Source organism: Ylistrum balloti, unplaced genomic scaffold (genome assembly GCF_031769215.1).
Source record: "Ylistrum balloti isolate Yb309-2 unplaced genomic scaffold, AGI_CSIRO_Ybal_v1 Utg371354, whole genome shotgun sequence".
Classification (NCBI taxonomy): domain Eukaryota; kingdom Metazoa; phylum Mollusca; class Bivalvia; order Pectinida; family Pectinidae; genus Ylistrum; species Ylistrum balloti.
Genome location: NW_026782718.1, coordinates 11,682 through 83,770, shown reverse-complemented (window position 1 = coordinate 83,770; position 72,089 = coordinate 11,682). Strand labels below are relative to the sequence as shown.

Genomic DNA, 72,089 nt, shown 5'->3' with positions numbered 1-72,089 from the left:
TCCCTACCAGCCTATACAAACTGTTACATGGTAACTATCTATAAAGATGCTGCTGTTTGGTGTTTACTTGGCAAGAACAAAAAGAAGTATACATTCAACTGGTTTGTAATTATCTTTAACGGAACAATGTAAAGATCAGTTTATATGTACATAGTCTTGTTTCACAACTGCTCATATTTAGAATGCAATTGTCTAACAGATAAGTCAAAAATATCATAACATTTAGCTGCATATACATTCCGTTACAGATTTGTTGACTGTTCTATCCCATCTAATGGCTCATATAACATTTCCTTCTGTAATCACTCTCAACTTTCTTGGGGTCAGTCTAAGTGACTGATGCTTCACTGTTCTTCCCTACATCTTTGTTGACAGTCTATTTGGAAATAGATCATCAAAATTTACGAACCCTTCGTACAAAATTGGCCTTAAGTACTTATCACATTCCTGTAATTTTGACAACATTTTTCTACTAATTAAATATTCATATCGAGACAGTTTTGTAAATTAATCTAGTTAGTGTTTTTGGAGCTGGTGTCTAGAAGTGGTATAATGTTATTGATGATTAGGTTGAACTTTATTTTTATATTCAATATATTATGAAATATCAGGTTTTATGATGGTGTTCGTGTATTTGTAAATTCTCTGATAATCTGCCATTTGTAAATACATGTCACAAATAAATAAAAAAAGGCATAGGAATTCATGTGCTGTGTTATTTTCATTTGTCATCTACAATGTATATCTCGACCCAGTCTTTTATAAATAACACTGATATCCTATTGCCAAAATTATCTTCTGGGGGCAAGATTGTTACACTTAAATCATCATTACATGATCCAGCATACAGTCAGATACCGAGTATTGCTGAAGCAATAGGTATTCCCTACCAGCCTATACAAACTGTTACATGGTAACTATCTATAAAGATGCTGCTGTTTGGTGTTTACTTGGCAAGAACAAAAAGAAGTATACATTCAACTGGTTTGTAATTATCTTTAACGGAACAATGTAAAGATCAGTTTATATGTACATAGTCTTGTTTCACAACTGCTCATATTTAGAATGCAATTGTCTAACAGATAAGTCAAAAATATCATAACATTTAGCTGCATATACATTCCGTTACAGATTTGTTGACTGTTCTATCCCATCTAATGGCTCATATAACATTTCCTTCTGTAATCACTCTCAACTTTCTTGGGGTCAGTCTAAGTGACTGATGCTTCACTGTTCTTCCCTACATCTTTGTTGACAGTCTATTTGGAAATAGATCATCAAAATTTACGAACCCTTCGTACAAAATTGGCCTTAAGTACTTATCACATTCCTGTAATTTTGACAACATTTTTCTACTAATTAAATATTCATATCGAGACAGTTTTGTAAATTAATCTAGTTAGTGTTTTTGGAGCTGGTGTCTAGAAGTGGTATAATGTTATTGATGATTAGGTTGAACTTTATTTTTATATTCAATATATTATGAAATATCAGGTTTTATGATGGTGTTCGTGTATTTGTAAATTCTCTGATAATCTGCCATTTGTAAATACATGTCACAAATAAATAAAAAAAGGCATAGGAATTCATGTGCTGTGTTATTTTCATTTGTCATCTACAATGTATATCTCGACCCAGTCTTTTATAAATAACACTGATATCCTATTGCCAAAATTATCTTCTGGGGGCAAGATTGTTACACTTAAATCATCATTACATGATCCAGCATACAGTCAGATACCGAGTATTGCTGAAGCAATAGGTATTCCCTACCAGCCTATACAAACTGTTACATGGTAACTATCTATAAAGATGCTGCTGTTTGGTGTTTACTTGGCAAGAACAAAAAGAAGTATACATTCAACTGGTTTGTAATTATCTTTAACGGAACAATGTAAAGATCAGTTTATATGTACATAGTCTTGTTTCACAACTGCTCATATTTAGAATGCAATTGTCTAACAGATAAGTCAAAATTATCATAACATTTAGCTGCATATACATTCCGTTACAGATTTGTTGACTGTTCTATCCCATCTAATGGCTCATATAACATTTCCTTCTGTAATCACTCTCAACTTTCTTGGGGTCAGTCTAAGTGACTGATGCTTCACTGTTCTTCCCTACATCTTTGTTGACAGTCTATTTGGAAATAGATCATCAAAATTTACGAACCCTTCGTACAAAATTGGCCTTAAGTACTTATCACATTCCTGTAATTTTGACAACATTTTTCTACTAATTAAATATTCATATCGAGACAGTTTTGTAAATTAATCTAGGTAGTGTTTTTGGAGCTGGTGTCTAGAAGTGGGATAATGTTATTGATGATTAGGTTGAACTTTATTTTTATATTCAATATATTATGAAATATCAGGTTTTATGATGGTGTTCGTGTATTTGTAAATTCTCTGATAATCTGCCATTTGTAAATACATGTCACAAATAAAAAAAAAAGGCATAGGAATTCATGTGCTGTGTTATTTTCATTTGTCATCTACAATGTATATCTCGACCCAGTCTTTTATAAATAACACTGATATCCTATTGCCAAAATTATCTTCTGGGGGCAAGATTGTTACACTTAAATCATCATTACATGATCCAGCATACAGTCAGATACCGAGTATTGCTGAAGCAATAGGTATTCCCTACCAGCCTACACAAACTGTTACATGGTAACTATCTATAAAGATGATGCTGTTTGGTGTTTACTTGGCAAGAACAAAAAGAAGTATACATTCAACTGGTTTGTAATTATCTTTAACGGAACAATGTAAAGATGTAGGTATGGCAACGTGACAATAGCCTTGTCATCAGTCTGTAATGATGTATCAGTAATTGTGTGAGGTCTGATCAAAATCCTATAAAGAATGGAGCCTTTTATAAATAGTAACAGTGACCTTGATCTTGACCCAATCACCCTGAAACACAAACTTGTCCAAGACATTTAGATGCTTAATAAGTGTATTTGATGAGAATTCCTCAAGGAATGCAGCAACTAGAACACCCAGACTAGTTTCAATGGCAGAGAGTCGCATAACTAGCCAATCTGCAGTCTCCTTGGGTGTCGAGCTGATTGTCATACCATCTAATAAAGTGAAATGAAGGGAAGTAAATCTGGTACGTCAGAATGATAAATAGCCTATTCAGTCATTTAATAAACCATGTCAGATATTTTGTGACATGCTTGTAATGATATCATTGTTATGTCATCATACCTAGTCTTGTTACTAAATTCTACAAGTCAAATATTTCCTCTCTCAAAGGAAAACTAATAGCAGGATTTCCATCTTGTTTCTTGCACCTGCAAGTTACATGATAAAATAGAATCTAAAACTTTAATAACCGCTGAAAGGATCTGATCATGCCAATAAAACCATAATCATGGTAAAGAATGTATTTTTTGTGATTCAGATTTTCAAGGCTTAATCAAAAGTTTGAAGAAAAGTGGGTGTGTTTTACACGGAAGTCATGAAATGATCTATCTTTTCTCTATTGACTTTCTCAAACTTGTATGTGCTTTGGCAGTAATCTAATAATGAGATATCACACCGTACCAGTAGATAAAAGACATGTTAACAGCATTGCAAATTTCAAATAATACCATGACAAACAGAAATTACTTCTCAGATTTATTTTATAATAATAAATATTTTCAAATCAGCTTTCACAATTAAAAAATATTTTACATGTATTTTCATACATCTTATTTGCTAAATCGTTGATGTCTTCATTTCTCGCAGCAGCCATCACCTCCAAAACTTGGCTGAAATGATAAAAAACAAGTGATCAGGTGTTTTATTGAAATTTCTGTAATACTTTAATCTAACAGTGTGACAAGTATCTTGTTGAGTTGGACTATAACACAAGCCTCCCCAGTTACTTCTGTAGTCATTTGATAATGCTGCTGAAGTCATGGGGTGAGGGGGTAATTTCACGACTTCTATAGGTAAACTACATACGTGGGTGTTGTTTTTGTAATCAATTTTCATTTTATTTCATCTACAGAATTTAAGCACATCAAAAATATTACGCACAAGGAAATTTTTGCAATCTAACAACCTTTGCATTATTAGCGTAAATTTCGCCCTCACTTCCCTGTTATAGTAAACAGAGCAAGGTACTACTTCATTTCTTAATTTTTCAACTGCATAACAAAAGAACACACAATCATCATTGAAACATGTCTGTCACATGATACCTAAGTTTTTTCACATCTATCTGACACAATGGCCACGCTTTTGAAATTAAGTAAGTCTGTTAGAATAGCCTTTCAATTTAGCAAGGACAGACTGAAGAAATGTATCAGTTCCATCAATGTTATCAATCTTGCATGCTACATAAGACAGCGTGATATCTTACATAATATGAACAGGCTCATTTCGACCTTTGATGCACACTCCTTTTTCCCACTTCTCTTTCTTTTTGGACGGAAAGGTTGTTTTGATAAACTTTGACCCTGCATGGGTAGGACGAATGTCGCACCAGGGAGCATCTGAAAAACAAATATTTATCAATGAGGTTTGAACAAAGTAGCTTAATTGATTCCTGTTATGTATCCAGGAGTGGTCTATAACTACCAGTTTACTGGGAGACCTCCTGTCTGTATCCAGGAGTGGTCTCTAACTACCAGTTTACTGAGAGAACTCCTGTCTGTATCCAGGAGTGGTCTCTAACTACCAGTTTACTGAGAGACCTCCTGTCTGTATCCAGGAGTTGTCTATAACTACAAGTTTACTGTGAGACCTCCCGTCTGTATCCAGGAATGGTCTATAACAATCAGTTTACTGGGAGACCTCCTGTCTGTATCCAGGAGTTGTCTATAACTACCAGTTTACTGTGAGACCTCCTGTCTGTATCCAGGAGTGGTCTCTAACTACCAGTTTACTGGGAGACCTCCTGTCTATATCCAAGAGTGGTCTATAACTACCAGTTTACTGGGAGACCTCCTCTCTGTATCCAGGAGTGGTCTATCAATACAAGTTAACTGGGAGACCTCCTGTCTGTATCCAGGAGTGGTCTCTAACTACCAGTTTACTGAGAGAACTCCTGTCTGTAACTACCAGTCTCTCTGTATCCAGGAGTGGTCTATAACTACCAGTTTACTGGGAGACCTCCTGTCTGTATCCAGGAGTGGTCTATAACTACCAGTTTACTGTGAGACCTCCTGTCTGTATCCAGGAGTTGTCTATAACTACCAGTTTACTGGGAGACCTCCTGTCTGTATCCAGGAGTTGTCTATAACTACCAGTTTACTGGGAGACCTCCTGTCTGTATCCAGGAGTGGTCTATAACTACCAGTTTACTGGGAGACCTCCTGTCTGTATCCAGGAGTGGTCTCTAACTACCAGTTTACTGAGAGAACTCCTGTCTGTATCCAGGGGTGGTCTATAAATAGTTTGCTTAGAGACCTCCTGTCTGTATCCAGGAGTTGTCTATAACTACAAGTTAATTTACAGAGAGACCTAATGTCTGTATCCAATAGTATCTGCATCTTCCTGTAGTTAAGTAACATATTTATTTTATCATACACAGTGATACTGACCTGTTTCAATCATTAATCGGTTGGCTGGTATGGAGCACATCACATCAATATTTTCTTGTGTTTTCAGAGAACTGTAAACAAAGATGGTCAAAAATTTCAATTACAACAATATTGAAATAAACTACACAATTATCTCTGTTTTACACAACCTTTTTTACACCTGATTTTTAACTTAACAGCCATCTAAAAAAAGAAATCCTCATTAAATAATCTTTAATGATAAATATTTGCCAGCAACAATTTCAATACTTTTTATATATGTGATTGTCTTGTTCTTCAGTGAATGTACCCATGTAACAATTTTGTGTGATATAGCGTACTGCTACACCAGGTTATGATAATGACATAGACAGCATTGTGAGATATACACAGATCTTGAAATTCCATTTGATATGTGATTGATGACATTCACCACAAATTTTCGTTTTAGCTCAACAAAGGGTTGCCAACATGAAAATTCTTCAACTAGATTTATAAATTTCAAATGAAAATGATGCTACATATCTATAGAGGACATTGCTTCTATCAGTAACTGTATAACAAAGAAAGACTGACCCCTATGACCCACAAAATATTACCCATAAATGTATGTGAAGTTCCCCGATCTCTCCCATTCAAACAACCCCTGACATCATGCACAACCTTCTCTTACCAGCCATTAATTCCTATACAACCCCTGACATCATACAGGACCTTCTCTTACCAGTCATTAATTCCTATACAACCCCTGACATCATACAGGACCTTCTCTTACCAGTCATTAATTCCTATACAACCCCTGACATCATACAGGACCTTCTCTTACCAGCCATTAATTCCTATACAACCCCTGACATCATACAGGACCTTCTCGTACCAGCCATTAATTCCTATACAACCCCTGACATCATACAGGACCTTCTCGTACCAGCCATTAATTCCTATACAACCCCTGACATCATACAGGACCTTCTCTTACCAGCCATTAATTCCTATACAGTCCTGACATCATACAGGACCTTCTCGTACCAGCCATTAATTCCTATACAACCCCTGACATCATACAGGACCTTCTCGTACCAGCCATTAATTCCTATACAGCCCCTGACATCATGCACAACCTTCCCTTACCAGTCATTAATTCCTATACAACCCCTGACATCATACACAACCTTCCCTTACCAGTCATTAATTCCTATACAACCCGACATCATACAGGACCTTCTCTTACCAGCCATTAATTCCTATATACAGATCTTGCTGTATTATTTCTGCAGCTTCCTCCTTTGTTCCAGTAAAGGAATGGACCTGGAAAACAGGACATGTAAGTCTTTAGTTGTTTAACTGCATTTCTATATTTAAAATTATTTAACCTAAAAATGCTATGAATTTATATACAACTTGCCAATATATCCTTTGATGCAAAGGTATTAAGGCTCAGAATTGGTAAAAGGGGAAATACGGTATTGAAAGATTTACCTTACTTTCACAGAATAAAAAAAAAATATTGTAATAATTATGTGCCAAAAGAGAACGTTAATTTATACACAAAGTGATACAGATTTGATTTAGAAAACACACCACTCCTCCCACAATGCGATCTCTGTTTCTCTTGATGATATCTATGAACTCTCTATGTGCATTCCGTGAGTGTAGAAATAAAGGCAACTTTGTCCTCTCAGCCAGATCCATCTGTTTCTCAAAATATCTACAATATATATGAAATAATGATAAAATCCACCAGTTTTATACAAAGAATATATGTGGTTTGTATTTCTGTACTGTTATATACATCCTCTGCCATCATTTAATGGGGAATAGCAAAGGCATTAAAAGGAATTAACATGTATACCATATTTTCCAATCTATAAACCCAAGTATAAGCCACAGGGCTGGTTTTCAACAATTTATTTTATTTGATCTACATATAAGACGCACCGGAATATAAGCCGCACTCTTTCTTATAATATGATGACCACTATATTGTTTGTGTTTGACAGAACAAAAAATGAAAGGCAGTTCTTATGAAGTGGTAACCATTATGTTTTTTTTTGTTTTTTTTTTAATTCATAATTTTTTCATTTTTTTGGTGCCTACGGGGTTATTAAGGAATTTATGTTGTTTAAGATTGATAAACAGGCATTATATCATATAGTGTATTCATACAATACGAAATGTATATACATGTATATTCTGTGATAAATCTACAAGCAAGTCGTGAGTCCTGTACTCATTGAATTGTGACGGAGCTTGTAGAATTTCTAAATACACTTTAATTTCATATTGTTGGACCCATTGTTTTAGAAATAAAGTTGAAAAAAAAATTCATTAAAATAAATGATAGATTCATCACTAAAGTATATGTGTTCCATGCATACTTTAAAGTATAGTATGCAACAACATGTTTTACTGTGATTCAAGTTAACAAAAAATTAAAAATAAATAAATATTTGTCTCAAGATATCTCAATAATTACAATTTTATAGATTAAAATCATTCACAATGAAATTGCCATCAAATTTCAATTTAACAAGTCAGAGCTACATCTTAAGTAAGTATGTTTTTATTGTTTATTACTTGCTAAATTAGTCTAAACAGTTTCTAGTAAATATATTTGATATGAAATATAAAGTAAATGAAAACTTACTTCATTTGCGTATCCTTAGGGCAAAAATGGAGTCTGTCAAAATCTTTGAATGAAAAAGATATTTTTATTAATGAAAATCAAACTGAAATTTTCTTTTGTGCTTGTTTAGTTTCATTACAAGGGCATTACACTAGCAGTTTGGATTTGATATTTGGATTGAAAGTCAATTAATTACATAGTGGTATGAAGATTCATCAGTTGTATCAATATTGTAAGCAGTTCACTAGATATTTCATGTTAAATTTCTAAACAATGGTATTATCTACTTCAGTTTCATGCGTATATATCTATCTATACATACTTCACTTCCTGAATTGGAAATAGATGTTATCATAACATAAAAATGTCATGACAACTTTCAGATCTCCTATTATAAAAGATCATCTTCAAAGCAAACAGTATTGAACACACTACCAATAAACACCTATAAGGCTTGTTTAATCTGCTATCTGCCCTACAGCACATCTTTGGTGTAGGAACTGTCACAGAACCCTTAATTGACCTTATCAGTGATATGCACAGTGGGATCTACCTGTGCAGTTTTACAGTAAGATATCAACACCCAATAGGTATATGATAAATACTGACTATGTCTGTAGGGCACACTCATCTCAGGCTATCAGATCTGATTGAAACATTGATGGAGTTATCATTTCATCTAAAACATAACCTGTTTATGATAATCTAGCTTACTGACTAGATGGTTATGGCAATGCCTTTGGTAATTTTTCCTGACAAGCAGTAACCATGACTACTGATGACATACAAACAGGACATGACAGGGATATATATAAGTAGTTCAGTAATGTACATACAGCTGAGAGACTGTAATCAGTAAATCTCATGTCCTCTGAAGTTAGATTGTTCATTAGAAAGTATTGTTCTCATCAGGTTTTTTAATACAGCCATGTTCTTGTAATTATACTATGCATACAATTAATGTCCAACATGTCATGTAAAATCATTCATTTTTGTTGTAGTTTTATATTCAAGAATTCATAGTTGCTCCTTATTCATGAATTTGTACACAAAATGATAAATAAAGAACTTAAATATAAACAAAAATGCACCTATTTATAAAACCATGAAAAGTTTGAGCCCCATGAAAAAATGTGGTTTTACAATCGAATGTGTCAACTGATGATAAAGGATTCAGATACATGTAATTCATATTCTAATTAGTTCTAATTAAGACACCTACATGTAAAATCCCAGAAATTTATAAATTATACATGTACCTTCTCTACAATGGCCACCACACCTGGGTTATCTAACTAACCTGTACAAAATCATGCAAAGTCATAAATTACATTCTTCATATGACTCTAACTGATATGGGGATGTTAAAACTCCATAAAAATGCATTAAGATATGATAAATCACATACATAAATCAATCTCTACTATAGCAACCACACCTGATTTCTACATACCTAATCCCATTTCTCCTACAGCCACAACACGTTCCTTGTTGTCCATCACCAAAGTGAAAAGGTCATCGAGGTACTTTTGAGGGTCACTACCTTTATCAAAATCTCCACATCTCGTAGGATGGCACCCCACAGTACAATAGAGAGCCCCTGTAAAACATTAATTTCGGGTATATATTCTTCTGGTATATAGTCAAATATGATGCAAACTTTCTGGAAGAAGCTTTCTGTAATATAAGTGATCTAGTACCAGCGTTCTGTAATATAAGTGATCTAGTACCAGCGTTCTGTAATACAAGTGACCTGATACCAGCTTTCTGTAATACAAGTGATCTGATACCAGCCTTCTGTAATACAAGTGACCTGATACCAGCCTTCTGTAATACAAGTGACCTGGTACCATCTTTCTGTAATACAAGTGACCTGATACCAGTCTTCTGTAATACATGTGACCTGATACCAGCCTTCTGTAATACAAGTGACCTGGTATCAGCTTTCTGTAATACAAGTGACCTGGTACCAGCGTTCTCTAATACAAGTGACCTGGTATCAGCTTTCTGTAATACAAGTGACCTGGTATCAACTTTCTGTAATACAAGTGACCTGATACCAGCTTTATGTAATACAAGTGACCTGATACCAGCGTTCTGTAATACAAGTGACCTGATACCAGCTTTATGTAATATAAGTGACCTGGTACCAGCTTTCTGTAATACAAGTGACCTGGTACCAGCTTTCTGTAATACAAGTGACCTGATACCACCTTTCTATAATACAAGTGACCTGATACCACCTTTCTGTAATACAAGTGACCTGATACCACCTTTCTGTAATACAAGTGACCTGGTACCAGCCTTCTGTAATACATGTGACCTGGTATCAGCTTTCTGGAATACAAGTAACCTGGTATCAGCTTTCTGTAATATAAGTGACCTGATACCAACTTTCTGTAATACAAGTGACCTGGTACCAGCATTCATTTTGTAAAATAAGCTTGTGTGAAAATGCTTATACCAGAAAAGGACATACCCTTAATAGAACTTTAAACATATGTCAAATAAATAAAAATTATTTTTACCATGTGATTTACATAACACCAAAGCTTCTTCTGAATCCTTTAAACTCCCTCCAGTGATCATCATCTGAAAAAGATATTAGATGCTTTTATACAAACACAATGATTCAAGTTCTTACAAATATATATAAATTTACAAAGAAAGAGATAATGTAGGTTTGAATGGTTACCAATCTTGTATAAAGCAAAGAGAAGATTAATCTTATCTGTAAATCAGTAATTAATACTTTTAAATCTCACAAAAAGGCAATTGATTAATAACAAAATGACCCAAGACTACTATAGAGATGTTTTAAAATAGGACTTTTCCGAATTTACTATAGAGATGTCTTAAAATATAGGACTTTTCTAAGACTGCTATAGAGATGACCCAAAAATTACTTTCGTTATGGAAAACCACTGCTGTAATATGTAGTGCTCTCTTTTCTATCACAATTAGAGATTCTGCTTCAGACTGAATCATGTGTTCATTTTACCGATGGTACTCTACTTCAATAATAGTTAAATTGGTAACACATATATTTCATACTCCCCATCCAAAAATACCAAACATGCCATCAATAACAATTCACTGAAATTTTCCCTTATATATGTTTATGCAGAAAGTGTATTAAGTTTTTCCTGATATGTTCCTAAAAAGAAAAAAAAAACTTAGGACACATGGATGTCTCATGCATCATTTTATGGAAATTGGCTGGAGGAGGATGGGGAGGGGGTGTTGCAAAAGAGAAAAAAAGAAGACTTTTGAATGATACAAATATATATCTGTAAGGTGTAGAAATATATATCTTCGGGGGGAAGGGTGGTGTTGCAAAAGAGAAAAAAGGAAGTCTTTTGAATTATACAAATATATATGTGAAAAGTGTGGAAATTTATATCTTCTGTGTAACACTATTGATCTGATACTGGTTTACATGTTGTTGCAGTACCTTTGTCATGCCATATTCAAATGCTCTGTTTAAGATATCAGCAAAGTCATCTGTAAAAGATAACAACATAATGCTTTCACATTCATCACTGCAAGTGGAAAACCAAATCAAAATGATATACTACTATTTAAATGAAAGTTTTCATTGTAAAGAACTAAAATTAATTAAAACTTTTCATAGAGGATTAAAAATTATGTACAGTGCAATACCTTCATGTTTTTTAGACCCATGATAAATTCCTCTAAAAACAGGATCTGTAATGGAAAGAAAAGCATGTGTCTTTATATGTGTCCACCATGAAAACATTTGAGAACTACCGTGTTGATCTATCTTTTAAATTATACATGTAAACAGTAAAAAGAGAAAAAACATGACATGAAAACAAGAACAGAACCTGTCACCTTCAATACGTGAAATGAACATTCATTCATATAATGCTAAATTATTTTTTACCAATACACTGATAACTAATGTAATTCCACTGAAAATAATTGCCTACTTACCAATTGTAAGGAATTTCAATGACGAAGATGGTGCTTTATAAATTAATATAAATAAATATAAAAAAAAAATCAAACATTAAGCCTCAAAAAGTGCATCTATTGATTTGCTTTTTGATTAATCTGTGCATGTACCAGGCCACAAACCAAATGTGATTAATTCCCTCTTTATATATTTTTGACGAATTGGGACAAACCGAGGATACACAAAATTATAATTACCTTCAAAATCAGTAGAAGTAGAAAATACCCTTCCTGGCTTTTTAATACATTATGGTTAAGCGCTGATTATAAGTATTCATAGATCTGAATATATACATAAGTCTCCGAGTCATTTCCATTAACCTGGTATTACTTTTTTTCTTTAATATTCCATTAATCTTCATTTCTTTTTAAATGTTTACTGTTCGGACAAAGTAAATAATTTATCTTACCTGTTAAATTCACACCAATATCTGAAGAAAAAAATAATAATGTTTAACTTTCTATAACAAAAAAAAAAAAACACACACATATACACACACAAACAAACACACAGAAATATACCGTGTAACACGTAGCAAAATGAATTACAGTATTATTTAATCAGACAGTTATGTGATCTCCAATAACCATATTTATTATGTGCAGATATAAACAATCGTTCTTACCAATAAATCTGATCGCAGTTTTAATCGCACTAGCCATATTCAGCTTCCTGATCAAACTTCACAGAAGTCGCTTCTCCACCACTCCAGAGTGTCAAGTCTTAGATTTTGTCGTCTTTGTAATGTGATTGTCAAATATGTCTACGGAACAGATATCCTGTATATGTCAACACTGGGCATAGCGTTGGTAATGAATGATACTTAGCATTTCTATAAACACAAAAATAATGCAATTGCTCAAGAGTCGATTAAAGTTACAGCAGAACGTGGATGTGCTTGTGATAAGGGAAGTTACTCTAATATCAAAACTTTTTTTTAGGTAAAACACTATCAAAATAATAATAATTGATATACGGTATGCTTATTAATTATTGATTTGATATTTCATTATACTAGCAACCGCAACTGTTGTTACACTTTCTCTCGTGTCAGATTAGAGTTTAAGCATACCACGGAGAGTGTTTTTCGCACCTTCACGGTCGCTGATCATGACTTCAGATAACCTTTTATAGCATTGTGATTTTACGCAACGCCTGTCATGCTCCAACAACTATTTCAACTCAAACAAAGTTACTCATACTAATGTTTATATTATATCCTAAATTAAATATAAGCATAGGTGGCCTAGATATGGACATCAATGAAGATTCTGCCTGTAGTATTTGTAAGATTACACGGACCTGTCCCTTTGACAGGAAATAGAGAAAATAAAGAACTGCTCCCTTCTGACGTCACAACTAGCGGGGAATTTGCAAACACGAATAATTGCAAGCAGGTGAGTGTTCGCTGGGATTTTTTAACATATATAAACAGTAAATGTATTTCTGTGGGAATTATCTTCAAAATATAGACAATGCACACATTTCGTAGTAATAATTGCTTCCGATCCCCTGCAAATTTTAGCATTTAGATATAATTCTATTTACAGGGCACTTTTCAAAACAAACAACAATGAAGAAAGATGGTTCATCACAAGTGAGAAGACAGCTCGATTTCCGTGAGAAAATATTGACAAAAACTATATTTTACATCGATATACGAGAGGACGATTTAAAGAAACGAATCACCCGAAGAGTGCGAGACCTGGGAGGTCAGGTTGAAGATTTTCTGTCCAAAGATGTTAATATCTTATTGACCGATTCTAATAGCACCGCCCAGAAAACATCTTCGCTTGCACCAAATGCCAGTACAGATACAAAGGTTGCCGTCCCACTCAGTAGAGGTCAGTATAATACCAGGAATATTTTCCCAATTCCATTATTCCTACAAGAAATAATAAAATATCCAATAAAACATCCATTATTAAAGCCGACCTCCTCCGTCTATTATCCAAACAACACAATGTAGCAAAATCGTTATGTTATCAAAGTTACAACATTGCAGCTCGACTTCAGACAACAAAGTATATTCTAAACTTATGATGTTACATGTATAGTACCAATTATTGACACAATGCAAGAATATAGTTCATAGATTGAATATTTCAGCTTAATTAACAATCAGATATGAAAATCTTCAGATCAGATTGGGTGATTGATTAACCTTTTTGAATAGGAAAGTATGTAATTTCATATGTAGTTTCAACTAAAAAATTAATAAAACCAGCCTTGGTTTAGGCTTTCCATTTTCATCCCTGAACAATAAAGGACATCGGATGTTTAAGATATCTTCTGCATGATGTCGAACCAATGCTAATTCGCTGCAATGATACTTATTTATGCAGTGCGTTATTGATATTAGAAGGACTCGCATACATGCACATTTGAAAATGAAACTGTTTACATGGAACTCTACTTCAATTTGTCTTGAAAAGTCTGAAGTGTTTGATATTAAGGCAGGTTTATAGAAAGCGACAAAAACACCCCATTATCTGATTTTGTCATTAACTTGAATCAGAGATTAACTAAAACAGGTAGAGCCAGTTCTAAGTGAGTTGGAGGATCCATTGACCAATTGATTAAAAAAATTGTGCCAAGAAATAGTTTTAAGCTTTTTTCGGTGCTTTTGAAAATAGAATGTAAGCATTGTTATTCTTTCAAAATTGAAATTATTTCTGTGCCATAAGTTTCATAATTGTATGTAAATAAAGGTAATTTTTTATTCAAATACCTCAACCAGAATTGGATCCTGGTACCTCTGGTTTACTAATCTTATGCTCCTCCAATCCAATCAAGTTAAAGAGAAGATCTCTCCAGCTAAGCAGTATATTACAGCTAGTGTTTACCAGGGTGACATGCTCCCCTTGTTTGAAATATCTTGTAAACATGAGTGATTATGTCTGGCATTTTCTACAACAGTAGGTTATTCAATTACCAAGCCATCAATTATTCATTCCAGCTGTTGTTTAAACATAATGTTATGCCTCATGTATATCAAATGTGGCATAATATTTTAGCCTGTTTTGTTTGGCTGACAGGATAAACTTTGTTCTAAAGGGCACTTCATGCACTCACAAAAATTAAAATGCTTTTTTTTCAATAGCTTAAATTTTTTATTTGGTTTTCTTTCTTATTTTTTGGGATAATTATCCAATTTAATTCTATTTATAACTTGTAATGCGTTACAATGTCTCGAGATATTTCTGAAATTATCAGCATTTCACTAAAGGTCATATCATTATGCCCCAACTGATAATGAAAACAAAACACATGGTTATAAAACATGTCAATTCAACTTCGGAATAGTTATTTTATTGTAGCAGAAATAGGTTGCACAAACTTGTGGTCATGGTATAGTCCATGTATATAATATTTCTTGCACTCTTGTCATTAATTTTCCAATAAGTTACGAAAGAAAATCGCTAAAACTTGTGTAGTTACCTTTGAAAAATAAACAATTCAAGTGAAAGATTAAATACCATGTACCACAACCACTTGATGTGTAATATTAATATAACTTTCTTGTAATGAAAAAGTATCATATGTTTCTGGTATTGCTTCAAATGCTGACATTAAAGAGACATTATACTCCTGGTCTGAATGGTTCTAACTACTGTCTTTTTCCACAATTTGAATATTTTTTCTTTGTGTTTTTGTATTGAATGTGACACAGGTACACCACAAAAAATAAGATCTTCATACCTGACAGTGTTTACTTGTTGGTTGACATGTATATGCCATGTACAAGTTACAACATGAATAATTTTACTTTGTTTTGACTTGAGAATAGTTTCGATAAAGTCAAGAATCCTTAATGTACCAATTGGTACATATATGTGTGTATATCAGACTAAATATGTTCAGGTAATAGAGCCAACGCCGTGTGTTTTCGTGGGGTGGTTAGTAGGTCTCTTCACTCCCCAGCTGGATACCCCCAGGTATGCAGGGTGATTGAGCAAAAGGGAAAATCAGACAATAAGAATCAATCACAACAGTCTGTGGAGTGGTGGTTATTAGTCCTGAAGAAGCCCGGGAGGGCGAAACCGGTAGACGGTATAAGAAACCCTATAAACCATCACTCCACAGACTGTTGTGATTGATTCTTATTGTCTGATTCAGACTAAATATGATTTGTCAAAAAGTGTAACCATTCAATTTCATACTATAATGAGGTACACTTTATAGAGATACTTTAAAATTAAACATGTTACACAGCTATTCCAGTATACATAGTACATATACAGTGCTTCCTGGCCATACAGTGGCGATTCAGCTAGTAACAACAGTATTTATATGACGTTACCTGGTAATAAAACCACTACTCATATAAATTACTGTAGACAAAGATTGCAAACCAATGCTGCTTCTTTGTTCTGTAGCATAAAGCCCAAGCACTGACATTGTTATCAATGTGTCACCCTCTGGGCTTATTGCATAATGAAAATGATATATCCTATCATTAATAAGCTAGTTTATCAAGGTAGAATGATGATAACATTGATATTGATTTTTCTTTCCTTTTTCCCCCCTTTTTTTATCTATTTTTTCTGTTTTTTTTAAATGATTTTTTCACTTTTTTTCAGGGAAAGCACTCTTGTTGAAAGCCACAAAGCAGTCATCATGTCAGCAGTCAGTAAAGGGAACAGACATAGTCCAGAATGCTCTGAATATGGGAGTAAAGGTAGAGAAAGCAAAAGATTTCCTGAAATCTACACACAAGTATGCTCAGAAACTGAAACAGGTCAAAGCCCTACAGTCGGATGGTATTGATGGAATCACACCGCTGCAGTGGAAGAACTCTGATAAAGAAAACTTCATTGTTTTGAAAGTTGAAGATGATAAACAAACATTTAGACCTTTTCTTAAACATTTTAAAGACAGTTTCCCAAAGATTCGATATGATGATGACCTAGCTTCCCCATTTGACAAGGGAGTGACTTTGTGTAGAACTGTGGAGAATAAGACAAAGAATCGGTATTCCACCAAAGGCAAGCCTACAGTGACCACAGGTAAAGGTGGCTTCTGTGAGGCGTGTGATTACTGGTACAGATGCTCTTTACGAGAACACCTTAGCAGCATGAAGCACCAGAAGTTTGTTCAGACAAACACAAACTTTAAACAACTTGATCAGATAATCAACAAAATGCCTAAAATCCAAGACTTTATGTCAAAATTTAATCTTGATTATGTGAGATCTGCTGATAGTGAGCACACCCAAGTTTTATCAGAAAAACTGGATACAAAATGTTCTGTTGAAGATGTGGACAGTCATAAAACTACTATAGAAACCTGTGATACTGTGATGGAAATGTCTGTATCAACTGTGAATCATGATGAGGAATTATCAAATTGTGCCATGGTTATCAGTCCTTCCATAACAGAATGTGGAAATACAAACTGCGAAACAGATATGGCAATGGAAGTAGACATGTCAACATCCAAATACCCATTGGATGAGTGTAGTAGGGACTCTGGAACAGGACCAGAGATTCAAGAGGACATTTCTGTTCCATGTGATTTTGTCCAGACTATAGACAATAACAGAGGCACTGGGTTTATTGTTGATGAAGATTCAGCTTTTCCACAAGATCAGGCATCAAATGATATGACTGATTGTGAAACCACTACTGGAAGTGTTTTGCCCAATTCCACATTATCACAGAGCATCAGTTCTATCAGTTATCCTTGTATAGACAATGAAAATGCTGTATTCCTAGACCTCACTGTGAAGAAAAACAACATTCCAGTTCAAGAAGTAACATCAAATGTTAGGAAGAAGTTGTCTGCCATTGTGATAGCAGATAACAATGTCAGCCCCTTTGAAGGATTCCTTAACAACAATTTCAGTGAAGAAAATAAAGAGAATATTGAAAACAGTGAAAGGGAACCTTCATCTTTCTCCTTTGCTGGAATAGATAGTTTAATAGCATCTTCACCAGTTTGCAATAATGCATCACCCAAGTCAGTGATACCTGGAAGAAATCTTGATTTTGCGAACATTGCAGCAGACTGGATGAAAGACATGTCACAAAGCCAGGCGCAACACAATCAGGAGGCAGGCCAGACTTCACCTCAAAAAGAAAGGTCAAGTAAAAAGTCAAAGAAACATTCTTCAGTGTCAAAAAAGAGGAAAAAATCCAAAAAGAAATATTTGAGGAGTAAAGGAGGTGATTGGCCATTTTCACTTTTTAAAACCAGTTCATATGATAGTTCTGAATCTGACTTGGAATTACCACAGCTACCTGTACTGAACAGCAACCTTGCCAAACAGAGACTAATAGAGGAAGAAAGAAAGCTTCAAAGTTCTCCAATTCAGTTCTGTTCCAGACAGGTACCTGATCAGAGAGTGACAAGCACTTGTACAAAGAAACGTGTGAAACTGTTTGGTCGACATCCTAGCAAGTCCCAGAGTTTTAAGCAACTGGGTAATAGTCCTTCCTTCTCAAACTCTGAACGATTACGGAACATCCAGACCAAAATGCCTCAGTACTTTAGTGACAAACTCCCATGCCATTCCACACCTACACATTCTCCTATGGTATTGGACATTTCTCCACCTCAACTTTCACATTTCAGTTCCTGTCAGATTCAACAGGATGTTCAATCAAAGTCTTGTCCTGTTTTGTTGCCTCTGCCAGCTTCAAGCAATACTGAATTCAATGAAAAAAGTGAGTTTTGTGAAGTTCTGGATTCTTCTAGTCAAACTTTACCATACATGCAGTCTGTTGACTGTGATGATATTTCTGGTACTCCCAGAGACTTGACATCAGAGAATTTTAGATTACCTTCAGTCCTGGATAATTCTGAAACAGAAGAGTATTATGATTCTCAAACACTAAAGGCATCTATTTCCCAATGCAACTCTGACAATGCTCCACTTACACAAAGTGGTGAACAAAATGTTGATAAAGAAATGGAGACTCTGCAGGAATTTCCTAATCAGTCTGAATATGGTTCTGACACAGAACCCTATATTCCTTACTCTCCTTTGAGTTCTGTCTTTAAGCCTGTGCAGCAGCAGAGTTCAAACCAACCAACTACAATCTGCACAAATACATTGGATCGTTCAGCTTCTTTAGTTAAGCCCTGTTCAGAACTGTCCTTCTCTGTAGATTCTATCTTGTCTGGGCAAACAGGTAAAAAAAGGACTTTGAAGATGAGTGTAGATTCAGAAGGAGGATTGACATCACCCTCTTCAGTACTTAACAATAATGCTCTGAGACCAACACAGGAATCCATGGGTCTACCCATGGCAACCACAGAGAAAAAGAAACGAAAGAGGAAAAGACATGCCAGCAAAAAAGACAAAATTTCTGGGTGTCAGTATTACGCATGTTCACAAGGTGGAACCAAAATTAAACTGTGCCGTGTAATGGTTACCCCGATGGAACAGAAAAATAACCTGAAAACTTTTTGGAAAGTGACAAAAGCAGGTAGTTGTCGGTTAGTCTTCAGTGCAGAGAAGGACAAAGGGAATAGCAATTCTGATTTTGGGAAAAGGAAATGGTCGGAGGATCAAGTGCAAGTCAGTAAGAGAAGAAAGCTTGTGTATTAATGTAGTTATTGATAGGTGAAAGACAGCGTATTTATTTTACAACATAAATGTACAATTCCTGACCACAATTTGTTATGATCTCATTGTAAATTGCTCACTTTTTTTTGTAATGATTTTACAATGTACTTTTAGAAGTATTTTTCTGACAACTCTTTTTCTTTCTCATGTCTGTTTCATGTTGAAAATATCTACATGGAACATTTGTCACTTGTGATTGAATCTCATTCAAAATTGAAAACCATTTGCTTTAATTCACAGGTAGTAAATCATGCATGTATATAAATACTGAAATTAAGTTTGTGACTTATCTTATTAATTTATGGGTTGAAGCATATTGAGTAAACAATATTGTGAGAAACAGTTGGAAAAGTTGCATTATTGGGTAGTCGACTTAATATCTATACAGATCAGACTTCAGAAAAGTATAAACATGTCTGTGCACAAAGACATTTCTGACTCCAGACTTTGTGTCCAATCTTTACATAAACCTGACCCTAGGCTGATCTGACTGTCCATCTATACTATGACCTGACTTCAGACTGGTCTGTCCATCTGAACACAAACCTGACCCAGACTGGTCTATTGAGCTGTACACAAACCTGACCCCAGACTGGTCTGTCCATCTGTACACAAAACTAACCCCTAACTGGTCTGTCCATCTGTACACATACCTGACCTTTTACTGATCTGTACATCTGTACATATGCCTGACCCCTAACTGGTCTGTCACTTTTTACACAAACCTGACCCCGAACTGGTCTGTCACTTTTTACACAAACTTGTCTCTCTATCTGTACAGAGACCAGACTCCAGACATGTCTGTCTAACCATCTGTACTGATTGGACTGAGGTCTCCACACAGATCTGCCCATCTGTATCTGTACACAGACCTGTCTGTCAGCAGACACCGCCTGGTCTAAGCAAATGTACTGACATGATTCCATTTATACATAGATTTGACTGCAGACTTGCCTGTATATTGATACTTGACTTCGGACATGTCCTACAGATAAACTAGGATCTGTCCACCTGAATGTAGATATTAAATACTGATGTGTTGATATTTGTGCATCAAAAATGAAAAACAAGTACAATGTCATCTGAACTGATCCAGTGCCTCTTGTAATGTTAACATAGTGCCAACTACTAAAGTTCAGTTCTGTCCCATACTGTATATATAAATGTACTTAAAATTATGGCTGTTGGAACATCTTTGTCTTGTTGCATACAAGGAGCAGGAAAAAGCCCATCTGCTGTTATGTGAAGGTGAGCTTCTTTTAAAGTATGTATCAATATAATTACAGCAATAAAATTTTGTTTGGTTAAATCATGCTGTCAACAACAAGGATCAGTATGTTAATTTTGAATAAAATTTGACAGTGAAAAAGTTTGGTTGGTTTTTGAGAATTGATGAAGCACTAATTTTATAGGATCTTTAATGAATTACAGCACATACAATATATTTTTTTCATTGAAGAATATATTAAAAGGGATTTTTTTATCTCTTTTTACATCAACATTAAGAAGTGTTCAGTTGAGCTTCTAGGAATATTTGTGAAAGATCAACAAAATTTTGTATACAACTTGATTATGGAGTGTACAACATACAGCAAAGCAATGCAAGCATGATTAACTCATGAGAATGTTTTTTTATCTGCAATTTTCAATTTTTATTAAAATTATAGATTTATTTTCATTTAATGATAGTTTTGATTACTGTTCATCAGTTGTTTTTGGTTATTTATCATCAGTGGTTCAACTACACTTACAAAATCAAGACAATAAACTTGTGTGATACTTTTAATTTTTGCTATATTACTGCTCCACATTTCATTGATTAATTCTCCTGGGTATGGATAAGTATTGTGTAATGTATGGTTAAGATCTTTCTGGTGATAAAAACTCATAAATAATCACTGGTCATTTATCGGAATATAACTGAGAAAAATAGTGTGTCAGTGACTATGATATGTTTGAAGACAAAAGTTTAAAAATTACTCTTGTTAATTAGATCATTTTGTTGACGATAAATATTCAGATAATCGCTGGTTATCCAAATACCTTAAAATGAAGTAGTTTACGAATGCTTGATTAATGACAACAAAAATAACAAAAAAATAGAAAGTGAACATTAAATTAATTACCTATGTGTTCAGTTACCTTTAAGTCTGTAAATAAAAGGGTTTCATACTGCAGACTTATTCTTCATATGCCAGTCAAAGAAATTTAACAAGATATATTCTGGTATGACATTGTCCTTTCATTCATACAGAGATCTCCTCCAACAGTTTTCAATTTTTTTTTTTTTTTTCCAATTTGGTAGGTGAAATCATTGTGGCAAGAAATAGTGTTTTCATCAACGGTAGTTGATTCAGCTGTATTTGGAAGAGTTGCTGTCCCTTGTCGTTTTCATGATGTTTATCTTGTACAAAAATATCTCTGTGACATTAGGTTTTGTTTTCCTGCTTCTCATTATAATTCAATTGTATTTGGAGTTACTGCCCTTTGTTGTTTTCATAATGCAAACTTGATAGGCTCCAGTCACCATGAAATAAGTGGTGTTCCTTTTGAAGGAGTTACTGCCTTTTGTTTTTGTTTGTTTTTTTTTTCATCAATTTTCGTATTCAAAATTTGGTCCACAGTTTTTGAGCAATTTCTCTGAAACCTGGTAGACTTTATAACAAATGCATAAAAAGGTGTTTTTCTTATTGCTGTTATGATTTTTTGGGAAGTATCACTGTCTAATTTTTGCAACATCTCCCTCGGTTTTTATCCAATTTCTTTAAAATTTGGTAGACTTAAAAAACACTATCAATTTGTGTTCTGGGTAATATCATTTGATTCAACAATATTTTAAGAAGTAATTCACTTTTTGAAACTGGTATGCTTTTACTTCATCATTAATGCACACATACTAGTGGAACTCTTCTGTAGAACCAAGCAAAATTTGGTTTTATTTTTGCATCACTTAAAGTCTTATTAATGTCTGATATAAAGAAAATCCTGTTTAATGAATTACAAGGAGTGAGCATGTGTGTTGATGAATTCCTGGTATATGTAAATCATGGAGTAAGATTTTGATTAGATATGCATCAATTTTGTACATTTTTGTATTTGATTTCAATTTTACAAGCATTTACTCAAACGGTTACTGTGGTGAGATATTGCAGTTTTCAGTGGTTTTCCTCGTTACTCAAATATTCTCTCAAACTTTGATGTGGGGTTTATTGTTCAAAGACACTTATATTAGGATAGGAGAAAGAATTTTCTTTTTTTTTCTTTTTATGCTCACAGAAAATTTTCAGGGGGATCATATAGTTGCTACCTTGTTTGTCCATCGATTCCTCCATTTCATTTTTTGTTTTATATAGGTCAGTTACATCTTTTTTTTTTGAAGTTTGTATTGCATTTTGTCGATAAGGTGTTTTAATTTCACTGACATTGGAAAGGTCTTGTGTATCCTTTTTCATATACCTACATGTAGATATAAATACATGTTAGTTTTTAAATTTGTTTCATCAGGTATTAACAACAAGATGTGCTTTGCATAGTTTTCATGCAGTATGTGCTGTAAAGTCTGGTCTCCAAACAACAGTCTCCAAACAACAATTTATGTAAAAATAAAATAATTTGTGCAAGATAATATTCACTTTTTAAAATATTGCAATCCTAGATGGATTAAGAAACATGTTGAAGGGAAAAAAATTACCAAATTTAAGTTTACCAAATTTAATCTTAAAATTCTCTGTCCAAAATCATTGATCTGCCACTGATTCTACATATAAATACTTAATATGCCTGATGATGTATCAGCTATTCCGTAACTCTTACTATGCTTATTTTTTGCTGGTTTTACACCATCAGTTTTAATATGTGACCACTACCTAATGAAGTTTATACACTGGTCATATATTGATTAAATAATTGTATTTTATCATGACATGTCTCACCCATGACAATGTACATCTTTATGTAATTAGTATGAAAAACCTACACTTTTAAAACCTGTTTTTTGTCTTTAATTGTAAGGAGTGTGAATTTTTATCACACAGAGGTAGGCACACATGAATTATTTTCATATGTAACTAATAAGAGAGCTGTTTTTGGCGGAATGTTGATACATGTACTTGAGATTTTGGGTCAAACCACACTTTTTTCTTGCCATGAATAACATTATTTTTTAACAAGTTTCAGTCAATGCTCAAATTATGCAAGTCATCATAGTATCACAAAATGTGTTCCTTCCATCAATTTTATAATTCTAATGGAACAGAAAATCTGTTCATTGCACACATGCTACTACCAAATAGTTTAATATTTATTGTTTTCTAGTAAATATTAATAAGTAGAATTTTACTACATTAGGTTTCTTTTCAACATTTCTTTTTTTCTGGGATTTTTTTCTTTTTTAAAAATTCATTTGTACTTAGTAATTTTTAACAAAGTTGGTAATACATGTAATTTTTAGGAGAGAAAAAAAAATTCCTGATATTCTCGGGAATTTTATTTGATAGATTGTGTTTGTGTCCTTAACTTGTTTCAAATCTGTCTCTGTCCCATGTAATGATTTTTAAGTTATCATGTGTCTTTTAAATCAATTTCATTTTCATTAAACACTTGAGTCATTTAAAAATGAGTTGGTGTTATTTAGTACATTTGTAAAAGTAACTGTTTGGATTATTTCCCTTCAGTCAAATAATTGAACTGTGCTAAAATTAAAATGATAAGGACTCCTGATGAGGGCATTAATTGACCGAAGGAAAATTTTTGAAGAATTTTTAAACTCGCCTCCCCAAATCGTAAGTGAGCTAATGCAATGTTGCTGTATAAATCTGACCTCAACTTTTTCTTTTCAACAACTTACCCTGAATGACCAAAATGCTTGGTATCATGATATGAGGTCTGCATGATACCACTAAGAAAGGCTACGAAGTCTGTACAATATATTTTAACATGTTTAAGGTCACAGGAGGTCAAATCTGTAGGAATACCAAAGTTTTTTCTCAATAGATAATCATAAGGCACAGGTTGGTGATATTGGACCTGTGACATGCTGGAGTCACAGTTATTGTGGTACCCAGCTGGACAGGTATATGTCCTATTTCCGAATTCACCAGGTCATAACTGGTTTATACTGACCAATCTTGTTCATCAAACACTCATTGGAAAGATAAAACATTTCTCTTTAAGTTAATGTACGTGTAACTCAGATCTGCGACCCTAGAATATCAGAAAACATAATTGACATAATTCTCTGAAGTTACACCCCTTATCACTATAATATATAATTATATATGGACCGTGGGTCGGGAATTCCTGTCAAATCCCTGTGGCTGAGGTGAAAGGAAACCAAGTGAATTCAGTGTGGTAAAAAATAACTTATTAATGATCAAATCAACAAAGTGTGTGCTCAAAAGCAGATTCAAATAAATGGCATGAATATTCATTCAAGAAGTCAAGTATGTGATAATCATAAATACAACCTCATCATTAACGAAGAAACCCGAAGGTTCGTTATGTTACCAAGAATATATAGTATACTCTAAAAAGTGGTATAAGTTGCAGGCAAGCTGTAAATGCCATTGAATCTATCTTTTTTAATATTCATGTTAACAGAATCGAACTTTAACCCTCCTACAAAGTGATATTGAAATTCCTCAAGAAATGAAGCCCTTAGAGCGCTGAAAACGTGTCTTATTTTCTCGGGTCTCTGTGGCTTCTGCGAATGTTCTTCCAGTCATTCCTTCGAACAACTGACATGATCCCTTGATCCTAGAAAGTTGCTTTGTGTGTGCTGGAATGGGAAAAACCTCATCCTCTTTCTTTTCCCCTCTTTCCGACATTGTCGATAGGTTTCTGCCCTGTGTATTTGGAGCCTTCCTTTAGACAATCTCTCAATTCACTGATTGGCTGTTTTTGCCCAGCTGTCGATTCCTATTGTTTCCTTAGTTGCCTCAGTTATTTCTTGCTCCCTCCTTTGCGAGTATTTTTTTTTTTGACCTAACGCCATCCTATGGTCTCTTCCAACTCCTTTTCTCATGTCTCTTTCGGAGATTTACTCAAAGTCTATTGAAGATTAAAGCCGTTTGACCGCTAAGATAATTTGGCGTAACGGTAACCTTCACGTACAGTGTCGTCTGGGTCCCATTGCGATTGGATATCAGCTGCAGTTACAATATTGATTCACTCTCATGTTGTGTTTAAATTTCGAACGAAAATGCTTTAAAACAACACAAAGTGTATATTACACGTGTATGTTACAGTACAAACCATTCCATGTCTGTCAAACAGTATGCACCAGACGTGTCTATCGTATATGAACTATACATGTAACCCGATTACACATGTCCAGACTGCGTAAAAGCGAAATTATGTGCTAAAGGGTTCTTATACGACAACCACTTTGCGTGCAACGATAATTAGAATTGAAATTTTGTGCACATTCAACTCAACGCCATTGTGCCTGGAAATCATTGGAAAAACCATGTTAGCGTTTTCAATGGAGTGTTGCATTGATGTTCTTTTAAAATGGAGAGCAATGCATCTTGAAATCTCCAAGCTGTGATTTTATTTGATACATCGTGACAACAAATCACGACTGGAAATATTAAATAAATTGATTTATCCCCGGAGGTGGGCGAGTAGTTGATGTTACGGCAATTGTATCAATTATATTAAGTATTGTAAACCCTTATCACGGGAATATTGTATTTGAATAGTAACGCATCAGTAACAATGCTGTCTTGGATGAATGCTATGATAAACAAATAAAACGTTATAGAACCCATTTATATGTTTATATTTACATATATTTCCCTGTGTCGTGTCTCGGCTTGAAACTAATTGCTTTTAAAATTCTCAACTGTTCATACATTGTTGGAAATGAAATGAATTATTTACAAATTTTACCGATAATAACAATTTTGATTTATTCGAAAATCATTACAATGCTGTTGATTTAAAAGTACAAATTGATATGGTTTACAATAAACATTTAACTTGCGAATGTAACTACAAATGTAAAGACACGTGATGTACATGTCATGAACAGTTATAAACTAGAATTAATCAATATTACTTCTCTAAGTGTACAATTCATTTCATTAACGGCTGAAAAAGAACAAAAATAAGTCATTAATACTAATAACAATAAACAATGTTATCCCTATTTTTGTCCGTCCGTCCGTCCGTCCCATAAACAGTCATCAATGCCTCTATTTTCGTCTGTACGTCCCATAAACAAACAATGCTATACATGAAGAAATATTTTTATGATCATTGTTGGTCCTAGTTGACTTATATTTCTATTCGGATGTTTGACTCGGATTGCTTTAGCTTCACTTAAGAGATCCCTCTAGAAGTGTGACTCAGATTACATCCGCTTGACTTAATAGTTCTCCCTAGATATCTGACTCAGATGACATCCGCTTCACTTAAGAGATCCCTCTAGAAGTCTGACTCAGATTACATCCGCTTCACTTAAGAGATCCCTCTAGAAGTCTGACTCAGATTACATCCGCTTCACTTAAGAGATCCCTCTAGAAGTCTGACTCAGATTACATCCGCTTCACTTAAGAGATCCCTCTAGAAGTCTGACTCAGATTACATCCGCTTGACTTAATAGTTCTCCCTAGATATCTGACTCAGATGACATCCGCTTCACTTAAGAGATCCCTCTAGAAGTCTGACTCAGATTACATCCGCTTCACTTAAGAGATCCCTCTAGAAGTCTGACTCAGATTACATCCGCTTCACTTAAGAGATCCCTCTAGAAGTCTGACTCAGATTACATCCGCTTCACTTAAGAGATCCCTCTAGAAGTCTGACTCAGATTACATCCGCTTGACTTAATAGTTCTCCCTAGATATCTGACTCAGATGACATCCGCTTGACTTAATAGTTCTCCCTAGATATCTGACTCAGATGACATCCGCTTGACTTAATAGTTCTCCCTAGAAGTCTGACTCAGATTACATCCGCTTGACTTAATAGTTCTCCCTAGATATCTGACTCAGATGACTTCAGCTTGACTTAATAGTTCTCCCTAGATATCTGACTCAGATGACATCCGCTTGACTTAATAGTTCTCCCTAGATATCTGACTCAGATTACATCCGCTTGACTTAATAGTTCTCCCTAGATATCTGACTCAGATGACATCCGCTTGACTTAATAGTTCTCCCTAGATATCTGACTCAGATGACTTCAGCTTGACTTAATAGTTCTCCCTAGATATCCTACTCGGATTACTTCCGCTTGACTTAATAGTTCTCCCTAGATGTCTGACTCAGGTTACTTACAATATATATATTATTTCTTAGTTCTCACTAGAATATGAGCGAGACAAGTCTGACAGTTAGTTCTCATCAGACATTGAGTGAGATAAATCTGACAATTAGTTCTCACCAGACTGAGTAAGATTAAAGACAGTTTATGTGTGACCTTTAGCTATTCCCGGATGTAAGACATAGTTGAGGTAATATATTGATACTATAGATAGAGGAATATTAACGTCTGAAAGCATGATAGCAGTTTTGCAGTGGGTGCACAAAGTGTTAGTGATGCAGTGAGGCGTAAACATGAAGTTTAATAGTCATCAGAGCATGCTTCACTGAACAATTATTACTGGTACTTTGAATTTCCATCAATTACTAATGGAATCTGAAAGATCGTGTTTTAAGTTAATTTACACATGCAAACGCACCTGCATAAACAAGTAATATATATTCATGGGATTCTGTTCAATGACACATTGAGTTCCATTATAGATACATAAATGAAAACACTAACGTCAGAATCTATTACCACACCTAGTATCATTACAAATATTCCGTCAGCTGTTAACAAATTTCAACAACAGCTAAATCAGACACTATAATACAATCAAGATCGCAGTGGTAAGTTACGGAAGTGTATTAGTGCAATTATAACTTTAATAATTTACTCTGTAAAATTTACGCATTAATCTGTAAAATTTATACTTTAATAATTTTACAGATTAAAGTGGAAAAAAATTACAAATTAAAGTATCAAATTAAAAAATTAAAGTGTAAAATATACAGAATAATGTGTGTAAAACACAGAAATAAAAAAAGTTTTAAAGTTGCACTAATACGCTTCCGTAGTAAGTATTATCTTAGTTGCCATTAGTCTGTTAGACTGCTAGTTAGGGACACATTAGATAACGGTGTAGCCCATATAGCAATTATTGCTACAGGAATTCAGGTTGTCGCTTTCCTTGAATTCAAGGGTGACAGATTTCTAATTACCAATTGACTAGACAGTTCGATCGATGTATCGTTTACAAGTATGTATTTATAACTTTTGTTGTTGTACAAGGACATGCGTTAACAGAATTTTAAAAAAAAGTGTCGGTAAACCTTTATTTCCAGCATAAAAATAGTAAAGAATGGAGGACATTTTCAACATACACATTAAAATACTATTGTCCGCCTTTAGACGGAGATGTACACCTATATCACAATAAATGCGCCATGAACAATTCTCTGTTGTTACAAATATGACACAAAATATTGGCAAATTTATTCATTAGTAACATCCAAAGCGGGTCATGAACGACTCTCTGTTGTCACATATATGACACAAAATATTGGCAGATTTATTCATAAACAACGTTCAAAGGCATAAATGGACTTTAAATGACCTACTCACATGTACATATATACATGCAATCACTTGGTGCACACATCATGTCAGTACATTAACAAACTTTTGTATATGTGATTTAATTTTTAATCCCAAATCCTTGGAATTTGTTTATATTCATTATACAAGCGGCAAGGGCAACGGCAATCTGTACACGCATACAACGATATAAAATCCTCCTTGAATTTAGTGTTCAATATTTCTATGAATATCGTTCTGTCAATTAAAAATGTCCGCTATGCCTTCATCGATCGATAAGGTTATATAAACTGTATGTAATGAACTGACTGTATAAACACCATTTGATTCCAACAGGATTTTATTTTTCAACAAAACTAGAAAAGCGCACCTGATTTCAGGGGAGACGAAATAATACAACTTGTATACTATACCACGGGAAATCATATCTTCATACATGTAGATCATGATGAATAGGCTTGAATATGTATACAGATCTCCGGAAAGGATAAAAAAAATTGTAGTAATATTGAGAGTAACGTTGCAAATAAAACGACATTCCGAATAATTATATATAAGTATGTTTACTTGTATTACAAATGACGGCAATATTTGGAATCCATTTCCCATGAAAAACCATGTCTAATATCTGTATCCGTAGGGGAAACGCAGACATTTTCCCTTATATATGTAAACACGCTGTAAATGTATCCGTCTATTCTCAAGGAGTCTGGACTTACCCATACACGAGTGAAACTGTTTGGGGAACACGATAAATCTTTAAATGTTCGATTGTACAGACAAAGAGAAAAAAAATATAATCCAGCTAAAACAAAAGTTCGGAGATTTATCAGCATGGACAACAACTCCCAAGGATAACTAAGTCACGCAAGCGCCACCGTCACTCATAGCGGGAAAGTCCTGGCATTTGCTGGCGACTGTTTCTAAATGATGCTACCGGAACCAAGAACTATACATGTCTCTGTCGAAATCAGAGGATAATATTTGGAAATTTAAAGTTTACACGTAATATAAGGATTGAAGTGTCTTTTGGTAGTTTTATCTAAGGATAAAGTTCAGTATGGTGTTGACATATGTATGAAGCGGTACTTCTAAACATTGATACCATCCTTCGATAAAACCACCAAAAAGACACTATAATCCTCTGGTGTCTTTCATTCTCTTAGGGACATATATTGCATCAGCTGTTTAAAGATATACGTGGTTCTTATAAAACAAGAAGATACCAACATGTCAACTGAATCATAATCCTAACCCAAATGCGACAAAATTAGGGCAAAATGTTAACAAAAATATAGATTTTTACGGAAACTCCTGAAAAAAATACAAGAAGAATAAGACCAGGTGTTCCGGGTGAGTAAGTGTCTTCTGTTTCATTGACGACACCCGCAAGTATCGGTCAATCCGAGTAAGTAATATCGTGTTCTCAAATGAGTACAAGGTTTATAACAACGGAACCAACGGGCAAACTAACGAGCATCAAACACTTTCAAATTCATACAAGTTAATATTAGTCCTCAGGAAATGGCCTGTTCGTTATTATACGAGTGCAACACCTTTATGCAGTTTTCTGATCATAAAAATCTTGGAGGGTTAAACTGGTGATTCTCAGGAACAGAATCCGTCAGACTTCAAGCAATGTGATCTGTGTGTTTGACGAGATATTTCATTATAATTTAAACTTGTTATATGTGGTAATAAAAGTAACCATATAGACCAAACAGGTTTTACGTCTTCTGTCGGGTGTATCAATAGGCCATATATTTTCTGTTGTGTTAACTTAATTGATAAGATCAGCCAATTAATGACTGACCTAAGAAGGTAGTTCGTTTCATTTCTAATAAACTGTGAGACTAAGCGATGTTAAGAGCTTAAATTGATGTAATGAAAGAAGTGATAAAAACGTCTAAATTTTTTGTGTGTAGGAAAGCTACTTTGTCCCTTAAATCAAGTGGATTTTAGTAATAAATTAGGTTGTATTACCTGTAGATTTGGCCGATGACATATATATATATTTATATATACATGTAAATCACATGAGCGGCGCTATCGCTCTATCAGGTTTAATGTAAATGGTCGATTTGTAAATTCGCTATTTTAGTGAGTATCTTTTGACGTCTACCCAAACGATCAGGTGCTGGGAATGGCCCGATAGTCGCTGTCGGTACCAGGGACGTATAAAGGATTGTACAAACTCTATCAGCTTTATCATGTAATTGTGTTGCTAAAGAAGGCTATTATCATCATTCAAATGTGTACGTGTACTTTAACAAAATACTGATTGTGCTAAGCATATATCAATCCACCAGACAGCTTTCCTCTCAGACGAAAATATTTCGGTTAAAGATTCTGTTTACTTTACAAGTGTCGCATGAGCTGTTGTCAGACTTCAATGATATATAATTAATATAATGATTTGTTGATCACAGGTGGTCAACCATGACCGCCTCTACCAGTTGACATTGAGTGACACTCGGGTGTTATTATTGTGACGTCACACCCACGAGACACACCTTCGACTGCTTTAATTGACGCAAATAAAATTTATCCACACGGGGTAAACAGGATCCGTCCTGATGAGTACATCTCGTGCATTCACGCGTGACCATCGTGCCAAAATGCAATATATCTGACACACTCGATTTGTACAGTTATTCGGAAAGGAAACATGTCTGGTATAAACTCCACGACCTCTGGACTAGAACTCATATCACAAAGATCCACTCCAACGTTAAGAAGACGTTCGGACATGGGAGAATCGCCTAATTATTCATATAATGGCGGGTTTTGGGAGCCTCCGGCCGACTACCAGCAGACAGAAACAAAGGCAGACGAGGTAAGTCAAAGAATGACCCGAGATTGCAAATACTGTTTCAACGAAATTCGTTTATAACATTATGGCCATTCGGTGATTTAAGAGTTATCAAACGATGGAAATGCATAAATTTGTTCATGTACGCAAAAATTGACCCTCAGATCAGATGACTTTTCTTTATTTTCTCTCAATACACGCATGTCCTGGTCTTTCATTTACCTTGGACTTATATATATGCAATTAGTTTATATTTTAAATTTGTTTTATGGTATATCTCAGAGACCCAGTCCTCATTCCCCCTGTTTCTACTGCTATAGACAATATACTATGGGTATTACTGGTTTTTTTTTCTTTTCTCACATGTAACGGTATAAGTAATTTATGTCCTTAATTTAGAATGCGTTTTCTGTAACTGGAGATGGATTTGTACAAGATGTAAAACTTGTTTCCATTTCCAATTTCAATCACGTGTTTGCTGTTACTATTGATGCTATGTAAAGAGAAATAAAAGTTGGTAGAAATATTGTGGCACCCATGAACTATCAGAATATGGTGTAATAGTTCTTGTACTGTTTGATTAATCATAAAATTTAACAGCGTCCTCAAAAATCGCATTTAAAAAATTGAAATTTCATAAGTGGGCTGTCACCGTTTTATGTTAACATTTTCGAATCAATTAAGCACTACAAATGAGCGGTTTATCGGAAACATTTAAACAATTTCAGCATAGAATGGTTCGATCGCATATTCCAAAAAAATGACTAACAACAGACACGATAAATCCGTGGTTACACAAACAATTAATACTTAAAAACAAAAAATAAAAAATAAAAACAGGATAAACGATCCGTTAAAGATCTGAAACATCACAGAAATTACTGCGACAGGCCTACTGGGATCACATAGGTAATGTCATAACAAATGCTGACACGAAACGATCACATGAATGCGGACAAATGTAGGACCCATCTTAAAAAAAAATAAAAAAAAAACTTTGGAGCAGGGACACTGAAAAAAACGCAACCCTCTGAGATATCCCGTACTATCTGTTTGTTGATTTTACATCTTTTATCTTGTTTTTTTTTATTTTGTTTTGTTTTTGTTCGTTTGGGTTCTTTTTCTGAAAATGACATCAACAGACATATTTCAACATCATTATCATCCAATAAATACTAATGTGACAAATATACCATTCATATAATTTGAAACCTATTCTTAAATCTAGAAACCTCTCAAGTATCTAATCCGGAAGTAATTCTTCCTAAAATTAGTTGTTTTGTAGCAAACAAACAAAGCAACCCCAATTCCGCATCTCACCTTCCACAGGTCTCGTGAAACCAGTCTTATCTTAACGGATTGGAAAACAGCTGATAATGTCCCAAATTATGTCAGAATGACCCAAAATACATCTTTTTAGAGAAATGTGTTGCCAAAATATGGCACCTATTATTGTCAGTAATACCAGGAACCTTGCAGATAAAACCAAGATACCGTTTACCCTCTTCAGCATTGGTTCCAAGACGGGATCAATTGTATATCTATTTTATTACCTACCGTGACAATACTCTATACATATGTACAGTAGATTCCCTCGATAGGACAATAGCCTGACGTCACAAAAACAATGCAATGGCGTCAGATCAACAATTTGATAAAACAACTCCACGTCAACAATCAACAACACCAATAATTGAGAAAACAACATCACATGTAGAGAAATAAAGTAATCATCCAACCTCTTGAGGGTGATATAGGATGATCTCAACCTTCCGGTAAAGATTATTTAGTCTCATGTATGCCAACATTAGAAAAGTTCCCTCGGGTTCAGACGACACTTTTTCTTGTTATCCAAACGTGTCATATATTTATTGTAAATGATAATAAGCTCAATATACAACATATTTAACGACAAGAATTTAATGTTTAACGATTGTAAAGTATATATTTTTGTGTAGATCAGTATGGTCACTCGCTATTATAATAATCATGCATACAATGTGTCAGTAATCCTGTATAAATGATAGTGAATGCTTTTTATGATTGACTCCCTACAGGACGAGATCTCCGTGCAGACAGATACGTCCACTGACTCCAACAAATACAAGTCCTTCAGGAAGTTAATCGTACGATTTGCCGATAAAACCTCCATGCAAGGAGTGCCCTATATAAACAGCGCTCGATTGTGGTATGCCAAAGTGATCTGGACACTTCTTCTTGTGATTGCAATTGGTTGGATGTGCTTCCATCTGTACTATCTCATCACACAATTTATTATGTGGCCAAAACAAACAAAAATAAAATTAAGTTTTAGCAACTTAGAAATGCCAGCAGTGACTATTTGTAACGTTAATCCAATTAGGAATTCCGCTGTCAAGAAGGCGTCGAAACCATTACAGAATCTCATAAAGTACGTTGATCCTTATGAATTTTTAGACAGCGGAGAAGACAGCGAGGAGAAAAACATCGATTGGCAACAGACTCAGGGCCCTGTCACTGAAAGTCAACCCACAAATGGGCCAAATGTTATAGGAAGTGGACCTATCGCAAATGTTACTAGAGACAATGGAATAGATTCTAATGTGACCAGAACAGGTACGACGGAACAAAGCAATGGCACAGGTAACGAACTTAGCACAGGTGTTACTGAAGACAGTGGAACTGATTCTAATGTTTCCAGAACAGGTACAACGGAACAAAGCAATGGCACAGGTAATGAACTTAACACAGGTGTTACTGAAGACAGTGGAACTGATTCTAATGTTACCAGAACAGGTACGACGGAACAAAGCGATGGCACAGGTAATGAACTTAACACAGGTGTTACTGAAGACAGTGGAACTGATTCTAATGTTACCAGAACAGGTACAACGGAACAAAGTGATGGCACAGGTAATGAACTTAACACAGGTGTTACTGAAGACAGTGGAACTGATTCTAATGTTACCAGAACAGGTACGACGGAACAAAGCGATGGCACAGGTAATGAACTTAACACAGGTGTTACTGAAGACAGTGGAACTGATTCTAATGTTACCAGAACAGGTACGACGGAACAAAGTGATGGCACAGGTAATGAACTTAACACAGGTGTTACTGAAGACAGTGGAACTGATTCTAATGTTACCAGAACAGGTACGACGGAACAAAGTGATGGCACAGGTAATGAACTTAACACAGGTGTTACTGAAGACAGTGGAACTGATTCTAATGTTACCAGAACAGGTACGACGGAACAAAGCAATGGCACAGGTAACGGTAAGACAAATGCACGCGACAGTGACATCCGTCGTCCAACAGGAGGACCTCCCAAAACCCAGGGGACTAGCGAAGATGGACAGCCCGCCAAAGGAAGGGTGAGCATCCATCTCTCTCTCTCCCTCCCCCACCCCCCAACTCTCTCTCTCCGCTCTCTCTCTCAAAACATTTTTTGTCAATTTACCGCCCCAATACTTACCATTCATATTTGTATTTTTGCTTACTTTTTATATTTAATTCCTTGTCTGCTGACTTCTCGCTATTTAACGAAAAAAGGGTGAAACACTATTTCGTTATCTCATGTTATAAACCATATTTTTTTTAATCAAGTGAGGATATCTTGTTACAGAGACACGGGCTCCATATAATTGGTTTTCTTATCTATTCTAATATATTCCTATATTACCGACTCCTGTGTTGTAAAGGTGGACTGAATCACGAAACGTCTTCTTTCACATAGATATTCACGATATAATGTATTATAAAGGGACTAAATTGTAAACTGTCTTTATATAGATATTCACGATATAATGTATTATAAAGGGACTAATTACGATGTAATGTATTCATAGCGGGGTGGGTGGGGGTGAATTGTCCTGACATAGATATTTACTAATTACGATGTAACGCATTCATAGCGGTGTGGGTGGGGGTGAATTGTCCTGACATAGATATTTACTAATTACGATGTAACGTATTCATAGCAGGATGGGTGTGGGTGGGTGGGGGTGAATTGTCCTGACATAGATATTTACTAATTACGATATAATGTATTCATAGCGGGGTGGGTGGGGGTGGAGGTGAATTGTGAACTGTCTTGACATAGATATTTACTGATTACGATATAATGTATTCATAGCGGGGTGGGTCGGGGTGGGTCGGGGTGGGCGTGAATTGTGAACAGTCCTTACATAGATTTTCACGATATAATGTATTTTAAGGGAGAAAGAATCATGAACTGTCTTCTTTAACACAACTTTTCGTAATAAAATGGACACGAGGGAAAGTAAATTCTTTTACAAACAAATATGAACTACATAATATGTAATGTGAGAGGAATATCAATAATGAAAAATCATCTTTTACATAAATATTAACGGTATATTTTGCGCCCTCTTGCTACAGAATCGTAAGAAACGCTTTGTGGACGACTTCGACAACACTAAGATAGATGATTACGAAGATTATGATGAGGATGATTATAAGGAAAAGCATGAACCACCGAAACCCCCTAGGGATCCCGTATCTAACCTGGAGGACACCTTCCGATCTCTATACTTCAAGGAAACCAGGTAACAGTTACCAGGAACTAGAAAACAAAATTTGTTCAGACTAGCTGTCTAACTGCAGTTTCCTTACGTCATTATAAGTGACGGAATTTACTTTTCCTTTATTATCTTTAACGACTGCTGGTTAAGTTTGCCCTATTCCTGCCTACTTTTACCCTACATCCATTGATGAAGGTCATACACACATACTTGACGTAAGAAGTACAGTTCATTACTGTATTCTTGAAGTTTTCATCATTGCAAAAACCTTTGACACTACTGGTGAGAAAGCTGCTTTGTCAATGGACTTTAAGTCCGCAATGATTGCTGCCATAGTTACGCCACGTAAAAGTTGTTATAAGTCGGTTCAGGATATGAACATGTTCTATCCAAAATGTACTTGATTCACTGCAAGTTTGGTTCACTTTTTTATGGGTTTATTTAGGCCAGTTATAATTTCCAAAATTCCCTGCTGAATTTCCACAAATTGACCCCTAACATTACAGAAGGTTTTTAATGGTCGTGATAACAATCTCATTGCGAAATTTTTCTCTAGCCTCTGTTTAGCATTATGTTATTCATAAGTAATTCATTTTGAAAACATCTTCAATGGGAGACCGATGGTTATCATCAAACGATGATTAAAGTTGAGTCATACATTTCGTATCAAACTGGAATGAAGGGGCTATCAAGCTTGTTCGTATGAGTAATATTCGTCTACTCCTGATTTCTCGGGGAGTAAGTTATCTCATAATCACACGAGTAAAAGATGTTTGATGAGCAGCAATCTGGATTAAATAACTTCCAAGTTTGTTTAAATACATTCCAGTCTTAGATATCAAACATTCAAGAAAATTGATAATGTCAGGCGGTGTTTCTCTCAATCGTTTGATCAATATGTTAATTTTGGTAAGATATGTGAATATGGAAACAACTTTTTTCGAAAATGTAAGAGTTTTTAGAAAATATCTTTGAGTTATCAAGAAACAGAAGAACAAAAACAAATATATAAATAAATAAAATAAAATTAACATAAATGAATAAAATAAATGTTACTCTTTATCAACTCTCGCAGCTATCTTCATGTGGATGACATAAACCTTTATTTTTTCAGGAAAAATAGAGTAGAAATGGGACACCAAATCAAAGACATGCTCATCAGCTGCTCATTTGACGGTTACGAATGCTTCCCAGAGTGAGTGTTTCTTAGATTGGTGTAATCGCTGTTGTTGAGAAGACCATTTAAGGATACTGTAGTCGATGACCCTTGCACGCACTATTAAAGACCGAGTGTTATAGTTATATCTCCAGATTAATAACACTATTTAAAAAATCGATACCCATAAAACTCTACAATAATGTCCGAGAGATGTGTTAAGATAGAACCCAGATTCTTTCCGTTGTTTAACCTTTATGTATATAAGTTATTGGTACTAAAACAATACCTCTATAGAATGGCGCTGATTTGATAACCGCATGACATCTGCTATTCCGATATTCTGTGAACCGAAAATTACCAATTCTCCAAAACGTGTTGGTCATCAAAGGAGTGTTAGAGTTCTATTGGAATTTCTCGGCACCATCGTACTCTACATAGGTTCCGTTAAAACTAGATTGTGCTGACATTGAAACTGACTGTAAGCAACGGCGTTCTTCAGAAATAATGTATATTCTGAAACATCATGATTCACTGCTTTCATCACCATTTGAACATGGCTGCTCTGGCTTATTAGACAAATGTTTTATTGAATGAGTTCTCTATCGTGAGAAAGAAGATAGTGCAATACTAGTGATATATGTGTTTATTTTCTTAAATTGTTCATATAATACTAATACATCAGTAACTTTTGTTTCAGTAATTTTACACGATATCAGACCATGGAGTACGGCAATTGCTACAAAATACAGTCATCAGCATTCACGTCCAAAAGTCCGGGACCACAACACGGTGAGTTGACACAGGATATTGCTGTTAGTTACTTCAACGTAGATAGAACTAGAGATAGGGCGGTATAGATAAAAGTCAAACGTTCATGAGTTTTACTAGTATAGGTTTAGTTATATAGCATCAAAGAGAGCTAGACTCCAAACTCTTATCAGTATTCATGTCATATAGCATGTTATGATGTTTGTTATTGATTTACGGGTAGGATATCTTCACCAGAACAATATAAACCACGTTTGACAGAAAATGAATTAAACGGGTTCTTTATTTCTATCACATTTTTTTTATATCATTCATAACAGATTAAAATGCAAAAGAAAAAAACATGAATAGTCGCCGTTTTCTTTAGAAAAAATATTGAAATATATTTCAAAGGATTCAAATATTGCAATCTGGGTGTAAAAGAACTTATAATACAAAGATGTTTCTTTTTTAGCGAATTAAATTTTCGTTATCACGTTGATGTACCACGAAATAGAGTAAAATATCATTCTCGCGAAAATAATCTTCTAAACGGTATATGTTTTAGTTAACCATTCGTTTAATGTGTAACTGACTATATAAGTGACAAGCCCCGTGAATCATGATTCAGTTAATAGCGCATATAAATCATACACGTGATGTTGTATTTTAAAGAAAATATGGCTTTTAAGTTGAAGTCACCTATGTAAGTAATATCGCTGATTGTTTTTATTGATAAAAGGGGGAGGGGGAGGGAGCAATCGCTACTACAGTCCTTAGACATATCGTTGCTGTCATCTCATCTTTTCAGAAGTCTTTGAACGTCATCCAAAAAGTTTTGATTTTAATGGTCGTGTCAATTTAAGTTTTTTTATACAGTCTTTCCCACGGAACACGTATTGACATTTTACCACAAGGAATAACTACCTACACATTTGTATAAGGTACATGAATCAATAGGTGCCTATTCATTGGTGTTGGCAGACATTAAAACATAAATACCAACCTTCCGCGGCTAGTTGGCCTCGAGGTACATAGCTTTGTGACAGGTTTGACAACATCATACTGAGAATTTTTCTCTGAATGAATTCATTATTAGCGATAATGTAGCCAATAGATCGAAGCTGTAATGGACTTCACTTAAACAGTATTGATCCTTTGTGTATACATAGATTTTCCAGACGCAGACATATGTTGTATTTTGTAAATCCTTGGCGTAGTTCACCTGTTTCCTGTGTATTCTTGTTTGCATACCAGATTCAGAATACCCCTTCCTCATTTTGTGATTGTTGTAATTTTTAGCAAAACATCTTTTTTTACCTTGGTTACTGACTCCACATAACGTTGATAATTTCAGGAAGCGCAGCATGTAGATTAATGCCATGGAATGTAATGATGGACAAGTCAAAAACAATTAATGCCTAACAATCATCTTTTTGTAGTACATAACGTAGCGCATAACCTTACACAAGGTATTTCCAGGAAACAAAATGTTTTGCATTACTTTACGATTAAATTAACATATAGAATTATGGTTTCAAATAGCGTTAATAAAGGACATGTGTATTTTTTTAAAATCAGAGGAATAAGTTTACCATTAGATCTTTATTTTAAAATATATGTAAAATAGAATTATGGTTTATTATTCTATATCAACTCATTTTTATTTTCTTCTAAAATAACATTTTTGAATTGACTACACGTGATGAATGGTTGGATGACGTTCAATGTTACAGCTACTATTACAATGCTTACCTGTTGCTTTCCATCGTGACATTTACTGTAAATATAGATTGATATAATTTATCAGTTTAAACTGGAGTCTTTATATTTGAAAGAAATTATCTCCCTTCCAGAACAACAAAGTCCAGAATGTACTTGTACAAGCATAATTTTCTTTCCATAGGATTGACCATGATTTTGTTTATGGAAAACGACGAATACCTTCCCGGCTTTACTCAAGGTTACGGTGCACGCGTCACCATAAACGACCAGTATTCATTTCCTTATCCGGCAGATGAAGGATTCTTCGTCTCTTCTGCGTTTGAAACTCACATTGGATTAAAACAGGTAGTTTAGACTTTACTTAACGAAAATTCTATTTTACATGAAACCTTCGCCACTAGCTTTTGAAAAAAATTTACCAGCAATAGAAGTAAAATGGAATTTCAAATGTTTTGTCTTACTCTGTTAAAATGAAATAACTGTATTAACAGTACGATATCAAATACATCTGTAGATAATGTCTTAAAAATAAGAGTTATCAGGAAAGTTATTCTTTGGAAACGTCCATAATTGAAAGAAGTGTAGGGATTATAATAGAGACAAGTTGATTTGATTTGGCAAATTTTCTTATTAGATTTTCACTAAGAATGAGTATATCAAAATTACACTAAGTTGAGAGAGAATCAGATAATAACAAGAGCGAAATTAATTATGATTGCTCTTTAGTTTACCGCCAATAAAATTAATTGTAATTACAACAAAAAGATAATTGTATAATTTTAGGAGGACACGGAAGACAACACAGTTTACAAATGTTAAGAAGTTGCATTTTCCTTTTTCTTTCGTTCACATCTTTATTGTATGAGTTTATAAAGGTATCAAAATTTATCAAAATCATGCGAAATTACCGGAAATGTCAACAATATTACAATGATATCAAGTTAGTGAATGCGATGATAACAATAAGTTTATATCATGTAGCAGCGAACGGCGAAATGTGGAGGAATTTTATCTTTTTCATTTATCCGTTGATAAAACAATACAGACTAAATTGCAAAAAAAGGTGTTACCGGAAGAAATGTACTGCAGCATTAGAGACATCGACATAAGAGCAATTCAATCTAAAGACATTAATGAATAACAAGCCTCGATTTTAAGGGAATTAGAATATGCATAGGATTATATGATTTGTAGACAATGTGAATGCCATTTTTCGCCTCCTTTCTATAGAGTTTATAGACGATATAAATGCCAGCTTTACAAATAAATATAAAAGTGCGTAACGTATTGCTTGACTGCAAATCAAAAGAGATGAGAAATATCATAGCATTCTGTCCAAAGCTTATATCTGTTTGAGTTTGGTACATATAGGTAGTCAGGATCTCAATAAGGACAAGAAAAATACCGGAATTATATTTTAAGATATTCGATTGCTTAATATCTTGTTCTGAATTACTTTTTATCACAATTTCTATATTTCATTATGTGTATAAAAACGACACTGTCCAATTACTGAAGCCAATAAGTACCAGCTTTATAACTGATAATTGATACAAAACACTAAACATACCAAAGTCATATACCGTCACAAAGTCGCTGATCCTGCGATAAAATAGTATACCTTGAGTATATATCAGTTTCTAAGTCTTCAATTTCTGTGAATACATTTTCCGTAAAACGTACACGCGAGTTCACAGGGAAGTTAATTAATGAGTTATCTTTACATTTTATCACTAATCTAGACTCGATCATGTTTAAGAGATGCTCATATTGTTCCACTGTAGACAAATATTGAGAGGCTTGGAAATCCCTATGGTGAATGTGACAATGGAGTTGAGTTTGAAAAGCGTTACGGACTCAGATATTCCAGACATGTAAGTATCCCTATCAGTACTGTATGGAGTTGCTTTGTGTTGCATATTTTTTTTAAAATTTGTTTGGGGATCACATACCTATTATTAATGTTAAATGGCAGAATAGAGATACATTTGTAAATGACAAATTAAAAGTTGAAATATAGCGATTCTCGGCGCTATTTTAGCGATCGTGTGCAATTACACACAATTGTATGATTATGCTAAAATGAGACCTATTCACAAGGCGTTTCCATTTCTTAACGTGTCAAAGTCGCAGTTTCCCTCGGCAGCATGGTATTGTTCTTACCATAGTTTTGTTTAAGGTTAGGGCTAACGTCACCGTATAACAGGTAATGACCTTGCTGTACGTTCTTTCAGACTTGTCAGGCTACGTGTCACCTACAGACTGTAATTGACCATTGTGGATGCCACGATGTAAACAATATGGAAGTGTTTTCCCAATCTTCTCTGCTTGACACTACCAAACCTTGCAGATCACGAGAAGGTACGTTTTCCAAGCAAGAGTAGAACAAAGACATATAGGTAAAATTTATCTAAAGTCATCAAATTGCTGGAAATTACATGTGATAACGGACCTTTTTGTTCAAAACTATGCTTGTCCTTGTCAAAACACACATGGCATTACTGGACAATATCAAGGTATGTAAATAGGAAGAGAGAATTGAGGGTTTAGCTCAACCCTGCAAAACACGAGAAGCTAACAAAGCATTTGGCAATCTTTAGGCGTTTAAAGCCACATTCAATATTGGACAATTGAAAGGCCCCGAAACGTAGTGTATAGAAGTATTCGGTATTCTGGCGAGGTTACCGTTTATAGCTTTGATGTCACCACTGTCCATGTTGATTTCATGTGTTGGTGTTACGGCAATATTAGATTTTTTATGTTATTGGGAAGACACGTTAACCCACTAAGGCAAAATAAATCCTGTACATAAATACCCACACCTACCGGATGCGATCAGTTTTTAATGTATTGGGAATGTCATTGGATGCCTACTAAAGACAGGATATAATGCACTTTACCAAGTCTTATTGCTGTTGTCAGTACGTAAAAATTGTTTTGTCATTTCAGAATTAAAGTGTCAATTTGAAATTGCCAAAGAACTAGACGACAAAACTAGAAAATGCGAATGTTACAACCCATGTGTGTAAGTAATATAAAAATCGTTGATAAAAGATGGAGGGTGTTATTACAAGTTTATCTTTTGATACAGTTTGAGATAAGATGTATGAAGATATTGTAAGGCGTAGTCCTACTGCGAAATACGTAGTAATAATAATCAGATAAAGAGTAGGGACATGTGAATGCAAGGTAATAGATCAGTGTAGATATAGAATAGGACTGCTAAGTATATGGTAAAAACACATAGAAATGTTGACAGGACTGTGTAAGTACAATATGGACTTCGTAGATACAATACAAGCAAATAAAAAAATGCAATGTACGACTATATACAGTGCACGACTATCTACAGTGTAAACAATGTAAATGTAATTCAGGAAATGTATTTATAGTGCTGGACTACCATGGTACAATACACGGAAATGAAACATTTTAGAACTATGTAGGTACAATACAGGGAAATGTAGATACAATGTAGGACTTTGTAGATACAAAACAGGGAAATGTAGATACAATGGAGGACTTTGTAGATACAAAACAGGGAAATGTAGATACAATGGAGGACTTTGTAGATACAAAACAGGAAAATGTAAATGCAATGTATGACTATACAGAGAAAATTCAGGGAAACGTATATACAGTGTAGGACTAAGTACAGTGTAAACAAAGTACCTGCAATTCAAGGAAATGTATATACAATGCTATATACTATGTAGATACAATACAGAGAAATGTAGATACACTAGAAATCTGTATGGATACAATACAGAGAAATATAGATGCAATGCTCGACTATGTAACTAAAATATAGGTAATGTAAATACAATCTTCATAGATTCGTTGAACTATGCAAATACAATATAGCTAAATGTATTTACAAGGTATAGCTATAAATATACAATACATGGTTAGATATAGTGAATGGTTGGTAGTTACATTACATTGAAATATAGGTATAGTGTAGGGATGTGAAACGTTGCAGGAATATATACATGGCTGACGTTACAGAAATATAGTTCTTCAAAACAAACAAATATATATATATATATAACATCAACATTGCTATAGCAAGCACTATGCTGTCACAGTAATTAGGTTTACTTTTTAATTCATGACTTAATTAACCAGCACAATTATACAGTTACACTACTATATATATTACTACTGTAAATCGGAATAATCCACTCTAGGATATACACGTGTAAATATATCATAAATAGATAGATTAAGTAATCTAGGACAAAGCATTATATATGAGTTCATTTATGAATTGTGGAAAATAATCTCAGAAACGTTCAAGTTGAGATCTGTACACTAAAATGTCAAAAAAAAAAAAAATTCCAATGAAATATCAATATTTTAATTTATAAAAATTGGAAACTTTAGTCGTACATATATCTATAACTAACAAATAACAGAGATTACCTTGGTACATTATTGCAGGGAGAAGCAGTGGATAAGATCAATAAGTACAAGACAATGGCCTACAGAGTCATACACGGTAAGTAGGGACACACAACATTGTTAGCAGGCTTCTGTTTAAATCATTAACGAAGATGTACGAAATATTGTCATTATAACCCTCATCCTCTACACACAATCATATATCCACTCCTAATTAGTTAAAAGTGGTCACTTTGAACGCCATAAGAGCGTCAGAACCTACTTCATAAACCCTCGACAGATTTACTTCATATATCCACACCATGAAACCGTAATCGTCAGGTTCCGTGGTTGGTAATCATCGGTTACGGTAAGAATGTAAAAGGTCATCCAACCACTTTTGAAGTGAACAAAATGACGTACAAGATTTTTTATGGACCCCTCAACAGTTTTAGTTCATATTCACACCATACCAGCCCACTAGCAAGTTCTCCTGTTGTGTTTTAGGTGGTCATTGGTCAAGCTTAAACATGACCTATTTGGAAATAAAATTATCCACAAGATATGTAGTGAATCCCTTAACGGGCTTAGTTCATATTCATACCATAGTGTAACATTACGTTCTAAACTTTAGTCCATTCTGATGCTCATCCGTCAAGGTTAAAAGGTTGAAGGATACTCTTGATAGCATTCGAAATTGAAAAGATCTCTCATGAAGCCTTTAAAAGAATAAAAGAAATTAGAAAAGGCCATGTGAGCCCCAGCTCACCTTTATCATTTATTTGTTCCAGATGACGCTGCTGAGAGGATTGTGTCAGAGACGGCCACAACAATGTAAAAAAATTGAAGCAAAAGCAGATGATCGTAAGATTAGGTGAGCCAGTCTATTAGATTTGCGTACATAAATGATAAAACAGCTTTATGCTTAATTTTTACATTCTACATGGTACAGCTTCTGGTTTGGATTTTCCTCAGTCGCCTCATAGGGATTTTTAATTAGGCCCTTAGTAGCATCACTTACGAAGCTTATTAAGACGAAACAACTGTATGATACAGTTTTATTTACTACTTATCACTACTGCATCTAGTTCTTAATTTTGTTATAAGGTGCTATTCACTTGTGAGTCTTGTGCAATATTTGATCTGTACTAAACTGTTCTTAATTAATAACTTATTCCGTTTCAGTTTGAACTTTCTGAAAATAGTTGTGTATTATCAGGATTTGAATCACGAAGAGATCATGGAAGATCCGGAAATTGAGGTAAAGACTGTCTTCATATAATTTTATATTGTTTAGTGGGAATACATGTACGTATTTGTGGTTCATTTGATCATGAAAGACGTCGTTTTTTCGCTTTTTACTAGATAAATTAAACGCAAGAGAGAGATCTAATAGAATGCGTTAAGGTTATTTGTTGTTATTCTTGTCAATTAAATCAGTTAAAATGATTTGCTGTGAAATATTCTAAAACAACCAATATTTTTTAAAACAAAGGACAGATAAAAAAAAAGGTCTTCGTCTTATTCTTCATCAACGAAAATGTAAATCTACAAAAGTTTGTGTCGCATAGAAATAAAAATACCACGGTATGGTTATACTGAAACCATAGGACATATTAGTAAACACCGATTACGTTTAACTCTCACTTCAAAATTTTAGTGTTTCTTGAAAGTTTTTTCGTGTGCTTAACATTTACATTCATTGTCTCTGACAGTTCAAGTAAAAAATTTTAATAACAGTGATGATCTTATCACAATGAAAAAAGCTGTAGCTATACCGGAACTCCTGTGGTAAAAAGTTGAAACAAAATACTGTGAAAAAAATCCTTCGGTCTTAAAACTACCGTCTTACAATGTTTCACGCTTGCAAAAATGACAAATCAAACTATGGATAAAACATACAAAATAGTTGCATATGGAACTACACTATGACCATTCCAAGAAATCTCTATTTTTCCTCGAAAAGAAGATACTATTTCACATCCACGTAAAGAATGATCGCTGTTTTCTCGGGTTCTAGCGGTGAAATGAACTATATGATATTTTAAATATGAGGAATTTTTTATATTTTTTTCAACAGCCATAAGGTCATAACATGAGATTTTTGGATATATTCCATAAATCGCTAATGTGTAATAAGACCCTCATATTTCGCATATACATTTAACAGAGAGACACATTAGTGTCATATTACAGCTTTCGGCTTGGCTATGTTTGAACTAAAATTCTTTTGCATCAAAACTCATTTACCAATCATAGGAGTTATCCGTAAAAGGCTCTTACTCCAAAAGACGTTAACTCAGAAAGCAATGGGCAACCTCCGCCCTGATATTTGGCATATTTAGAGGTCTGGATGTGATTTTGGTATTTAACATATTTACGATAATAAACTATCACTATGTTTTGATCTAAACGTTTTTGTCCCAAAACTTAATTCTAAGTTGTGGGGATAAGGTTTCGAGTTCAATACTTTCCACTTGAGGTTTTTTGGAATACACTATGGCAATATGTAGGAAAGAAACTGCTATATCTTGTACATCATTGTGACATATGACAGGATAGTCACGTTCATGGTACAGCTAAATGGGAAATCACCACTGTTGGTTATATTGAGAGTGAAGATCGAGATAAACGGCTAATATAGTAAAATCTGTAGAATCATTGATTTTATTTTTATGGAAAAGAATTACGATAGTCATATCAACTAAATGTCTTCGATACATCTGAAAAAGAAAATGAACGATTTTGAAATATACATTTGTATAACTCTGATAAACTCTATGATAAGCTATTACAAACCTGTTTCATAACTTTGTATATTCTCGTGTGTTGCAGACCGCTCAGTTTGCGTCAGACGTTGGAGGTGCCATCGGTCTTTGGATCGGACTTTCTATCTTGAGTATGTTTGAGGTAGTTCAGCTTTTTGTGGAAATGTTTCAGTATGGGATATACAAGTGTAAACATCTAGGTGAAATGGGTAGGAATAGAAAACCTAATCTCCCATCAACAGAGGACAAGTATCACGGTCAAGCTCCAGGTGTTCTTAATTTTAACCAGTCCCAATTTGCCAAGGAACATCTATACGATGGCAGATTTGCAACATCACGGTATCAATACTAGTGGATGTACATGTATAGTATTGAAACACCAGTAAAAGTGGCCAACATTAACTCCAAAAGTCAGAAGAATTTTGCATATTTCCGTGAGGAAGCCAATTGGGATGCATTGAAAATTGTATTGAAACATCCAAATATGACAAAGATTTTACCGCTGAAATGAGCTTACCTTTGTAACTGAAAAACGAATTTATGAAATTCTTACACCTCAATACACTGTGTATTTTTGATCACACGTTAACTATCCAATTAGTTACACTTAATCTGTGTGTTTTACTTTTGTATACATTTCAGTAAGTGTTGAGTATTACTTCGTCTTGTAAACTCATGAAGAAATTTCATTCAATGTCTCATCAGTGCCTTTGTTTATTAGCTGTTTCATGCATCTGTTGTATCTGTAATTGTTTCGGTCTAGTATCGACAATACAATGTCTCATGATAAATTGTGAAATTATGAAATAAATTATACACCAATTTTGGTGTGCGTTCTGTCTTAATTGATTTAGGCATTCTGAATACAATACGACGAGCTTGTTATATCCATTTTATATTCTCGACTTGTACTGAGTGAACCAATATTAAGCAGATGACGTCATTGGATAAAGCACTCCCAGCTTAACACATGAATGATGATGACGTCACTCGTGGGATTCATAAAAATACACTTTAAAATGTTAAACTATATATTGTGTCTCGACCATACCGCGGCATTTAGATTTTTCACCTCCAGGAAAAAGTTCCCTTCAGGTAAAGAGAAAATCCTGTACGCACATGTATACACAAAACAATTTAGATGTTATACTTTAGATGCCTTCTTCCATGACGGATGAACCAGTGTTACGCTTCGTTTCCTAAGCGCTCTAAATGAATTAATCGTGTCATCATATATTATTGATGACACTGATATACGGAGGAATTGATTAAAACCTTATTTGTAGAATATTTCCTCTCGTTCATCGCTCTAATGTGACATCAATTAACGCAACGTACTTCTAAACGTGAAGGCTTCAGTGTAAAATATGTATCTAAGATGTTTGTGTATTACATATGGATAATTCGTCTTATGCCATTCTCGGAGGAGAGAATAGAAAGTGATAACCTTCCGCCCAATACAGTAACGGATGTATATCATTAAGTATCTAAGTGATCTGCATTGTTGTAACGGCAATGAGAGAATGAAACGTAAACAATTTATTTTCAACGCACCTCACAAACAATAATGTTAAGAAACTCACATATCACTTTGAACTCATCAGAAAATATATCAATGATGATTAGCACTCATACGTCAATCTTGAGAATACTCACGGACACATGAAATATTTAAATAAGATATCTCGAATGCAGGTATAAACTTAGAATTCGCCAAATTTTAAGTTATTTAAGATACGTTTTTTAATCAGTGTTAGTCATCAAACTTGTGAAAATTTAACATATAAATACATATCTATATTGGTTCCAGTTTTATGGAGGGTTTTTTTCTTTATCACGGGCTTAAAATAATTTTTCTGAAGAGTCAGTTACACGAAAACAGCATAAGATAGGTGATTCAATGAAAAGCTGTCCCGAGTTCATCGGTCATGGTCCACTGACGCCTAAGTGAAAGGTAAAGACTGCATAGAGCGTCATTCAACACTTGTCCCGCACAGCGTATACAGCGTAGCTATCTGTGATACCGACGACTGGATCTATACGATAACAGCAATGGTGAGTGTCTGTATTTGATAACTTATCGATTATAATATCGAAACTATGATATGGATATCTTTTAAATTTGTTTCGACACATGAAGGAATATCAGTGTCAGCTTGACACCCTAAATGTTTTGCCTATTCAACTAAGTTTTTGATACATTATATATCTATTCTAACATAAGATGCGCATGATGAACACTTACACTCTTTACTATTTATAACTCACACTATTTTGTCTAAATATACCTTTACTGGGTTACGTCCTTTCGATTCTTACCAAATGGACGATGTGTGTTTTGAAAGATATAAGGCAGGACGATGTAGTTCACAGGTGTGTTTGGTTGGTTTTGCTTCGTCAATGTCATGGAATCGATGCACATGATTTAATTTCTACTTAAAATAAAATCTAGCCAGGTAGTAATAACAACCGACACAATACTGAACGACAAAGAGTAAGGTTATGAGTGGGGTTGTGACCTTTGTATATGACGTTATGTGGCGAATCTAATAGAACACAGGTACGACGGTAATTAGGTAACATTAAAAGATGTCAAACCGGTTTAAAACGCTTGAGGGAAACAAACACGACTTAACGTATATCAATGTTAGTAAGACTTCCAATTGGACCTCTTTAATCATTGTGCAATCTTTATTACGATTAAAATAAACATAATTAGCAAACTGACAGCGAAAGAATATCATGTCAAAATCTTCTCATGAACATGGCGTTTATTTTGTATGAAAGGAAATGTGATATTATTACTTCTTGAAGTAGTTCAAACAGATTGTGTTACTAAGAAACACGGTTCTAAAAAAAACCTAAACGTAATAGAAATATGACATTAAAAGTGGAAACTGTAATTTAATTAAGACTAAATAAGAAACACACAGTGACAGTAATACCAGAGTCGGCCTTACTAAAAAGTCTGAATTGGTATGACTTTAGAACAATTACCGTTGACCTAATTTCTTCCCATGTGTATATGTGTGCTACGGTATGTTACAACGGATGTATTGTGGTGAAGATATCTCAAGGCCGCTTGAGAGACAGAAAACGTTTACGTTTTTACACATTGGGTACTATGTCTTTTGTTCGTTATATAATTGACATTTTCGTAGCGACAGTAAGGAATGTTTAGGTCCTCTGGCCCATTATGGGAAGTTTATCTATTGCTATCAGGCGTCGTTCATTGGCGTCCACCGTTCACCACACCTTTAAATTATTTTCAATATTTTTCAAACACGAGATATCGATTTATCTAACGTCAGTCGTGCTGATTAATACGACAACATTATTTGGAGCAACATTTTATTGTGAATTAAATAATGAAATACCAGCAAAGGCTATTTTCCAGGAAGTGAAGTAATAGATATTTTTTTTTCTATCCCTGGCTCGCCTCTGTGGATCATTTCTAAAGAAAACTAGCAACAAAAACATTCACGGCCGGTGTTTAAACTTATCTTAACTATTTTCACAGTCAATAATATAGTCTATTCTGTTTAACTCTTTACTGTCAGACATATCTTGAATTTATCATTGTATCTGTTGAATAATTCAAAAAATACCATAGTTATAAATGCAGTAATACATTTAATTATAACTAACACTTATCAGTTTATCTTAAAATGTAAATATATTCGCTAAATCTGTGTGACTATCATACCACATAAACGATTCGAAATGCAAATAATTACAATGCACACATCACAGGTAACATATGAAACAAATATTTCACCTTCCAATAGAGATGGAAATATCTAGATAAACTTTATATCTCATCACAGAAAAAAGACATGACATATGAAGAATTGCTGGTTTAAATGTCATGTTCACTATACCTATCAATGTAATTACAATGTTTGCCAGGTAGTCCCCTTTGAGAATACTTCAGAAACAACGTTTTAACTAAATCGATAAACCATCCCATTAATTACATTTTTCATATTTTGCCCACCAATATGATTAAGCTTATGCATACAATACCATGAGGTGCACCTCAGCTTCACAGAGGTTTAAACTCTGATATGTGTGCATAAAATGCATGATATAGGGGAAATTTTATTGGATATGGAGACAGTTTGGAACAGAGACAAAAACTGTGTTCAGATTATCTAATGATATTCCGGGTGTTTTATATATGAAAGATGCATCAATACATACATGGTTGGAATTGTTTTCTTTTATCAAATTCAAATAAATAGCTGTATATGATGTATGAAAAATAAGATACCTAAAATTAAGGATGTGTCTAACCGGTTTTTTTTTACCTGGGAATTGTTCTATTGATCAGGTTATTGTTAGACTTCTACTGAGAGAATGGAAGTAAAAATGAAATTATTCTATAAATCAAATTTGGTATCCGCACTCTCTCTTCGTATTCTAATACTCAACTATCATGTATATCAGATTTTGTTTATGATATATCTAATACCTCTTTGTAAAAATGTTTTTAAGTAAATGTTTACACAAAAAAAATAAATACATAATGAATTAAGCATACCGATGTCCCATGATTATATCGCTTACAGGTAAGATACAAATATATTCAATGTTTGTTTACAAAATAGCTTCACACTCGAGGTCTAGCAGTCATGTCAATACTTTAAACCACGTTCAGGTGTATTCGCCTTGCCAGTGACTGACTCCGTCCTCTATACTATACTGAACTGAACGTTTGTTTACTTTTGGAGATAAAAATAGAGTTTCCAACACATTTCAATGTTCTTCAAATTCAATCATACATAACTGCATCAAAAGTTGTCCTACGTTCTGAAATAGTTAAATTTTAATGGGAATACTTCAACATTATCATGTATGTGACCGATTTGGCTGGAAAAGTTTCAATAAAAGGAATTTAAGCCCGGGGTGTCATACTTAAAGGACTATGAAGTATAACAACAAAGTAACAAATATTCAGCATGTGTTCCTTTAGATTAGTTTGGAATTGTCGTTTTTACTTAACAGTCTTACTGTCTTTTTATCTCCGGCGTACGATATTTAAAGAACGACTCGCGTGCAATCGTGGTAACTTGTATTTACATTCTTTTAAACTAGTTTAGACATCATAAAATTCAAAACTGCGTTGCAAGAAAATCATAGGTGAATCTGTATTTTTTTCACCAGTTTTATCTTATTTTCCCTTTAATTTTACCCCGAATATCGATGCCAAGAAAGATGAACCGACAGACTGGTCTTTTTATTGTCTTACACATATCTATTTGCTTATGCAAATTGCAAAGAAATGTAAAAACACATTCACAACGATATGACGTACGGCACAGACTCAAATCTGACCTTATTGCCGCGGAACACTTAAGTTATTAATAATTAGTTAATTATTGGTATTGATTGAGAAAACAGATAATTTTATCAAAGAGCAGAACTGAAATGTTGACATGATTGATTTGTTGTTTTTATGTGTATTTTTCTGAAGAATCGATCATGATGATGCGTTCTCTAGAGCCCTGCAAACTGTTTTGTTCAAGGAATTTGATCCAAGTGTTAATAGGCTATGGTACATCATCATCGCCAATTCGATTATTTCATAATGTATTGTTGATGTATAACTCCACACCCACACACAATATTAAATTGCAATGTTATTATTACAAAGAGGGTGATCAATAATATGGAATGGTTAAGTAAGTATGGCAGGTAGCAGATAATCTCCATCGACAGTGTAAAAATGTCAGGTATCATCAGCATTCAGAAAAGGTCACTTAAAACACTGGTTAAGGGATAAAGACACCTACCCAAAGCGAAGGACTGACAAAAGTGAATCACTCATATAAAATATCAAGAAATGTAATAATCAGCGAAGGAATTCAATCCTATAGTAGTGTTGCCGTGGCCTTGATTGATTTGATATAACGAAAGGTATATATCCTACATTGCTACTAGGAATGATATGAGATTTAAAGACACAAGAAAGGATTAGTAGGAATCCAATGGGAAAGATAGAAAAATCGTAGGATCGACGCAGACAAATCTTAAAATACAGAAAGCAGGTGAATTGACGAAAATAAGGAAAATGATATAGCAATTTTATTGTTGTCTCTGGAAAATGACGGTTAACGTTATCACACCTTAGGTTACACGGTAATTTTCACAAATGATGTACAGTACAGCAGACTAGCTGTCACATTGAAAGATTGTTAGCAACAATAGTTAAGGTAGCGTAGCATATTAATGTTACTCCAGTGTAGTGTAACAACGGAATACGGAGAATTTTGATAAATGATTGGTTTAGTAATGACACATATATTTTGTCGTATATTTCAGGAAAGGAGACAAGACATGGACGGTAGTAATGCATCACTGGATTCAACAGGGAAACGAAAGTCGTTTCGACGCCTGTGTGTAAGATTTGCAGAGAAAACATCTTTACAAGGAGTTGGATACATCAACAATGCCCGGCTAATAGGTGCTAAGGTCGTTTGGGTGCTTCTATTATTAGGGGCCATAGGAGGCATGATCTTCCATCTTTACTTCCTGTTCGACCAGTACTTCACGTGGCCAGTCATCACCAAGCTTTCTCTGGGCTTCAATAACCTAGAAATGCCTTCGATCACCATATGCAATACCAATGCTGTGAAGAGATCAGAACTAAATACACTGACTACAAAGCTTCAACAATATGTGGCTCAAGTAGACAGAGCTATTATGACAAACACAACCGTGAGTTATTAGACATTATGTCAAACCTTGTTCAGATTCACTTTATGATCATGTGACGTTTACTAATCGATCATATAGAAGTACATATATGTAACGTGTTCTTCATATTTAGTTGTCCGTTTTCAACTTCAGTGGGTACAGTTGAATATTCTAATATTATTGTTTGAAAATACAGCACATCATATTGATCTTTACAAAGAACTTTTTAATCAACCAGCCTTACAAAAAAGAATTAACCTCTGCAAGGTCATATACTACACGTGTTCATGGTTTAGCTACGTATTGCATTCGATTTGCTGCAAAAACAAACTAGTGAATAGCACATTTTAATATCAATTTAGAGTTAGAGTTAGATAATATGTTTTACTGCATTATAGAGCTGTTTCGTTGTTCTAGGACTCGTTAATTATACTAAGGGTCTATGATAGTCTTGATTGCATTAAGAATGGGCCATAAACGAAGAGCTTTTTAAAGAATAGTAAGCCTTTAGATTTCTACTTGTGAATTTATCTAAAATATCTACATTTAATTATTTTGAATTGCTTTTATGATTAACAATTTCCTTGCCATTTATTTTCAGTATATTATTCTCTTTTCCTACAGACAAATAACAGAAAAAAACGGTTTTCAAATTCGATCTCTGGCGTGAATGCCAGCGGGTATGCAGATTCCATCGACAGCCCTGCTGATAACGGAAAACCCCCGAAAAATAAATTACAAGAAATAACTGAAACATTTCGTAGTCTCTTTATGGATAACCCCAGGTAAGAAAGTGTATTGAAGAGACATGTTATGAACGTGCCAATAACCATGTGACCCCTCTATCATACGTAACACTTCAAACTAAAACTTTAAGTAAAGAAACATGAAGACGGTTGACAACTATAGTTCTTTAAATTTTACTGAAGAATTCGTCGACGTACATTCTATAAACGTAACTACACTATTGTTGTTGTCGTATGGTATTTGTGAACTAGGTAATTCTTAAAAAATTATATTTTTGCATATATGTTTCTAATTTTAGATCAGATCGGATCGACTCCGGACACGGCCTCTCTGACATGTTACTTTCATGTTCATTTGACGGACGAGACTGCGTTGCCTCGTAAGTAAACATACTCTGTAGGGTTTTTTTTTTGTAAAAATTAAGGCGCTTAAGGCAGTGATCAAATATCATTTCAATTACTTTGAACTTACACAGGACTGTCATTCATTACATGTTATCTATATTGTCACCGCACATTTCATTTGCAGCCCCAGAATAGCTTCACTAGTGTTAGATTAGTGCTGTACACTAGAGCAACTGAAGGATAAAATAACATGATTCTATTGGTTTTTTGAGTCATTTATACTACTATATTACCAGGTCAAGTAGACCTATATCAAACAAGATAAATAGGTATAATACAAATGTACTTACTTTAGTAAGATTTATCAGCCGGAGCATTACTATAATGCGATGTCAATCAGACAATAAACAGATAAGAAAAAGAAATAACAGCATGTCAATACAATCATAATCCAAAATCAAATTCAGTAAAACTAAGGTCGAATGTAATCAAAGTACTCATGAATAAAGTACAAGGAGAATAATACAACGTGTTCCCGAAGAGTAACCGCCTTCTGCTTTATCGACGACACCCGACATGTACATCTTACTCAATCCAAGAAAGTAATGTCATGTTCTGAATGAGGACAAGGTATACAGTAACGGAACAAGCAGACAAACTAAAGGGTAAAAAGAAGTCATACAAATATTGAATATTTTTTCAATGATATCACAATGATGACCGTAACACTTCCACATCACCAATCTGCATCTTTTAAACCATGTGTGACAAGTTTTATCCCGTCAGTTTACGAATTCTTGCAGAAAAATTATGATTATGGAAACAGGCCCTCGAATATCGACATAACTTCAAAATGTAAACACGATAGGTCGGGGATGAAGGGATTTTTTGCCTTCCAAAAATTTCAAAAATTGACAGGGAAATTGAAATTATCGTGCTTATCATACAGCTTGGTGGAAAACTGTCCGTTCTGGTTCTGCTGTAAGAAACTACTAAAATAGAACGAACAATAGAAAATGGGCTTCAGCAATGTCCGTATTTATCAGGAGTCTTCAAATTAAGTATTTAGTAATAAAATAAATGAACTATGAGAATCGAATCCCATCTAATTCCCTTGAGAATACGATTTACCTTAAGATTTTGCAAGCTTTGTCTTTATCTACTTGGTAGACCATATTGTTCTGTTACATACAATGTAGAATTTTGTGTTATGTTGTAGATAATATTGATCCTTTACTGTTTTAAAATATCGATAATTTTGTTTGTGTGTCATTTCAGGAATTTTACACGGTACCCTACTGCTGAATATGGTAACTGTTTCACCCTCCGGGCCGAAAACTTCGTTGCTACCAACTCTGGCCCAGAATACGGTCAGAACGAACGCTTTGCATCACTTTATATTTAAACATATAGCGTTAGGTGAAGCGGAGGTATTTACGGTTTTCACCTTTGACCTCTAGAGTTAACCGTATCATATTGTGTAATATATTTAGATAGACTTACAAAGTAAGAATATTTTAGTTGTTTTATCACAGCCAACATGTACATATTGTACCAAACCAGATTCTTTCACATTACCAGAAAAGTGGCTGGATCAATTTCTTGATACATTCTTGATTGCAACATAAGTTACAAACGTTTGACCTGTCCAAGAAATATTTAGTTATATAGATGTTAAGTAAAATCAATATTTAGTTACTGGTCACAAATGATATTGACAAAACTGTTTCTATGTTCATTTGGAATCAATCTATTATATCATGTTTGCAGGTCTTTCTTTGATCCTGTATATGCAGAATGAAGAGTATATACACGGGATAACACAAGGGTATGGAGCTAGAGTCACCATTCACCAGAAAAACACTATGCCTTTCCCAGATGATAACGGATTTTACACATCTACGTCCTTTCAGACATCGATTGGGCTCAAATTGGTAGGTTTTGAAATAAAGATACGAAAAAGGTGTGAACGAAAATCCCGAGCAACAACATACGGAAACTAAATGCGATGTTATTGAGAGGATTAACCAGTTTAAATATCCATTGTTTCTTTTTTTATATATGTGTATTTTCCAGACCAAAAAAAAAAAAAAAAAAATAACAAAGAGAGCTGCCAGGGATTAACCATGCAGGAGGTTTAACACATATTTCTCATTGTTTCATTTTGTTTTGTTTCAGGTTGATATCACCCGATTGCCAGATCCTTACGGAAAATGCACTGATGGTGCGGATTTCAAAGCGAAGTACAACATAACATACAACCGAAAGGTAAAAATCATCAGTGTGCTGAGGTTTGTTGATATGTTTACGACAGTAAGAAGTAAGCCAAGGTGGGCAAGACAAGAAAGTATGTGGATACAGCATACATCACATAAATAGTAACGATATGCTTGGAAAATGTTATTCATATATATATATGTATTGTAGATAAAAAAAACTACCGGTGGTAACATTTTGGGGAATTTCAATAGCTTCCATGTAATAAAAATAATAAGTTTAGTTTTTTTTTGAAATGATAAAAAAGAGATGTATAGTGTACTGTTATCAGAATAATGTTTAACGCGGCTAGGAAAACTTTGACGCAAAGTAACAATTGTTTATCTTGTCAACAGATATTCTTTCTCTCGATTATGGAAAATTAAGTTAACAGAGTGCTCCTACGTGAGAATATAACGATAGGGTGTGGTATTGATGGAGAATAAAATAGTCACAATTGAAGTATTACCGCTGTCGCTGCTAGTTAGGGTGGCGAATGTAGTTTTTCACAATCAAATGTAAGTTGTGCCGCTACACAAAGGATTAAATTAATAGATTCGAGAAATACCTAGCATCAGCTGAATGTGAGATACCCCTCTCAGTAAGATCAGTATGTGAGATACCGCGTTCAGTAAGATCAGTATGTGAGATACCCGGTTCAGTAAGATCAGCGGAATGTGGGATGCCCCGTTCAGTAAGATCAGTGGAATGTGAGATACCGCGTTCAGTAAGATCAGTATGTGAGATACCCCGTTCAGTAAGATCAGTGGAATGTGAGATACCCCGTTCAGTAAGATCAGTATGTGAGATACCCCGTTCAGTAAGATCAGTATATCACATAGGCGTACGTCACATATTGACGAGGAGAGGTTAAGAGGATAGTGTACATACCCTTTCAAAGAAATCGGTTAAAAGTAATCCAACAATACGAGCGAATTGTCTTGAGTGAACATGAATTTGGGTATATCGGAACAGTGAGTTAAAAGATGTACACACAAGGCACAGAGTAAAAAAATACAAACTCATGGATAATTTGCTGCATATTTGTATCATACCGAATGCATAACTTTTGTTTCAGGCTTGCCTTGTTGTTTGTGAACAAAATGCCATCATTTCGGCTTGTAACTGTTTTGCGGAGACAAAAGACGAGTTGTTTACGCGAGCCAATATCTTGGATTATCGTCCTTGCAGATCGACTACGGGTACGTATCTTATTACCTTATAAATCCTTAAACATCGCCTTTTAGTAACTACTCACTGCTCCTCAAAACCTAGTGTGTCCTAAACATCGCCTGTCAGTAACTACTCACTGCTCCTCAAAACCTAGTGTGTCCTAAATATCGCCCATCAATACCTTGTGTTGCTAATCATCGCCTGTTGATACCCTGTGTGGCAAATAATCGCCAGTTTATACCTTGAGTGATCCTAAATATCGCCAGTCAATACCTTGTGTGATCCTAAATATCGCCAGTCAATACCTTGTGTGATCTTTCGTCCGTCAATTCTTCGTATGATTATTTTGTAATTCCTCTCAGTGAATTAAACTTTATTATCATTATATGTTAATATCTGTTAGATGAAACATCAATGGTATTTTCAGAACAATGGAGATAATCTAGTACATAATGTTATATTTTCTTTTTACCTCTTTTATTCCTTTTTTGAACATTTGTACAGTTAAGAATTATTTCTGTTTAATTAGATACTTACCTCACAAGGAAAATCAATCTTATTTTAGTGAATCATTCATTTTTCTTATTTTTGACTGAATTTCAGAAAAGACGTGTCAAGCAATCGTGGAGGAAAATTATAAAACGAAAATTATTTCATGTGCGTGTGATGAGCCCTGTAGGTAGGTTAAATGGTAAAATGAACGCTCTTCAAACCATGCGTCATTTCAGTGTGGATAATTCCCTAGCCTTACCAAACAGTAGAATGATGTAACTAAATTTATAACTGAGCTCTGCTGAACATGATTGATTTTTGGTGTCTTTTGCTCAGAATATACACAAATACTTGACGTTTCTTTTGAAATTATAAGATGCATATATATATGACAAAACATTATTGAAATATTAGGATAGTGCAATTTCCCATCTGACTTTTTACATTTATTTTGATAAATTTTGGTTACAATCTTTGATGACCTATTTTTACAGCGTATTCCTTGATTACGTAATGAACTCTTTGTAGGAAACACCTATTATTTTGCGATAATACAAAGAGAATGAAAACGGTTGAGAGAAATGTTCATGAATAAATTTAGCGGCTTCCTATAATTGACAATTCATTATTGGATGGCTCATTGTATAATATATGTGGATCAATATAAGACGTGAAATATCAGACATTGTTTTATTTTAAGAGCTTTTCAGGACGAAGTCAAACATAAAACAATGGTTCAGGCGAACAAATTAATTTTAAATGAAATAATAAGACGCATGAGCGAAAGAAGGAATGCATTCACAACAAAATCATACAGTGTAATTTGTTTTGATTGTTTGAAACAATGGATAGGATGATACAATTGATAATTTAAAATAATAATTTATTGTATACGAAAATACATTGCCTTCAAATATTGTATTAACATTCTTCAGCGAGCAAGTCTTTGTCAAGTCTATCAGCACCCGCCAATGGCCATCAGAGGACTACGCGGTAAGTTAACTTCGTTATTTTAACAAACATTTATTTATGAAATATATAGATATAAAATGGCAACGCAAACTTTATATTGTTTGTACATTTAGGAACTGAACACAAGTGGTACGAAAGAAAATTTTAGTATGAAAATTCGGACACCGAGCTTTTCATAAGAACAATTTGGACACCAAACACTTCTCATAAGAACAATTTGGATTCAGTGATAACCACGAATGATTACAATGATTTAAACACGTTTCTTTTATCGAGAATACGGTTACATTTGATCTTACTACTTACTGTGCCTATACTGTACTTTACATATACTTAATCAATAGTCAATTATATTCATTGCAGGTTGCTCTTGAACAAAGTATCTGCGAGAAACCTCGGTTAGCGGATGAGTGCACGAAATTGAGATCATTGAACAAACGTCAATTAAGGTACAGCAGAACGATAGCTTTTCAAACTACATAAATAGCAACTGTATTTTTATCAGTTCCCTGGAATATACACCTTTTCGTCGTGGTATTTATTTAATACATTGTAAAATATAATATAAACGTAATAAAATTTCTGCCATTTTTTGTTGTTCGGGCGTGAAGTTAACCGATTACTGAAATGATTCATATCTAATCATTTGAGTTTAAATTGCAGCTTGAACTTTCTGAAGCTTGATATTTATTACGAGTCCCTCAACTACGAATTGGTCGAAGAGACACCTGAAATAGAGGTATGCTAAAAATAATCATGTGATTTTAGTATCATATATGATTGATATACTGACATGTGATCACAGACAGTGACATGTTTACCTATTGTGTTTTATCGTATTCGTTTTAGGTCTTGCTATGTAAGTTGCTATTTGAATATATTCTGTGTTATTAGGTGGTCTGATAGCCCGATGAATAATGCGCACATCTTTCACCAAGATTACCCGACAAAAACTTAAAAAGTATTCACCTGCCTCAATAATCCAGATCCAGTGTGAGCATAAATCCAATGCCAGCAATATAAGTTTAACATTTGTATTGTTTGAAAATGATTACTGTTGAAATCTTTCGCCTTTCATCATTAAACACTTCAGTGTTTTGAATAATGTAGTCAATATCAATTATCATACAAAATATGCCTGATTGTCCGAAGCTTCTGGATCTGGTATCGTATATGTATTGATAGTATGCAACTTTTATCCAATTAGATACAACCAGCCCAGACATAATCTTATAAGCTTGTAATCAGGGGCATACTTTATTAACATATTTAGATCATATCAGAGTATTACATTCGGTTTTCAACTTCTTCTAATGTAATTCTTTAACGAGATCGGACTGTGAATAAAATTTCTTAACAATGTATACATAATCACACCGACATTTTAAAGGGATGTTTAAATATCTGAGTATATAGTATACCAAGTGGCTGTATCAAGACATTGTCTCTTTTGTGAAACATATATATGTGTGTGATATACTGACAAGATTAGATTCTGGTACAGTTATAAAATACCTTAGGATTTTTGCGGATGGCTTGTTTGCGTGTCCTTTATTCAAATCTGCGATGGTAATTTAAAGATTTGAATATTTTATGCGTCGAATGGTAAGCGCAAGGCCTGAAACATCTTTCAAAGAAGTAAAAGCGAGCTGTGTTTACAAAAAGCAATAGGAATCCTAAAGATTGTACGATATAGATACACATGTGAATAACATCCTTTAATACAAGTTTAGAGTTACAAACTTTAAAGTCTAATAATGAATTAAACTGCATCATACACCTTTTCCGTCCTTTTGGGACTCCTCAGTGATGCTAGTGTCCGACATTTAATCTTAATAGAAGATAACGTACATGATATAAAATCAATTGCGCGTTTACAATACCTAGTCAAGGATGCTGCAATTAAGACGAGAAGCTGATTTTTTTCTATGGTTAATTGTACTTGGTTGTACAATCATTATATTTGAGACATAAGTATACACGTTAAGCTACTGGTAATCAACTAAACAAATAACAACGCAGATCGTGAACGAGAACTGCAAACACAGAACTTCCATGATAATTGATCTCGGCTTGACGTCCAGAACAGGATTTATGCTGTTCAGAGCTAGACAGATATTCGCGTTTCGCTTGGGCTGCTTTCATCCATTGTCTCTTTTCATTTGAATTTATTAGAAATTGATAACATTGTGTAATTAAAGTACAGTATGTCACAAATACGCTGTATGTGCATTTTTCAGATAATTTATAAATAAAATGCAAAAGAGTAAATAGATAATAATAATCAGTCACAATAAAGATGCGGTGAGCATAATACGAAATATTAAGTGTGTTTCTGTATCCATGTAACACTCAAGAGGACATGGCTATACTCATGTTATCGCTCTTTTCACGAGTTTCTTACTGATTTCGATGTAATCACTACATTTTGCACTGTTGTAAACATTAATTTCTATTGACCTTATCAGCATAATACTATATCTTTCAGGATGCCCAGTTTGCATCTGACGTGGGCGGTGCTCTGGGGTTATGGATCGGTCTCTCAATACTCAGTTTATTCGAACTGGTCCAGCTTTTTGTGGAGTGTTGTGACTACGCCCATCACAGGTGTACGAAACGAAATGCATATAGAGAGAGACAAGCACAAGCCAATAGAAGAAACCACAGAGATCCTTCAAATCCAAAAACAGGTTTCAATGGTACCGATCGTGCAATGAACCATGAACAGAGTAGGGGAAAATATAACGACGAGAGACAATATGGTCTACGTGACAACTATTCAGATATAGGATCGACACAATACGGCATGGACAGGAGGTATCCCAATTCTGTTGATTATGAAAGAGAACGGGATGGCAGGTATCCAGCATCATCATATGTTTACAGAGGTCAGCGCTCCTGACCTTGAACTGAGCTGTTTTTATATTACTATAACTACAATAGATCAGATATATCAAACTGTGTCCTCAAGGTTCTTAATCCATCGTTTTGGATATTAGCATATTTATTTCAATTTTGGTTTCAATTGCCACTGTTAAAGGTTGGTTCATTTTGAAATAGGAAGGACGTCGATTGCAGATGGTCTTAAGTATTTAAAACTTACCAGTGAGTGTATTTATGTGGAAATAGAAAAGAGTGAGCATGTATGACAATGAACGGTTGGTGCTATTAAGTTATTTCCGGTTTCACTACATTAAGATGAGACATTAAAATTTGTTTGATATAAACATGATACAATTTCTTCCCTATAAACATGATACAATTTCTTCCCTATAAACATGATACAATTTCTTCGTTATAAACATGATACAATTTCTTCCCTATAAACATGATACAATGTCTTCCCTATAAACATGATACAATTTCTTCCCTATAAACATGATACAATTTCTTCCCTATAAACATGATACAATTTCTTCGTTATAAACATGATACAATTTCTTCGTTATAAACATGATACAATTTCTTCCCTATAAACATTATACAATTTCTTCGTTATAAACATGATACAATTTCTTCCCTATAAACATTATACAATTTCTTCCCTATAAACATGATACAATTTCTTCGTTATAAACATGATACAATTTCTTCGTTATAAACATGATACAATTTCTTCGTTATAAACATGATACAATTTCTTCCATGATACTATAAACATGATACAATTTCTTCGTTATAAACATGATACAATTTCTTCGTTATAAACATGATATAATTTCTTCGTTATAAACATGATACAATTTCTTCCCTATAAACATGATACAATTTCTTTCCTATAAACATGATACAATTTCTTCGTTATAAGCATGATACAATTTCTTCGTTATAAGCATGATACAATTTTTTCGTTATAAGCATGATACAATGCCTTTGTTGTTTTCCATTTATTAATTGTCTGCATTTCCTCATTCAATGATGATTCAGAGTTTCCCTTTGCAGGTAAATGACATGTGGCAATCAATAATATATTGAAGATTTTATTCAACATACGTTTAGTGATATTTGTGTTTTGTACTTTTTTCCGGACTTTCGACAATATAAAAAAGTCATGCTGGACCAATTATTTAATAATGTCAATGTTGATCGACCGTATTTCATAATTGTTATTAACTGTGCAGTTATTTCACTTTAAGAATGTATTAATTCTTCTGTGTTCAAGCCTCATCATGTTGAACATGATTTGGTCAATAGTCAATGGTCCTCTCTCTGTTTTGATACAGTTCTTGTATTTACTTGTTATAATTAAACGATTAGAAAAAATATCTTCTTGGTTTTGTTCTATTTGTTTGCATACATCTTGAAGGACTATCTGTATCAGTTGTCTAAATGGGATACAAATGTAGCACTGAAACGAAAGACTATTGGATAGCTCAGACAACGTTCAGTTGTTTTGATAACGATTACATATTGAAAAGAATCAAATGTGGACACTATATTTCTACACATCAGGAATATTAGGTCAACACAACGGGCAGAGCAACAATTTCCGAATTAGGTATCTAAATTTTGGTTTGGATCAGGAGACAAGTGTGCGTTATGTTTATATGACAGCAATAAAGCGAAACTCACAAATGGAAAAACGTGCATCTGAACAGCATCACTCCGCTTCTTCTTTTAAATAACACAGATGTACTATTCAATTAGATAAGGAGTAGTCTGGAACAATTTTTTTTAATGTTAATAACCCAAAAGCATAACTTTATGTTTATCGAGAATATCTCTATAATGATTTAGAGAAATACAAATTTAGAAACATAATCATCTCTTGCCTTCCTATATATTGAATCTAATCTTGAATATAATAGCAATTTACGTTTGTAACGAGCGAATGATACAATATGTATGTTTATTGTGATCTGAAGACTTTGGCTATGCTGATTCCATGAAAACGATTTTTGTTTTGTTTAAGTCAATATATCTTGAAAGATACATGCTAAACTGTTACATGTCAGCACTGACTATTTTCAGTAAGACGACACATGTCATTAGAAGAAAGCACTTATCATCGTCGGTAAGACGACACATGTCATTGGGAAAAAGCACTTACTATCGTCGGTAATACGACACCTGTCATTGGGAGAAAGTACTGACTGTCGTCGGTTAGACGACACCTTTCATTAGGAGAAATCACTTACTATCCTCGGTAATACGACACTTGTCAATGGGAGAAAGCACTGACAGTCGTCGGCTAGACGACACCTGTCATTGGGAAAAGCACTGACTTTCGTCAGTAACACGACCCCTGTCATTAGGAGAAAACACTGACTATCGTCGGTAAGACGACACCTGTCATTGGGAGAAAGCACTTACTATCCTCGGTAATACGACACTTGTCATTAGGAGAAAGCACTGACTGTCGTCGGCTAGACGACACCTGTCATTAGAAAAAAGCACTGAGTATCGTCGGTAAGATATTTTGTGATTTTCAAACTCCATCAAACTACCCTGAAAAATTAGAAATTTCTCACTTTATCGGACGTGATAGAAAGAACCAGCCTACAGGTACACTCAAGAGAAAGCCGATTTACGAACAAGGTGCTTGCCTATACATGTACATTAACTTATATATGTGTCTACTGTTGATCTGATCAAACACGAGTGGCTGTTTCGGATGACTGATTTCAATATCGAAAACTTGTCGAAGCATTACAGTTATTTTATCACTTAATGGAGTTTGAAAATCAGTTGAACTTTAAAAAACCTTTATAAACATATTTTGATGATGTCATACCTACGATGTTTGACGTTGGCGGAATTTCCGTCATTCCTTTGTGGTTGTAAAAATTCAATACGCAACTGAGACACTTTACTAAATACCACGTATTTGTTGTCTAACAAATAAATCAAGTAGAAAATACAAACAAGAGAAAAGTGTTTCGTCCTTAATTGTCTCGTCAGTGAAATTAAAGGCCTTAATTTTGAAGCCTAGGTGGCGATAAAGACAGCGAAAGAAATGCCAAAATCTACAGGGAGTGGGGAAGGGGCATACTAGTCACTTCATTTCTTTCCTCGACTTGATAGATAATAATAAGATATAAGATGGGAGCGTTGTTATCAAACATTTGTTTTAGTTATTTGATCACAAAGTGTAAGGACGAAAGAAACCCGAATTAACGTACCATAAAACAGATATCCTGAGATTTTCAAACCGCCTGTGTACTCGCAGATCTAATGGCAATATGCGTCATGTCTCTCGATATCTTACATTTTATTAGCATTAAATTTCTTGACCACGCACACATTATATTGGTAACAAAACATTCCAAGTTATGTATCCTTTCTGTCACGTATGTCCGAAGTGTCTGCTTCAGAATCTCTACAAATATCCTTCAAAGATACCTAGTTAGTGTCAAGACAGACAGACAGACAGACAGACAGACAGACAGACAGACAGACAGACAGACAGACAGACAGACAGATCTAAGATTAACAACAAGGGATATAAAATAAGGAGTATCTTACTATTTTATGATGTCCCCACAAAACGACACCTCAGACCTTGGGAGAGAATTTAAACCTATGAGAACAACTACCTTCTGCATTACAGGGGGGTTATATTAGTTCTTTGTCTATTAGCTGTTCTCCCAGAAGTATTTATTCTACAACTCGGTGAAGCAGTTTTATATATACTGGTATCCTACATGCTGGGTGTACAGATTAGGATATGCTAGACCATACGAGATCAGTGTGTTATCATGGTCGTTCTATTGTCCCTTACGACAGGAACAAACTTTTTATCTTAGTAGATTGTTACAGATGGCGATAAAAAAACAGGCATTTGACTTAGCACAAAAGGAACAATTCAAAATATAAATATTCCTTTTTATGTGATTATTCAAATTAATTTTATTCGGGGTTTAATAATTATAAATAAAAAACAAACCTTTCCTGCGTCCTATTTTTTTGTAGTTTGCATTGTAAGTTATGTATAGGATATCTATATTGAAATTCTACAAGTAATCTCAAAGAGGACATTTGAAACTATTCCAACCATTTTCATTAAAGTAAATTTGGTAAACCATCAGTCTTTTCAACCTATGATGAAGATCCGAGATGCTGTGGTACGATCAATGACAGAACTACCCTAGGTATAAGTTTCCTGGTACGTGCTTTGTGTGGACAGATTGTATTACAGATAAACAGAAAAGGAGAACTGTATTCAGTTATATTTGTGTAAACCGTCGTACGTTGTTATTTTGAAACTTTTATCGACATTAAAGGACCTTGGAGATAATGAAAGTGGCATTATCCAAGTAATTTCTCGCATTTTGGTGTCTGAATTAAACAAATGTCCCCTGGGTACGCTTGTTACGGAGTCCCCGTCACTCGGTGCATTTTTGGTTAATATTTTAAATGTGTCACTCAGTAAACGTCAAGCTAATCAGAGGCATACGAGTGTAGCAGTTACCTAGGCCTCAGTATTAATAGTTTTGTTGTATCGTTTATTTCTATATAGATATATTTACTCAAGAAGTTGAATGAATGACATGTGGATTTTAAAGAACACCAAAGAGTTTTTTAACCTGTCGTCAGCACTCTCTTCTAGAACATATTTCTTCTATACACTACCGTATACCATTCTTAACAGAAGGAACATCTTTATTCTCTAGTTATGAGAATTTTCTTTTTGTAAAGAAGAGTTAATAGCGGTACAGATAGTTAACAGTACTGAAGCGTATTTAGTAAAAAAAAATGCGTCCAATCAGAGAAGAAATATACAAAGGACTAAATCTTTTCTAAAAAATTATAATCTTGGTTGAAAGTATTGAATTTTCGTCTTCGGACGCCATCAGCAACATCCACCATGTAAATCTTGGTTTATCCAAGTATGTAATGACATTTTCTTAAATGATAACAAAGTAAACGACAACGGGACCAGCATGAATACTCTCAAGTACATATTCATACCGGGAACTACTTGTCTTTCAGGGGTGATCCATTCGGTTATCTCCCTTTACACGTGATATGTCGGCATTATACCAAACATAAACGCGAATATTACGGCTTTCCTTGAATTCTTCGCATTTAAGTTCGTAAGAGTACACATTCCTATCAATTAACTGATACATTTGTATATTCTGCTTTTCAGAAGTTCAACAAAATTAAATTTGAATTAGCTTTAGCATCGTCTCTTCTGCTATTTTCGGAAACATGTCGCCAATCAACTTCCTAACAAAAATGGCCGAATGCATGATCACAAAAAGTGTTTTCCTGTCAGCAAAACTATTCAACTAGCCAATCAAGAAGCTCTATAAATATTTTTAGAAACGAGTTTTCCAACTCCACAAATAGTATTTCCGACCAATGAGAATAAAGTTCGTCTTTTCTTGCTAAAATTAGCCAAGGAGTTCTCCGATGCTCAGGAGAAATCTTGCCCCTATTCTTTGGCCCGGGTGAGATTACCTCATTACATGTGGTACGGTAGTCACGTTTGCAAAGACAACAAAGAAGAACATTAGATTTCATTTTAATGATTTAATAACAACAATAAAAATATACAAAATATCACTGAAAAAAAAAAAACAAAACAAAACAAATAAACCTTTTTGGTTAACGTAGAAAGAATACTGAAGTCTTTGTAAATATAATTATTATACCATGGACGTTGAAATTTAAAAATAATGAAAACTTAAAATAGATCATAAAAAAAGAATACAGTAAGAATTAACAAAACATCACATTACATTATAATAAACAATTTGAAAATGTGGGCTTTCTTTCATATGAAAGAGTGGGAAAAAATCATAAAAGATGAAGACTGAGTACACGTATGTATTTTTTATCCAGCTCAATGAAATTGCAGATGAATTTCATTATCTTAATAAAATAGAATAATATACAAAAATCTTAACTTTGAAATAAATTCATAAATTCAAATACCCAAGCATAATCAAAATGAAATGAATATTTTCTATTTCCACAAGTATTTAATGGTCAATATAAATGTAAATTTGTAGAAAAAATAGAACTAATTATCAAATTATTTATTACTTTCATTTTTTGGGTTTTTTTTTTTTTCAAGTTTTAGTTTAGTTTAAACATATTTTATTGACAATGACATTGACAATAGGATTAGTCAGTAAGTTTTACCAACTTATAAATGACTTCTACAACATACACATAAACATTTACATAAATATGGTCACGTGGTGACATGAAACTATTATGATAGTCTTTTTATGTAAAATGTATAAGTGGACAAAAAATAAAGAGACAGACAGAGAGATAAGAACAGGGTGTGGCATAGGGAAAGAGAGATAGAAAGAGGGATGTAGAATGGGAGAGAGAGAAAGAGAAAAAAAAGGGGGCGGTGGAGGAGGAGAGAGAATTTAAGTGAATCTTCCTGACCTTCCCAGGAATGTTTGGACCGATTTGGCCATTTTAAGGTTATCATCCACAGAGATATTAGAGTCACCATTGCAAAGAATATTTACATTAACAATACCGTCATACCATATTAATTCTTGGTATAGTGCTCTACGTTGATCAGCATATAAAGGACAATTAAAAAAAAGATGACAAGAATCTTCACATGGGTGCCCACATTGACACTCTGGTGAATTTACAAGATTAGCCCTAAAAAGATCATAATTGAGTGGACTTGCACGGTTTCGGAGAAGGCAGTGGATGATATTTAATTTTCTGGAGCCAGATCTAAATATTGCTTGTGGAGAGAGCTATTCACAGACATAGATTTTTTTAAGATTTAGCTTGAAAGAATTTAAAGTGGGTGAATTTCTAATATCATTGTTCAGGTTGTTCCAAAGATTAGTTGCAGAAGGAAAAAAAGAATTATGAGATATTTGTAAACGGAATTGTTGATCTCTCATTAAATGGGCTCGTCTTAAATTATAGGGGACTAAGTTACCAACAATATCAGGTAATAAATCAATAAGGAAATCAGGTGCCAAGTTGTTAACTATCGAGTAAAAGAGGGAGAGCTTCCTAGCTTCTCTTCTTTTTGAAAGAGGTAACCATCCTGTTTCTCTATATAGAAAATCTATTTTTGTGTAAATAGGTAAACCTGTGACTATTCTGGCAGCTTCTAATTGGATTTTTTCTAATGACAGGGAATTTGTTTCACTACAGTTGCCCCATACCTCACATGCATATTCAAGAAGTGGTCAGATATAAGTTAAGAATAATTTCTCTAAATTATGTCTATTCAATATGAGTTTTAATTTACGTAGGGTTGCAATATATTTTGAGATTTTACTAACAATATAATCTACATGTAGGTTCCATTTACCGTCGTTAGAGATAATAACACCTAAGTGTTTATGCTGATTGGTGATTTTGATAGGTATGTTGTCGAAAATGAAAGCGGGGACAAAAGGAAGTTGAAGATTTGAAATGATAAGGGCTTCGGTTTTTATGGGATTGAAGGACATCAGCCAATCTTTAGACCAAGTTTCAAGTTTTCTGAGATCAGATCTTGCTGCGGATTCAATTTGATTTAAATTACTAGAGGAATAAGAGAGGGATGTATCATCAGCGAAAAGTCTAGACAGGGAGATAAGTTCGCAAGAAATATCATTTATGTACATTAAGAAGAAGAGTGGCCCAAGGACTGAACCTTGGGGTACACCGGCATTTATGGGTTTGTACAAAGAAAGTGCATCTTTTATAAAAACTGCCTGTTTTCTTTCATAGAGATAGTTACGTATCCAGAGAAGAAGTTTTCCAGAAATGCCATATTTCTCTAGTTTGTGTAGAAGACCTTTATGCCACACTCGGTCGAAGGCCTTCGAGAAATCACAAAAAATCAAAACAGTATGCTCATATTTTTCCAAAGAAGTAATTATTGAGTGATATAATTCAATGAGTTGATGGGTTGTAGAATGGTTGGGTAAGAAACCTGATTGGTACTTATAGATAAGATCATTTTGTACTAAATGATTGTATATGTGTTTATAAACTACACGCTCAAATAGCTTACCCAAACAACTTAACAATGAAATAGGCCTATAGTTTGAAACAATACTTGGATCATTACCTTTAAATACGGGCATAACATGGGCAATTTTCCAGCCATTTGGATATATACCAGATGATAAGAAATAATTGAAAATGATAGATAATGGTACAGAAATTTAAGTAGATAGTAACTTTAGCATTTTGTGACTAATACCGTAGGGTCCTGATGCTTTGTTTGTATCAAGTATATTGACGATATCTTCAATTTCTTTAGGTAGTAATATTATTTCATTTAGGACTGAATCAGTTCGCCTCTCAAAAAAGGGTAAACCTTTATCGAGGTCAGTTTCTAATAATGTACAAACAGAACTGAAATAATTATTCAATAATTCACATTTACTGTTGTTATCATATATAACTTCATTAGTATTATTGTCTAAAAGTGGGGATATGTCAGTATGTTTACTAACTTTTAAAATATTGCGAAGTTTCCAATATGCCTTAGGGTTGTTTTAGCTATTATCAATAGCCGAATCTATATTTTCATAAAAAAATTTCTTTAGCTCGTTTAACCATGTTGTTTATTTTATTTCTAATATGTTTGTATTTATTTCTATTTGTTTCAGTATTGTTATTAAACATTATGTTTTTTAATCTTTCCCTTTTCCTTATATTGTTTCTGATGATCCCATTCATCCATGGTTTGTCCCCTTCCCGTACTAATATTTCTTTAAATGGTATACACTTTATGATAACCTCAAAAAATTTCTCAGTAAAAGATGAACACATTTCATTTACATCACATATGTTGATAAGGACATCATTCCAAGGGATGCTTGTGAACATTGTTTTGGGTTCATCAATGTTACATTGGTTATATAGCCATACTTTTCTCTTAAAACTATGTCTTATTTTGACAGGTATACTGATAATAGCAAAAACAGCATCATGGTCACTAGTAGCACGATCAATTTCAATTACATCAGAAAAAGTTACATTTACATTATCACTTACAATAATTGGGTCAAGAAGAG

General features: G+C 34.1%; 3 protein-coding genes across 4 annotated transcripts; 2 read left to right on the top strand and 1 right to left on the bottom strand.

The window, feature by feature from the left end:
- Positions 1 to 3,622: 3,622 nt before the first annotated feature.
- On the bottom strand, positions 3,623 to 13,234 carry LOC132562138 (deoxyribonuclease TATDN1-like). 2 transcript variants are annotated; one of them, XM_060226866.1, is made up of 13 exons: positions 13,205 to 13,234; positions 12,758 to 12,964; positions 12,542 to 12,562; positions 11,817 to 11,861; positions 11,608 to 11,657; positions 10,682 to 10,745; positions 9,607 to 9,753; positions 8,175 to 8,217; positions 7,109 to 7,235; positions 6,759 to 6,835; positions 5,549 to 5,619; positions 4,366 to 4,498; positions 3,623 to 3,769 (listed from the first exon to the last, which is right to left on the bottom strand). In XM_060226866.1, exons 2-13 carry the CDS (start codon positions 12,792 to 12,794, stop codon positions 3,664 to 3,666), a joined length of 921 nt encoding a protein of 306 aa, XP_060082849.1. In that variant the 5' UTR covers positions 12,795 to 12,964; positions 13,205 to 13,234; the 3' UTR covers positions 3,623 to 3,663. The 2 variants fall into 2 exon arrangements, with proteins under 2 accessions (XP_060082849.1, XP_060082848.1); XM_060226865.1 differs by lacking the exon at positions 13,205 to 13,234 and having other exon boundaries at positions 12,758 to 13,007.
- Positions 13,235 to 32,000: 18,766 nt separating this feature from the next.
- Positions 32,001 to 47,804, top strand: LOC132562140 (uncharacterized). The gene is made up of 13 exons (XM_060226868.1): positions 32,001 to 32,168; positions 34,202 to 35,500; positions 36,528 to 36,694; positions 37,785 to 37,865; positions 38,527 to 38,618; positions 40,483 to 40,646; positions 42,086 to 42,175; positions 42,536 to 42,662; positions 43,251 to 43,326; positions 44,745 to 44,802; positions 45,476 to 45,558; positions 45,870 to 45,945; positions 47,520 to 47,804. Exons 1-13 carry the CDS (start codon positions 32,001 to 32,003, stop codon positions 47,802 to 47,804), a joined length of 2,766 nt encoding a protein of 921 aa, XP_060082851.1.
- A 5,987-nt stretch (positions 47,805 to 53,791) lies between these two features.
- On the top strand, positions 53,792 to 63,037 carry LOC132562139 (amiloride-sensitive sodium channel subunit beta-like). The gene is made up of 12 exons (XM_060226867.1): positions 53,792 to 54,172; positions 54,776 to 54,936; positions 55,197 to 55,277; positions 56,521 to 56,612; positions 57,013 to 57,176; positions 57,421 to 57,510; positions 58,577 to 58,700; positions 59,275 to 59,350; positions 60,099 to 60,156; positions 60,499 to 60,584; positions 60,799 to 60,874; positions 62,624 to 63,037. The coding sequence occupies exons 1-12, from the start codon at positions 53,792 to 53,794 to the stop codon at positions 63,035 to 63,037; spliced, it is 1,803 nt and encodes a 600-aa protein (XP_060082850.1).
- Positions 63,038 to 72,089: the final 9,052 nt, after the last annotated feature.

Coding starts and splice junctions, on each gene's coding strand:
- LOC132562140 (XM_060226868.1), top strand. CDS start 32,001: ATGTCTGGTATAAACTCCACGACCTCTGGACTAGAACTCATATCACAA. Junction 40,647..42,085: donor CTCACATTGGATTAAAACAG/GTAGTTTAGACT, acceptor GTTCCACTGTAG/ACAAATATTGAGAGGCTTGG. Junction 44,803..45,475: donor GGCCTACAGAGTCATACACG/GTAAGTAGGGAC, acceptor TATTTGTTCCAG/ATGACGCTGCTGAGAGGATT.
- LOC132562139 (XM_060226867.1), top strand. CDS start 53,792: ATGGACGGTAGTAATGCATCACTGGATTCAACAGGGAAACGAAAGTCG. Junction 59,351..60,098: donor GCGTGTGATGAGCCCTGTAG/GTAGGTTAAATG, acceptor AACATTCTTCAG/CGAGCAAGTCTTTGTCAAGT. Junction 60,585..60,798: donor TTGAACAAACGTCAATTAAG/GTACAGCAGAAC, acceptor TTTAAATTGCAG/CTTGAACTTTCTGAAGCTTG.
- LOC132562138 (XM_060226866.1), bottom strand. CDS start 12,794: ATGGCTAGTGCGATTAAAACTGCGATCAGATTTATTG. Junction 7,236..8,174: donor CCTAAGGATACGCAAATGAA/GTAAGTTTTCAT, acceptor TATATATTGTAG/ATATTTTGAGAAACAGATGG. Junction 5,620..6,758: donor TATATAGGAATTAATGGCTG/GTAAGAGAAGGT, acceptor CTTTGTTTACAG/TTCTCTGAAAACACAAGAAA.